General features: G+C 25.2%; 3 protein-coding genes across 5 annotated transcripts in view; 2 read left to right on the top strand and 1 right to left on the bottom strand.

Annotated features, from left to right (window-relative positions):
• Positions 1–1,932, top strand: part of LOC145834596 (E3 ubiquitin-protein ligase E3D-like) — a 19,870-nt gene extending 17,938 nt beyond the window's left edge. The window contains exon 11 of one of the 2 annotated variants that reach the window (XM_082942067.1): positions 1,478–1,932. In XM_082942067.1, the coding sequence (XP_082798193.1) occupies positions 1,478–1,646 (169 nt within the window). In that variant the 3' untranslated portion in view covers positions 1,647–1,932. The remainder of the gene's footprint in view (positions 1–1,477) is intronic. The other variant, XM_082942066.1, reaches the window with a different exon arrangement.
• A 12,115-nt stretch (positions 1,933–14,047) lies between these two features.
• Positions 14,048–35,895, top strand: LOC145833812 (arginyl-tRNA--protein transferase 1-like). 2 transcript variants are annotated; one of them, XM_082941002.1, is made up of 13 exons: positions 14,048–14,180; positions 19,601–19,669; positions 19,818–19,952; positions 20,113–20,196; positions 21,131–21,208; positions 21,342–21,380; positions 26,610–26,684; positions 27,168–27,274; positions 27,701–27,829; positions 27,947–27,976; positions 29,821–29,987; positions 30,491–30,708; positions 34,974–35,895. In XM_082941002.1, exons 1-13 carry the CDS (start codon positions 14,090–14,092, stop codon positions 35,183–35,185), a joined length of 1,434 nt encoding a protein of 477 aa, XP_082797128.1. In that variant the 5' UTR covers positions 14,048–14,089; the 3' UTR covers positions 35,186–35,895. The 2 variants fall into 2 exon arrangements, with proteins under 2 accessions (XP_082797128.1, XP_082797127.1); XM_082941001.1 differs by lacking the exon at positions 14,048–14,180 and adding an exon at positions 16,616–16,740.
• Positions 35,896–46,410: 10,515 nt separating this feature from the next.
• On the bottom strand, positions 46,411–57,384 carry LOC145834862 (uncharacterized). The gene is made up of 11 exons (XM_082942381.1): positions 57,279–57,384; positions 56,942–57,113; positions 52,387–52,591; positions 51,816–51,919; positions 51,382–51,454; positions 51,053–51,241; positions 50,746–50,939; positions 49,920–50,129; positions 49,528–49,575; positions 49,085–49,255; positions 46,411–46,804 (listed from the first exon to the last, which is right to left on the bottom strand). Exons 1-11 carry the CDS (start codon positions 57,354–57,356, stop codon positions 46,623–46,625), a joined length of 1,626 nt encoding a protein of 541 aa, XP_082798507.1. The 5' UTR covers positions 57,357–57,384; the 3' UTR covers positions 46,411–46,622.
• Between the last annotated feature and the right edge of the window lie 3,564 nt (positions 57,385–60,948).

Genomic DNA, 60,948 nt, shown 5'->3' on the forward strand with positions numbered 1-60,948 from the left:
CTGATTAGGAGTACAAATTAATTACTTCTATTTTGCTTATAAGAATTTATGGTATTTTATGTAAGAATATACCAGGGTTCGTGCGCGTCAGGCTAAATCAGATTTTTTTGAAAAAAGTTGAAAAACGTCAAGCTAAATCAGTTTTTTCATTTAAAAATATGAGAATCTCAGTTTTTCTTAGTTCAAATGCTTGAAAATTTTTGTTAAAAAAAAGAGAAATCTTTTTAAGAACAAATTGAGATGTGAATTTTTTTCTAAATAAAGATTTGGTTATTAAAGACAAAATCAGTCAGTATTTGTAAAAATAAATTCCCCTTTGTTGAATCTCTAAAAAAAAATTAAGAATCTTTATTATTTTATTTTCAGTAGATTATAACGTCATAATTATGAAAATTCATAAAAAAAATACAGTTTAAACATTACAGTTTAGTTCAACAACTTAGCTGTTTGTTTGAATTTGTTCACATCAGCTATGTTTTTCAGAGCTTAGTTGGTTGAACTGTTTTAATTTCTAATTTAAAGGCTTTATACCAAATACATTTTAGATTAAAACTCTTAGCAGTTTATTCATATAGTTTACTGTTTGTTTAAAGTTATTAGAGATATTCACAACACTAAAACTTAGCTTTAATATATAAGTACAAAGTTTTGTGGGAGTACAAATTTTAGGTACAATTCATTTTTCTTTACAAGGACAAAATATTAAAGGTTTTTTTTTAATTAAAGTGTAAGCATTTTAAATCTGATATGACATCAACAATCAGTGTATTTATTTAGAGTTTAGGATTTTTAATTATGTATCAATTTTAAGTATTAGTCAAAATACTATAATAAACATTTTTACTTATTTTGATACTCGTGTAAGCGTTTCATTTAAAATTTTAATAAAACACAACAATGCAAGTCGTTTTATTATAATTTTTCTGGTTATAATGTTTTTACTTAGTGCTTAATTAAATTGAACAATTGTGTTTAGTAATATATATTAAATTTTTACACTAGTAACAGATTAGATATAACACTTATTTTAAAACTTATCACTGAATTTATTATGATATGGGTGTAGGGAGTCAATCACCTTATTCACAATTTAGTCTTATTTTATTGAGTTGTTACTAAGCTATGAGTTGCTTATTCAGACTTTTAAAGCTCAAAATATTTTTGAGATAAAGCTGGTTGAAGTCGGAGACTACAATAGTACTAATCGAAATCCCCCAATACCAAAAATGACTTCTAAAGGGCATTTTCTTTACTTTAAAAAAATATCAGGCTAAATTGATCTCAGTCAGGCTAAATGAAAAAAAAATGCGCGCACGATCCCTGATATACTTAAATATAGTTCCAAAAACCCTGATCATAGTTTATAAAACGTCAGACAATTTTTTATTAGGTTTTTTATATATAACAACTTTAAAACGAATAACAAATACTAGTTTATGAAGTAATAGACACAGTTAAACTTATTATATTTTCTCAGGTCTTACACGGATTTCCTATCAGGAGAGAATTCAGTCGTACTAACATACCCACTCAATATGGTGGTCGACATGGCAATGGTTCTGGCTGCCAACTCGCTCACCATGCCCGTTGCTAAGCGCAAGTCGCTCGACGCTGGTTTCTGCAGCAGCTTCCTGCGAACAAACTGATAAGTTTACCTCAGATTTTTGTTGAACACTTGAAGTATAACGTTGCTTTCGTCATTGAAAAATTTTACTGAAGAAAACTATTGTTTATACAAAAATAAAAATTTGTTAGAAAACTTTGTTCAAAACTTTGGTTTTTAAAAGCACACACTTTGAATAAGTAAATTTTTAAATAAAATTTTTTGATACTTTTAACTATTTATTTTTGCATATATAAGACAACCATTGCATTATAACTGTTGTTTATTTTTACAATAACTTAAACGAAACCTAGTTTTAATTCAAGATATACAAACGGTAATAACTACATAAGTTTTCATATAACATGTCTTTAAGTTTGCTTTAGTATTTTATTTGTGTTTTTTGATATTCTATAATTATAAGTAATTTTCCAATTCTTAAAAAAAAATTCGTTAGTTTTTGTACATAAACTACAGTTTTAAACAATTTAAATGTTTTATTTACAGAATATTCTTACTAGTTTTTTGTTTAATTAAAAAAGCTTAAGTTTTACAGCCACTTTTCCCAACCATATGGATTTTAGAAGTTTAAACAGATTTTTGTTTAGGATAAAAAAAAAGTAAATAATATTTGATATACTGTATATTATTATTTAATTTACTCTAAAATAATTTTGTTTTTGATTTTAGTAACCTTTGTTTTAAATTAGCCTTTATAAATTTTATGATGATTTTTTGTTATAGGTAATCTGAATAAAATTGAAAATATTAAAAACCTTTGTTGTGTATTGTGTAAGATTAACAGTTTTGCCGCAAAGTCAGAAAAAGTCAGGAAAAACGAAAAAAAGACAAAAGTCAGGAAAAAAAGGGCGGTTTTCGAAAAAAAAAGCGGAAATTTTATATAACTATACTCTCAATTAGAAAGTTTATTATCATTAAAAACTGCATTTTATTAATGTTACTTTCTATAGTGTATTGCTTTTGCAACTCATATTTTTCAGGTCTAATTGAGTTTTTTGAATAAATTAAAATAATTGAATCCAGCAAAAAAACTGTTGTTTTAACATATATAAATCAGGTAGCTGTCAAATTTCCACGAGCGTAAAAAATTGCAAGAGGGGACAAAATTGTACAAAAACACAAAATTGTACGAAGATAAAATTGCACGAAGATACTTTTGTACGGAGACATTTTGCACGGGTTAAATTTTATTATATGTTTTTTTAAGTTTTTAACTATCACTGCCACCCCTTACCCTCAGTTGGTAACTTTTTTTTTTTTAATAATAATTTTTTTTTTTATTTTTACTATCACTATCTTTATTTTTTTTCTATATATTTTTTACTCTCGTGCAAATTTAGCTTTGTGCAAATTTGGTTTTGTGTAATTTTGTTCTCGTGCAATTTAGACCCGTTCCCAGATAAAACAGATTGAAAACTTTACATAGTTTCCAGTCTTTAGTTATGTATTTTGGAATCGGTTTTAATAAAGAATTTGATTTTCAAAAGTCAGGATATTTTTTTCAGCTTGACCTGTGGCAACTCTGTACCAATCTATTTAAATAACATGCAGGGTTGTTTCACACTTAGTATACTAGGGATAACTCAGGTCAGTTTAAAGTTTTTGAAAATCTCAATATAACTTAGGCAAGTTTGAGCTTTTTTTAACTCAGGGTGACTTTTGCCAAGTTATTTTTTATAAATGCTCCGGATTGTTTCAATTTTTTTATAAATCTTAGCTCAGTTTTTTTTTTTGATCTTGAATGAAATTTATTTGTTTTAGCTTCTAGTTTTTGACAATTATAACCAGTTAGTTTTAGATAGTTTATTTAATTAATATAAAAATTATTGAAACTTTTTAAATGAGAATTTAAAAAACTCAATATGACTTAAGTCAGTTTAAAGTCACTCAAGGTAGTTTTTGACTTAAAGAATGGCAACTCTGCTTATGTTTTTAATATATTTCTATGAACTTTAAATAGTTTTTTAGCAAAAACTGATATTGAGTTTGATTGAAAACCTTATAGTTTATGAAATACTTATGAGACAAAACTATATTTTAATAGACTTTAATTTTTTATGAAACATAAATGCACCCTCCAGTTTTTTTTTCAGTTTGCTTCTTTTTTTTTGAAACAAGTGAAGTATAGTACTATTTTAAATGAAATAAAATTAAGGCCTATGAGAAGTAGTAATATTTTTTAGTTTTTCTTTTAAATTTCCTAACCTGTTTTTAAAACTCGAACTTTTCTTGAAGTTATACATAACAGGTTGCTATTATTTTGATTTGACCTTATGACAGACAACCATTATATTGATCATCACGTAATTTGAAAAACGTATTAAAATCTTGTGTAATATATTGCGATCTAGGCAAAATTTTAAACTAAAGTTTTGCTTAATCTTTGTTGGTCTGCATTCTTCTGTTGGGATTATAACCTATCGTGAAACGATTTGGCCTGTAAATTTAGTTACAATAGTGTAGCCTATTATTAATGAAACAAGTTGATACTTTTTTTCAGTTTAAAATTGTTAAACTATGTATGGCCCCTGGAAGTGTATTGTTTGAATTTGAATTTATATGTAGCTAATAAAGAAGTGTTTTTGAAATTCGGAAGTTTTCGAGCATTTGTACCAGTAAATCTCTACTTTTTGCGTACACATATCAAATGTTTAAAAATACCAGATGCTTATTTAGAATAAATTCATAATTTGATAAATTTTGTTAATTTTTTTTAGAAGTGCTGAAAATTTTAAATATTTGAACTAACAATTTACTGTTTAAAAAAAATAAACATAGACTTAGCTTAACACATAGATCCCATGGTAAAAGCACTAACTATCTGGTGTTTTGATGTAATTAATCTAGCTATTTCCATTTAATGTAAGGTTAATAAAAGTCTTGAAAAAATTCGTACTTTATAACAGTCGTTGTCAGTTAGTAATTTATTTTATAACAGTTTCAGTAAAGTTGGTATGCTACTTTTGCGACTTCTATAACTTTAGGATAAACTATTATTGATTTAAAATATTTCAGTTATGTAATTATTATAACCAAAGTTTCAAGACTTTTTTTTTCGACTACGGAGTATGAAAAGCATACTTAACACTCATGAGCTGCTGAAACGTTTGATATTATAAAATTGTTCAGGAACGTATTTTTTTATCAAATATAGTTTTTAACCATGGTGTAGAAAACTAGATTTTTCTTTATAGACTTAAAACACTTCTTAATTACAATTTTTCGTGGCTTTATAAGTTTCAAACTCTACAGTTACAGTTAAAAAACTAGTGCAGTATAAGCTTTTTTATAATACTTATTTACAATTTCATTTGCTTAGTAAACTGCTGTCTGTTTTATGCTTTTTTATTACACATTTGCTGTTTGTATCTTTTTTTGGATCAGGGTTTCCCAAAGTGGGCCAAGTGGCCCCTTTAGGGGCCGTGATAGAAATTTAGGTGGCCATGAGGTCATAATTTGAAAATTATGCTAAATATTCTGGAGTTGATGATGAAGAGCAAAAAAAATTCTTATGTGTTTTTTATGGTAGTTTTGAAACTTACACTAGATATTCTGGAGTTGATGATGAAGAGCATAATGGTAGTATTTTGATTAATCTTGTTGGAGGGGCCATAGCTTTTCAAATTTCTGTTTAGGGGGCCTTTTGAAAGAAAATTTAGGAAACCCTGTTTTAAAGTAAAACGTTTTTAAAACACTGTTGTCCATGAAGGATTTTTAATGCAATGAGCTTGATCAAGCGAATCTGATTAAGCTACCAACTCCTGTTTTGAACAAGTTGGTTTTGTTATTATTATCTTTTGTAACTTTTATGTACAACTATTTCTCATTATAACATTTGAACAGCTGTATTCTGATAAAAAACTAAATGAGCTTAGATTATAACTAAACTAAAAGTAAAGTATAGTAGATAATTTAGTTGAACAATGATCTCTAAACTTATCTGCACACTATGAAATTTAGTACGGACTTTTTATTACTATAATAATCTTTTAACGGTCCAGTTATTCAGTATTTGTAAATAGAAATGGTTTAATGATATATAGTATAAAAAGATTTTAAATATAGTAAAAAAACTTAAAGAATATCCATATATTTAGCTAATACTTCTTTTAATATACAACTTTCTGTGAATTGTTTTTTGTTAATTATGTAGTTTTAAATCTTTATTTTAAAAGATTAAATCATTGTTAGTACAATTATAAAAAGTACTATCAAACCTTGAAAAAGTTTCTCATAATTCGATTACTTTTATTACTAAATGTAATTGCAAAATTTAACTCATAAAAAATTTAGTTGTAATAATTCTCACATGAAAAATACCACAAATAAATTGTTAAGATAGACAAAACAAAAACTATTATATTTTGTTAAGTTTTACACAACAAAACAATTTATTCTTTGTTGAAATATAACAAACTCCAGACAACACAACCCATTGTTTTTACCATTCAAAAAAAAATCTAGCATAGTTCATTCAAAGTTTTACTTCAAAGATTTGATCATGAATATAAAAATGAGGAGTAATCTTGATAAAGCCAAGGAAATTAAGTGTTGATATTGATAGTAATGTTTTGTCTAAGATAGGCTAAAAACAAAATTTCCAGAAATTAAATTTTATTAAACTTAGCTGTGTTAATTATATTTATCATGTTGGCCAGGAACGTATCGCTACACAATTACTAGGGCATTTCATTTATTAAACAACAAACGTTTATGTACTTTTAAACTACAACTTTAAACTAGAAAAATGCATTATTATATTGATAATAACAACGTAAACAAATAGTTTTGTAAAAAGTTAGCTAGTCAATAAATAAAACACTCTCTATTGACATAAACTTTAAATAAACAGTCTTACATAATAAAGTATAAAAGCTCTCTTTAAGTTCCGTGAAGAGTAATTCCTAACAGTTTTAAGTCTCTCGGTCTACAAAAAAAAAACTGTTTCTGAAAGAATTGACAAAAAAAAATTTGGCCTATTTCTCACTTACTAAAGAAAAAATAATTTTAAAGAGGCATACCTAAAATAAATAATTTAATTTTTTTTTTATACAGTTTTAATTAAAACAAATTATAGTAATATATAAAAAATTTGAATACTAGAAGTAGGTTACATACTGAAATTGTTTACAATCTCTCATATTAACATAATTTATTATTCAAAAAAAAATTGAGTTATACCATAAGAACACTTAAAAGTTTCTAACTACTATGTTTTTTATTTTTGTTAATATGTGTACAACATAAAACTATTTTCCGATATGTTTTGTCAGCTTTCTTCAAGGAAAAATAAAGTTGACATGATACAAAACATAAATATTACAAGAACTATCCAAGTTTATTAATTAATTACGCACAAGTAAAATTAACAAAAAGTAATAGATAATTTTTAGTAAGAAATGTATGTAGATTATCTGAGACTTTTTTGTATAACTTATAGTTATTGTATTGTTGTGTAAAATTTGAATACTTCATTCTTTAGTTTGAGTTTAATAAGCTAATCTAAACATGTCATTTTTTACTTAAATGTTTTTATTTAAGCTTATTTGCCATGTAAGTTTTTTACACAAGCTGTTTTGGGGCTTTGGGTTAGCCTACATAATTAAAAATCGATGTAAAAAGTACCAACCCTATTTTTAATTGTTTTGAATTTTACATGACTCTTAAGCAAATTTTGTTAATGTTGCGCAAACTTTAATTGTTAATAAATCGGAAATTTCTGCTTGAATTAAAAAGATATAAAAATAGACCAAGTAGATATATTTAAGAAAACAATTACAAAACTTGGTATTATTTTTTCAGAATAAATTAACATTGTTTTTGATGAATTTAAAGTTACTGCTTGAATTAACAAAATATTTAGGTAGACCAATCGAAATTTTTTTTAAATACAATTCAAAAGTTTATTAAGGTAAAACAAAAATAGAAATCTAAGTACTACTTTGGAAGTGCAACTAACCAAAAAAGTGACTATTTTTAACTTAGTTGTATATACTTTTTTAAAACTTTTGCAATATTTGCAAAGAGAAGACCCTGCGAAATATGAAACTAAAAAGAATGAAGGAGTAACTCATTGGTTAAGTAAGCTCTTTAAAATTTTGCTTAATTCTCCGTCACAACCTAAAATACAATGCATCAGAAAAAAAAATTGTTTGTGTAAAAAACTTGTTTATGTTTACAGTAATGATATAAAATTCGTTTTATTTCAGTTGCCTTCAATACAAAAGTTATAAGTGTTTTGATAACAGAAAATGGTATTGTAAACTATGCGGTTACTCAGCAAGTTCTGCAGAAAACTCTTTACACAAAAAACATTTTTTTAAAGCTTGGCAGTCAGAAATCATATGAAAACATCCTCTATTGCAGAACACGTAGTGAACAGTTCTACTTGTATAAATAATTTCAAAGTTCTTCGGTTTAATGTTTTGAGATAATGTTCGAATACTTTAGAACTAATCGGATTCAAAGCTTAATAAAATAAATTTAAACAAACCTAAACTGTGCAAAACCAAAAAATTTGATTACACTATTTTAAAGGTACCATTAAGTTTAACATTCAAAATATCACATTAATAGTTGCAAAAAACTTATTTGTTCTTATCTTAATAAATTAGCTTTAAAGTAATTTACTTTAAGTAGAATCAGAAATTTAGGAAACAAATCATATTATATATATTAGTGTATATAATGTAGCTCATTACTTTCGAATTAAGTACAAAATTACTTTGACTTTAAAGTCGTAAAAATTATTTTACTTTGGGTCTGTTTAGTCTAAATAAAAACGTGTTTTATGCTAAGCATTAGGCAATACAAATTGTTTTATATGATTTTTTTTTTAAGTATTTTAAATTAAAAGTTACTTCTTGGAACCGGATCTAGTTTCAACCCTTTTTTACTTAGACTTAAAATCCGTCCCTAAAACTAAGTTTGTATTTAAGTATCTAATAAGCCGTCTAATATAAATTGATTTACAACCTAAACTTTTAAAAGAAAGGTAATACACTTTTATATCAAATATTTATATTAAAACAATAAGTTCAGAAACTGCAATAAGCAAAACTATAAGAAATTGTTTTTTTAATTAAGCTGAAAACTAAGGTGGTTTAATAAATTAAATACATTAAATGAAAAAAAAATGAAATAAACTAAACTTTGTACGATAAACTGTGGTTATTGCAAGTATTTCGTCTTAAACAGCCGATTATTACGTCAATAATTATTTTTATATTTTAGAAAAGTTTTATTCCAAGCTAAGAAGGTTTATTAGATTAGCTGTAGGAAATATTAAAATGATACTATAGTAAAAATTGAAATAAATCTTTTTTTTTTGAATATGGAATTCATCTTTAAATATAGAGCTAACTATAAAAACGTTTTATTACGCTATTTGAAAAAAAAAATAAGTTACCTTTTTATTAGATCTTATTGCGATGCAGTCATTCATATACATTACATATCTTGTGTTACTATTTGGGTATCATTTTATGTTTAATATACCCCATTAGGATATTAGCTAAAGTGGGATCTAAAAGTAAAGCAACTCTGTCAGTTTGACAACACATTATGTTATTACAACTAAAGTCATTTTTCATTTTGGAAATTTTCTTAAAGTGAATGAAACTTTTTTTTTCTGAATGATGGTGTGTTAATTAAGTATGAATGTTCCACACTAATTTCAATTATCTCATCTAAAAAAACTTTAGTAGAAAGACCTTTAACATCAATAGATTGCATAAAGTTTTTAATGATTATAGCTTTTTAATATCCTCTACAAAAGTAAACAGATCTTATACAATGTAGCGGTGAAAGTACTGTAAAAGTGGTTTTACTAAAACATTTAAATATTTTGCTATTTTATGTTTTGGAGACCTAGCCAACAATAGAATTGGTCTCAGGGGTACGTCAGGCTTATCTAATTTTGGAAGCTGATATAATCTAGGCCAAACGGATCCAATAGGTTTAAGTGAGTCAAAAACAGGTAGAGGTACTTCCTTTTTGCCAACTAAACCTTTTAAACCATACAATTGTTTATTTTAAATTTTACTGTTTCATAAAAATCCTTAACCAGACCTAAATATTTATATTTATAATAATAGTCTTTTATTGCTGATATTTTTGTTAAATAGTTAATTTTATTTTACTAACAACCTGTAAAACTTAATCTGCCTTTAACATGATGGTATAATGCTTTGATATTCTGTTCAACTGAGCCTCTTTTTATGCATTTGTTTGGCTGTTATGATTAAGTTTAATTACACAAAAGTTATTAAGCAAAAAATTTTGCTTTAAAACAAGATTCTGTTTTTTCGCAGATAGGTTTGTTTTAGAAAATTCTCAAACCCTAAGTAGGCGTGATCTTTGTCATTTTTCTATGTTAACAGCGTTATCTAAAGTTTTGATCTAAGCTTGTGATCAGAAAATTGAATTGATGTGATCAAGACTTAACACAAATTTGTCTTATGGCATAATAAAGTCCAGGATTAGGCTTTGTAGTGTAAACTTTCGCCAATGTTTTTTTTGATCAGTAGTGCTATATAATTTTTTTGTTTGTTTTCCATTGCGTTTCCATAGTGTATTCCATAGGATTTATTTTTTAAATGTACCTTACCTACAAGCAAAAACTGACTAAAACTAAAAATACTACTGTTATTTTTCTAGGTTCCTCTACTTAGGGGATGTAGTGAATCAAGTTAATGCTATGAAACAAATCATTTTAAAAATTTAATAAAGTAACTAAAAATAAAAGGTGTGTTATTATTATTATAAGATAACATGAACTTGCAAAAATATTATCTTTGAATGACAATTAAAAAATTTTTATCCTTATAAAAGTTTTTCTTAAATAACTGAAAATTTGCAGTCATGATTTTGTAAAATTTTTTTTTTACTTTTTTGCAGATTATAACATTTGAAAACTGATTTTTAAACTTAGTCATAAAAACCATTCTTCTCACATCTATCAACAAAAATAATTTTATTTTCAATTTTTTCAACCTTTAGTTATAAATAAAAAAACCCACTCATTTGTAAAAATCTTAAGTATATTTTTGTAAAAATTATATAAGTTAGTAGTAGTAGTAGATTTAAGTTAAATTTAATGTTCAAAATAGTATAATTTTATTGAAAAGATACTGTAATGATGCTTTTAGTGTGCTTTATAATAAATAAAATTCTCTATAGTCCAAAAAATGTTGTAGTTAATATATATTTTGTACCTCATCTAAATTTAATTATTTACTTAATAAAATTTTTAAATATTCCAAGTTTAATTATTTTTGTTCAGTTTTTTGGCTTGTTTTTCAAATTCTATGTTATTCAAAGTTAAGGGCATAGGGGGGGGGGGGGGGTAAACACCCTTTTTTGGTTTTTGATCTTATTTTATATAGTTTTTACTAAGCTACAAGAAGCTTTTTACAGATTTAAAAAAATCAAAATAGTTTTTGAGATATAGCCGGTCAAAGTCAAAGCCGACAATAGGATCCTTATGGGAGGCGCAAACTAAAACAGCAAGAAAATAGACTATTTCACTAAAAATCTATCTCCTCCTACGTTTTTTAAGATAACTACCTCAAATTTTCTGGATATGTTCCTTGCAGTATTTAGAAAATTCTGTAGGAACAGAATTTAAAAAAATTAAAAAATTAAAATTTTTTAACAAAAAAACATAAAAAAAACTGTTTTTTTGTTTATTTTTTAAATAAAATTTTTATTTTTTAAAAAATTCCTTTCGACAGAATTTTCTAAATATATCAAGGAACATTTCCTGAAAGTTAATTACTTTTTTTGTTTTGTGTTTTGCTTGATTAACTAATTTTTGATGCAGTTATAGACTATATAAATTCAAAATTTTCTTTATTCTGTAACAATTGTATCACACTGATGAAAGTTTGTTGAAATATATTTGAGTTTATAGTAAATAACCTTGTTTATTTTTTCTATAAATTTAATTAAAATCTATATCATTTTTTATTTTTTATCTAAAGACCTTAAATTTTAAGAAAGTGTTGCTTCCATTATTTCGAAAAGTTGTCAGATTTTTTCATTAAAAAGCAAGAATTTTATGATTAAAAACGGATAAATAGGGATTATTAAAAAAAAGTTTAGTTGAAATTTTTTAAAACATAAATTTTATACAGATTAAACTAGTTTTAAAACAAATGCTTATAAATTGTTAGATGCAGTAGGTTGCTTGTTGTGTCTTATTTAAGGAACCTATAAGAGTTATCTGATGTTATTGCTTATATCTTTAAACTTATTTATATATTATAATTAATATATACCCTCATGTCCTTCATAAATAACACAGGGCTACCACACCCTCAGGATACTCAAGACACTCAAAATATTTTGAAGTTTTTGGAAGTCTCAGGATACTTTGAATTTGTTTTTTAAACCCAGACTGACTAAGGATAGTTTGTAGATGTCTGAAAATTTCAGGCCAGTTTTTTTTTCTAGGTTTTGAATCAGATTTAGTTTCAACATTTTGTTAATTACTAATCAATTTTGTTGAAAAACTTAATATTTATTGGTTCTGAATTTTTTGAAGGATTTGAAAAAAATCTAAATGACTTAGAACAGTTTAAGGTAACTCAGGACAGTTTATGGTCTCTCCAGACAGTTTTTTATTTAAAAACTGTCAACCCTTGTAAATTTTAATAAGTTAATATTATTCAAAATAAAAAGTATTCATAATTAGAAAAAAAAATTATGTTTAATTACTGATAAAAACTCACTTACAACAGGATTGCCACACAACCAGATTAAATAAAGCTTCTTAAAACTTTATTTAATTTATGTGAGCAACTTTAGCTGACTTTAGTTTGTTTAAATTTTTTTTTGCAAGTATTATGCTAGTTTGGATTTTGTTTCTAGATCTCAGGCTAGTTTTTATAAAGGTAATACTGTAAGTCATTGATTCTTAACCTTGTTAAATTTACCCCAGGGGGTAAATTTTCTTTATTACAAGTTATGCAAATTGTTGTTAATTAATTTGTTTATTTTTATAAGTTAGTATCAACTTTGATTTAAAAAAAATAAATTAACTCTTTTAATTTATAACTTTTCACATTTTATAAGCTTTATACAGGGCTGCCACTTTACCTGAAGTCCTGGAACTTGATAATTTAGGCAAAAAAAACTTAGATTTTTTTTAATTTGAGTTTTTGTTAATTTTTATAATATAGATAAAACTAAAATATTTCAAGTTTTATGACTTATAAATCTGTAGTTTTAGCTAATTTTGTTATTTTGGAAACAATAATGTTTTAACATTAACTTTTTTTTTGATATTGTTAGTGAGTGGGAGTCATTAGGAAAGAAATAAAAACATTACTTTGTACTTGTAACAAAACATTACAATTTTTTTACATAAAAAATATGAAGTGAAAACAAAACTCTTCAATTAAAAAAAATATAGTAAACTAAATTATGCACATTTTGTATGTTGTCATTCTTCTATATTAGCACAAGATGAATTTAATATACTTCTGACAAATTAATTTTTTTCTTAAATATTGAAAAAAAAGTTTTATAAAGCTTAAAATATATAAAATAGAATAATAGAAAATAAATATTCATGTTTAAGAAAATATGATATTTTAACAATTTATTGCAACTTTTAAATTATCAATAATCTTTTAATAAAATAGTTTAACGAGAATTAATAAAAGATAACACATTTAAACTGAGAAAAAAAATGAGTAGACTTTTAGCTATATGTATAAACCAACATAACAGCTTTCAAACAACCATCTTAAAGAATTTACTACAGGTTCCAGCATAATAAAATAAAATGCAATACTTACAGTAATTCTTAAGTAATTTATACGTTTTGAACAGCAGTTTTTTAAATAAATAAAATAATGTGCTTTCAAAAATCTGGAATAAAATCTGAAAACCTGGAAGAAATTTAGAAAACCTGGAAGAATTTTGAAAAACTTGTAAAAAATTTGGAAAAAACAAGTGGCAACCCTGTTAAATTTCAAAAAATCTAGTTTTTTTCCTCAAAGTTAAACACTGTTTTGTATATTGGGGTAAATTTGGTAATTACCTACCAAAAAGGGGTAAATTTGGTAAATACTTTCCAAAAAGAGGTGAAACATGAAAAAAAAGGTTAAAAACCGCTGTTCTAAGTACTATGATGATGTCACTTATTATTCTTTTTTTATTTAAAATGTTGATGTAATGCTAAAAAGGTTAAGTAACATATTATACATAAAATATTAAGATGACATTGCAACGGCAATTTATTTTTGGTTTATAAGTCATTGACTAGATTTATGTCATTAAATGTAGTGTGTAAATTAACTTTGTTTTTTTTAACTATTTCTATTAGTTTATTCACTAAAGAAAAATTAATTTGTTACTGGTTTTTCAATAGTTAATAAAAACATTTTGATACTTTTTGTGAAGCATAACCAATATAGGTAAGTTTTTAGCCATATTATTATAAATTTTGTATAGGAAATGAGTCATTCTATTATAGAATGGTTTGGTTTTTCAATTTCAAGTTCAAAATGTGGTTATTGCAAAACCTTTGGTGGAAAACAAAAACATGGTCAGTTTATTAAAACTATATTTAACACCTTAAATGGACTACCTTTTTTCACTTGTTGATAATACTTGCAATTGGTATGAAAATTTGGAATTTAATAAGTTTGAGTATTTCTTACTTTTTGTATATTAATATTTGTTTAACACTATAATGTTTTGTTTATTTTATCCACTATTTTTGCTTATACTAGCAAAATACCTCAAGTTCTTTTACAACTATAAAAGACCATTAAAAAGACTTTCTTTTTAAAACAGAACGTAAACTATTAAACCCCTACAAAAATTAATCATTTAGAATAAGCAAAGTCATATTAGTAAGAGCAGTGATCAAAATAAGAAACTAATTGCAACTTTTCTAGTTGAATATTTTAAATATTTTGTCTATGAGTTTTACTAATACTTATTTCCAGTGAGGACATGTGATGACATCATAGGAAGTGCAGAGCAACATAAACTACTTAAATATAGTTATCTCTTATCTTCTATTTTTTCCTTACAGTATTTATTTTTTTGAAGAGCTCAGTTGAAATGTGTTGACTCGTTTAACACACAGAAACATATGTCAGTGCAATAAAAGAAGGATACTGTATAATTTGTTTTATTAGCTCTTATGTATAAAGATTTTAAATTATTTTAGTGTTAAATATTTTAAATCTATCGTAGAACTTACTGTAAGTTAAGTAAGCAGAATACTAAGCTTTATTTTCTAATAAAGCCAAGAGTAAAATAACACACTGATCAGCATAGTTGCCATTGTGGCTATAAGCCCATTTGCCACAAATAGCTCTATTTTTTTAGTTTTTTGCTCTTAATTTATTAACAATAGTTGTAAAAAAGCAATGCGATTAGAAGAGCTAGCATTATAGAAACTCTACTGATAAGCATGTGTTAACCTTGCTTGTTTTATATTATGTATAATGGTCAAAACTGTTTTATTATGATTTTAAAATTACATTTGTTCAAGTGATATCATTTCAAAAATTTAAACTTGAATAACTAGTTGCAATATTTTGGCCCTCTTCAATAACGCAAATAACAAAACAGGTTGTAGATTGTCTCAGAAACTGTTGTTGATGGTCGTGTGGTGTGCAGTCTAGTGTTTAGTGTAATTAATGAACTTAGTTTTATAATTAAAAATTTGATTACACATATAAATTACATCTTATACTTATGTAAAAGTATTTAAATAAAAGGTAAATAACCAAGAAAGAGATTTTTTAAACTAGAAAGTTAAATTAAGTTTAAATAATAAAAGATAGGAATATAGGAAGTAAGAAAAAAAAAATTCATTGAATAACAACAACTTGAAAAGTCAATGAATTATTTAAATGATTAATAATATATATTTTTTTTATTTTTTATGATGCAACATGTAAAAAAAAAAGATTTGTTACCAGTTGTAAACTTTTTAAAATATGTTTTTTAATTAAGTTTTTTATTAAACAAATGTGTCAATATTTACTATTGGTTCACACACTAATAAAAAACTGCTAACTTTTTTTACAATTTGATCTTATTTTGTTAAGTTTTAACTAAGCTACAAGTTACTTTTTACATGTTTATAAAATTTAAACAAAAATTGAGATAAAGGCAGTGAAAGTCCGCAAGTACAATGCGTTTCTTATGGGAGGAATTAACTAAAATAGTGAATAACTAGAAATTACTAAAAAATTATCTTATGCTGTTTTTGAGATAAATGCCTCAAACTTTTAGAAAATTTTCCTTGCAATATTTAGAAAATTTTTTTACAACAAAATTGAAAAACATAAATAAAAGCAAAAATTTTCTAGAATATAGATTTTAGTGAAATAGTCTTACTTTTGCCTTTTTTGTTAGTGCCTCCCATAAAGAACCTGTTGTACTATCTAACTTTCACTGACTATATCTTAAAAATTATTTTTAAACTTAAAAATGTGTGAAATGCTACTTGAAGCTAAGTTTAAACCCAACAACATAAAATAAAATTAAAAAAAAAGTAATTTACTCCCCCTTCCTATGCCCTTTAAAATTAATAAACAAAAAAGTGTTTTACAACTCCCCATGCTCTTAATTTTGAATTTTTACACAACTGAACAATTTAATTGTGTAAGACTGTTGCAGACTAAAGTTTTGAACTTTTTTGAATGAAAATACTTTAATGATTAATTAAAAATTATAAATTTCTATAAAACTAAATAAACTAAAAAGTTATGTTATAAGAGTATAAATCTAGTCACACAAAATTTTTTTACTATAAGTATAAATTTGAAATTTAAACTAAAATTTAAGAGTTATAATTATTTTGAAATATATTAAATGAAAACTTATAATATATTATAGATATATATTTATTTTTTTTGCATATTATGCAAGTATATATAAATTCCTTATTGATAAGTTATTTTAGATCTAAAATATTTTTATAGCTTGTTAGAGCTACAAAAATTATCTAAATTTTGTAGATTATTTACTTATATATATTTAAACTATTATGTCTCAGAGATACACAGTTGTAGACTTTTTTTCTGACCACGAAGGTTATTCTTGTGGATACTGTAAACAAAAAACTACTTGCTATTCTAGAGGTTTGTATTTTTACTGTTTTATTACATGATTTAAAACGTTTCAAGGCAATTAATAAAAATTTATAGTCAAAACTAGTGTTTTCCAAATTTTAAATACTGTTTATATTAGACTATTAGTTTTGTGCTTTATACGATTGTATCAACAAATTAAAAATTTGAAAACATTGAACAAAAGCAGCTGTTACAAATTTTGAATTTTTATAATTAATACAGTTTGTGCTTATATTTATTAAAAATAAGTATAAAAAATGTATAAAATTATTACATAATATAAAACTAAATTAAGTACGGTCTTATTATTTTTAAAGTTTTGCATGCAACTGTAAGCTTTTTACAAGCTACACTTTAGATAAAACAAAACACTGGTTTAGACTACTATTTACAGATGACTTTTGTGAAATTAAGTTTGAAAATTATTAATTTATATATATTTTTTTTTACTGTTAAGTTCTTTGTGTTTACAGTAACTAGTAGCAATATTTTGGCAATCTTCAGCAAACCTTTGATATTTGTGCTGTTGTACAATAAGCACTAGACTGCACTGCTCATTAAGCAGTTCACTACCATCAACAATATTCCACACAACATTCTGAAACCTATTTTTGTCCTTGTGAGAACTCATCAAAATAATCAAAGTCAACTGTTGTATTGTTTTAATCAAACATGTTTCATGTAAATTAGCAATGAGTTGCCCTTCTATGGGCACAGTCAAAATAAGTGTAACTAAATCATTCACAACTTAATCCCTAAGACAAACTTATTTTCGATGATTAGTTAATCAGATTCATTATTTTAGCTGTCTTCAGCAAAGCTATAAGAATAATACAAGAGTTCATCAAGACTATTCATTAGAGTGCTAACAGAAATTGCAATCTTAAAGTTTTTTTGCGGAAAGTTAAATTACGTGACAATTATCAGAAAAACACCTTGTGTAAATATTAGCTGCTTTGGAATAACTAACATAAAGGCTATTTTTGATTTTCTGAAATTAACCTAAAAAGCTTGACCTTAAAGTTTTTAGTAAAAATTATTTATATGTGGTAATTATCATAAAAACTCATTGTTTGTAATCTAAAACGATTTGAAGAAAATTTCATCAAGACACTTTTAATTTTTTTCAAAATTACAAAAAACTCAAAATTAGCAAAAAATTATAAAATTATATTTATTGAAAAAGAAAGTTAAAAAAGCCTCTATAGAACTTTCTTTAAGTTGTCTTGAATTACGCACAATGAGTTTTTGTGATACTTACCATACATAAAATAATTCATTAAGTACTCTAAGGTCGAACATTTGGGGTCCCATACACAGGGTTGCCACTATACCTGGAATCCTGGAAAAACCTGGAATTTGACAATTTAGGCAAAAATAAACCTGGAATTTATGAAATTTTGAACAAAACCTGGAACTTTGAACAAAAAACCAGGAATTTTTAGGAATTTTACATGTTCAGTAGTAAAATTTCGGTTTGACTTAAAAAATTTATCATATATATAAATAAAAATTGTCATCACCAAATATTTTTTTATTAAAAAATACATTTTAAGTAGCTTTACAGTTTATTTTCAATCTTTATATACTATTGAACACAGTTTCTTACCTTAAATTTAACTTTACACTAAATATAGACCCAAAAATGTGTACTTTTAAAAACCTGGAAGAAACTTGTAAAACCTAGAAAAATTTTTGAAAAAACAAGTGGTAACCCTGCATACAGTTTACATTGGGGTAGGTTTCATAAATCAAAAATAGCCTCTATGCTGGTTTTTTTTCAATTCAGATAAACTTTGGAGAAATTGGTTTTATGATAATTGCCACAAGTAAAATTATTTTCAGCTGAAAATTCTAAGGTTGCATTTTTGTCAGCACCCTAAAATGCATAAGTTATGAGTTCCAAATAAGACAAAACTAGGTTATTTAATCTTTGGTTGATTGTTATACACGTAAAGTGTAGCCTAATGCTAATTTTATGATGGTCAAAACATTTTAACACGGCTAATTATTTTTTAAGCTATATCAGTTCAATTAGGCTATTTAAAATAACTTGAATTAAAGTCAATATTCAGTCTAGTCTAAATTGTTTTTCAATTAAGAGAAAATAGTAACAAAACTAAGTCTTTTAGGTTTAAGATACTTAAAATAATGTCCAAGACTATTTAGTTTTTAAACAAAAGGACAGTTATATTATAAACCATAGAGTTTTAAGGGCATAGGGGGTTACTACCTTTTTCACAAACTAGTTTTATTTTATTGAGAGTTAACTAAGCTCTAAGTTGCTTTTTACAGATTTTTTAAACTCGAAATAATTTTTGAGATATAGCCCGTCAAAGTCGAAGACTACAATAAGTTCCTTATGGGAGGCGCAAACTAAAGTGGAAAATCAATAAAAATCTATCTCCTCTCAAGTTTTTTGAGATAACTACTTCAAACTTTCAGGAAATGTTCCTTGAATTATTTGAAAAGTTCTGTCGGAAAAAAAAAAAAAATGACAAAAACATTTTTTTTGTTTACTTTCTATATAGAATTTTTATTTTTAAATTTCTTTGAAGTTTCTTCTAAGAATTTGACAGAATTATTTAAATATTGCAAGGAACATTTTTTTAAATCTTGTTGTATTTATCTCAAAAAACGTAGAAGAACATAGATTTTAAGCTATTTCTGTTATTTTCCCCTTTAGTTTGCGCCTCCCATAAGGAACCTATTTTGAAATCAGTAAAAACCATCTTGTAGCATATTTAAAACTCTCTAAAATAAGATCCATTTTGTAAAAAAGTGATTTACCCCCCTTATGCCCTTTAAGAATTTTGATATTAAAAAAATGTTTTTTATTAGTTCTTATAATTTTTTTTTTTATGTGTAGGTATGTGGGCACACTCCTTACAAGTAGAAGATTATGATGACCTTCTCAATAGAGGATGGCGCAGAAGCGGTATATTTTTTATAGAATTGGTGTTTACTATTTTTAAGGCAGTAAAAATAAAGTTCACAAACAATGATTCTCATTTACACCTAAAGTTAACTTTTTATGTTTGATTTACTTAATAAAACTATTTAAAACGAATCTAATTAAACTTTAGGGTGCTATTGTTACAAACCAACTATGAACAAAACTTGCTGTCCACAATACGAAATAAGATGTGATGTAGCTAACTTTAAGCTTTCCAAGTCTCAGAAAAAAGTAATTAGAAAAATGAAAAATTTCCTCTTAACAGGTTATTTAGTTTTTTATCTTTTTTCTTTAAGATTTTTTATACAAATTTGATAGTTTTAATGAACAGATTACTTATTTTTCTTATCAGTAACAAAGTTAATCCTTTTTTATTTAAAGTGGTGTATACAACTTGTTAATTTTTTTAAATTTTTTGATTTAAGGTGAAGGTAGCCAAAAAAATCAAGTAAAAAGTAGTCAGACAAACAAAATAAATCAAATTACGGATAATGAAAAAGCGACTCCAGGTTAGTATTGAGTTTTATTAAAAAATACGATATATAAAAAAGAACTTATTTCTAACTTTATGTTAAATTTTTTGATCATTTATTTTTACTTTAGACACAACAAATATATGTTTTTACTATTTTTATATTTTTCAATTAAGTCTAAATAAATCTAGTACAAGTGAAGCAATATCATTCTTTTTAGGAAAATATTTTTAATTACCAACATAACCAAATACTAAATTGACTAATGAAAAAAATATTTACTTTATTTTTACCACAATATTTTTTTAAATCATTTTTGATTTAGCTAGTTTTGTTTATGTAATTTATAAGCAGTTATATTAAGAGTTAATGCAGTCGTCTTCTATTATAAGATAAATATACTTTAATCCAGCTTTATCTGACAGGATCTTCATAAGTTAAAAATTAGTAAATATAAACACATTGCATAAGAAGAGTTTTTTTAATACATATTTAGTTATGTTGTACATGCAATAAAGTTTGTCTTTTTAAAAGTGCATCAAATTTTGATTGATAAACAGCATTTATTCAATTACAGCAGCTAACTGTTGTAAAAAAAATCACTATATTTTATTAGCTTAAAAAAAGTTTGTAGCATTGTTTTTAATAATAATAACAATACTTAAACAATATTTTTTTAAATATGATGTTTTTTTAAACTTAATCTTATTTCTCACTGTAATAGTAGGGGGTTTGTATTTTTGATTTTTTTGACTACATTTTCAAGTGTAGCTGTTCATTATCACCAGCCTTTAGAACGTGTATATAAGGTGTTGTCATTTTTATGTTAATAATAATCTGATTAAATGTGTGTTTAGATAAAATCTTAAAAAACATTTGACAATGAGTTTGGAAAGAGTTTTTATATATAAAAGTTTGTAAATAATTTAAATGTATAGTATTTTTAATAAAACTTTACAAAACTACATAGGCATTCAAGACAGCTGTAGCACATCCAATTCTATTGTAAATGAGAGCAACATTAACATAGAAATAAACGACAAAGCAGGTATAGTTTTGAAATATTTAAAATAAAGTAAAAGTTAGTTATATTACTTTTATCAAAAAAATATTTACATTTTGAAGGCGATTTTTTTATTTCCTTTTTTCATCCCTTTAATTAGAATATTTCACTACTTTAGGTTCTAGCTTGGAAGAAAAAAAGAAAGCACCAACTAAAGGTCAAAATATTTTTCAATTAGTAATCTATTTTAAGTTTATATGTTTAAGTTTTAATAAAAACAGTTTGTATTAGGTTTTTTGTTTGAATATTTTTATATGTTTTTTTTTATTATAGTACAATTTAAACCATATAAATGACTCGTTTAATTTATGTATTTATTGCTTTAAAAAACTCATTTTTTTACGTTATAAAAGCATTTCTTTCTTTATTTTTCGCGTTTTACCAGATACAATTCCTGGTAATATAGTGAATTAGAGGTCATTTATAATTCTGTTATTTTATTAGTTAGGTTTGAGAAAATACAGGTTAATAAAAAAAACAATCACCTGCTAAATTTAAATTACTTCTTTTGTTTTATTTATATTGGCAAAAAAGTATAGCTACATAAATCTTGTTCTCTGTAACAGATAAATTGAATAATTCAAGTATGTTTACAAAACCTCTTTGTTTCACTGATGTTTAGAAATTAATCTTTTGGCGATTCAGGCACAATTGAATCTGGCAAAAAAATAGATGGCGCTCTGCATTTATCTTCAGGATTGCTTTTATTGGTTGGGATATTTTTGTCATTGATGGCATAGACCGGTTCTTAAGTTTATCTTAATGTATAAAATCTGGGAGTTTAAGTCTAGTAAATAAGGCGACCACTGCTAGTCATTTTTGTGGCAAACTAGTTTGTCAGAAAAACATTGTTGTAGCCATGCCAATGATTTGTGGGGGTAGTTCTGTTATGCAGAACAGACTTGTCTTGATAACAGAGTCCTGACAGCAGCTATAACCCTATAAACATCGTATTACTTAAGAGAAAAACTTGTGGGTTTTATTATATTCAGGGTTGCCACAAGGTCAGGAAATACTCACAAAATGACAAAAGTCAGGAAAAAATGGGGGTTTTTTAATAAAATTCAGGAAATTTGACAAAATTTTTCAGTTCAAGTTTACAAAATTCCTTATTTTTTAAAGCTTTCAAATGGTGAAAAATTAAATGAAAATTATTTAAAATCAGACTAAAGCTGCAAAATTTTACTAGAAGTTTACAAAATTACCTGATTTTCAATACCTTCATATGGTAAAAAATAATAAAATATTCTTTATAAAGCTGCAAAATTTTTCTATTAAAATATTGAAAAAGTACAGTACTTAAACAAGCAGATTTTGTAAGCTTTTTAGTATTGATGATCTGAAGCAAGGACAATATAACTGATATATACACAAAAGTTTATCTAGCATAATTTTAGAATCAAAGTGTTTTTTCTTTAAGTGAATAATTGAGTTCTTTATAACTAAGCAGTTAGTTTAGTATTTTATGTAACAAGTTAATGTGTATACTTTACCTCTTTATAATTTTTTCAAGGTTGTTTTAATTTATAAAATAAGTTATAATAGAAGTATATGCCAAGATTAAGTTTACTTATTATTTGTATTTTTTTGGAGTAACTTAAGTTTTTAAAGTAAATAAGAGTGTATTAATTTGTTACATATTTTGTACTAAATGAAAGTAAAAATAAATGAGTGGCAAAAGAAAAGAAATGAAGCCCACAAGTTGTGGCTTGATTTAGAGAAAAGATTCTCTTCAACAAGTGTAGGGGCAGCAGATGAGAGCGATTTAAATAAAATGATTTTAACTGCCAAGAAAATGAAGCCGAATACAGTTCAGATGAAGGAAACCATATCTTCATCAGATGAAGAGGTTGAAGTGCTAATAAAAAAAACGGATAAAATAGATTTTAGTACATACATTTAAAAAACAGTATTTGATTAAGTTCTGTATTGTTTTAATGTTTTAACTGTAAAAGTTCGTTATTGTTTAAGGGTTTGAGTTGTGAAAAATCCTTATTGATTTAAGGTTTTAATTGTAAAAGTTCCTTATATGTCATTTCGTTTATTTAGATACATTTATGCTATGAAATGCTAAAAAATTGTGTCTTTTTTCAGACAAGCTGTGTTTATAAGGTAATTAACAAGTATTTTGCTGATAGAGCTGTTTATTACAAACATCAATCTTAGACAGATGGTTTAAGTGTTGTACTGGAAGTTTGATGATAGAATTTAGCAAAAAACGGTTGTTTTTAACCTGTATTAAAATTCGATTGAAAGCTTTATATAGTTTCAAGTGTAAGACTATGAATTTTAAAATAAGTTTAATTTAAAGGTTTGGTTTAGAAAAGTCAGGAAAATTTTGGTAAAAAGTCAGGAAATTTTTCTCAGCTTGAACAGTGGCAACCATGTTTTTAGTATTGATGATCTTTGGCAAGTACACTTCCATGTGTTTACTAGTAAAAAATAAAAGTATTTGCTGATAGAGCTGTTTATTGCAAATATATTAATCATACACAGGTGGTTTAAGTGATGTAATGGAAGTTAGATGTTTTAATTCAGCATAAAAGCTGTTGTTTTAACCTGCATAGAAATAAGATTGAAAGCTATATATAGTTTCAAGTGTTTAGTTATTTTATATAGAATCAGTTTAAATTACGAGTTTGATTTAGAAAAGTCAGGAAAATTTTAGGAAAAAGTCAGGAAGAGTTATGAATTTTTTCTCAGCTTGATCTGTGGCGACCCTGCATATTTTACATCCAGAATTATTAACCATATACAAATTAAACCTAACTAATGCTAAATGGTACTTAAGACTACTTGATTCAAACTAGGCACAACAAATGAGTAAATGTATTCTATTTCTTAGAACAGATATACATTTTAAAACTAACAAAGTTTATACTCAAAAAATTACTTTAATTAGAATTCTAAACTTAACAAAAGTTTAAATCTAAGATAAATATGTATTTTCAAATGTATTAAGTACAATAAGAACTAACTACTTAAACTTTAATCATACAACACTTATAAGAAATAAACATTGATTGAATAAGAATTTTGCATTAAACAACGAAAACAATATTAAGTTCAATCACTGAAACTTTTTTTTTACATAAATTAACTTTGACTTTTATATGATAGCTTTAAGTACAAACTACAAGCCAGTTTTTATAGAATTCGAAAATATCATTTACCTTTTGAGATATTTTATTTTTTGTAAAAAGTTTCCAATACAAACGTATGGACCGCAAATTTTTCAGAGTCAATTTTCTAGGAAATTTTTAAAATTACTAAAAATTTATCTTTTCCTTCATTTTTCAAGCAATCTTCTTCAAATTTTCAGGAAATGTTCCTCATATGAAAAGAAAAAAGCGTTACTTATAAATATTAATAATTTAAAAAATAAAAATTTTATCTAAAAATAAAAAAATATTTTTTTTTTTTTAATATTTTAACCATTTATTATTTTTAAGTCTTAAATAACATTTTTTTGTTATTGTATAAAGATTAGACTGTAAAAGTTTAAAGAAGATTGATCGAAAATCTAGGAGGAGGTAGATTTTAAACAAAATAGTCTTTTTTCGCTGTTTTAGTTTTCCCTTCCCATAGGGAACCTATTAGGCGGACCGACTTTGACTTGTCATTACTCAAACGTAATTCGAATTTTTTAAAACAATAAAAAGCATCTTGAAGCCTAAAAACAACTCTATAAAATAAGATCAACTTGTAAAAAACATGGCTAACCCACCCACCCCTGTAGCCTTAATGTAACTCAGTATCATATATATTGATTTTTAAACTGAATAAAAACCTTTAAAGTAAAAATTATAAAACATAAATTAGTATTTTACTAAATTGTTTTTGCTTTATACATTTTTTATATATAAAAATTGGTTTACTTTTAATTTCATAAAAGAGTAATTAAACTTTTTTCTTTTAGTGTTGTAACAGATTGTAAAAGCTAAATACATATTTAAATTAATAATATAGTTTTTCTTAAAACAAGCGCGTTCTATAACTTATTGTATTTCTTTAAAGTAATATAGGGTATTTTCTAAGATTACTATACAATAAAAGTTCAATAAAAAAATTGCACACATGGATTACTTCTGTTAGTTATATTAGAAGCTACAAAATTAGGGTAGGTGCCACATTTGCACTTAGCGTGGCTTTTGTACGAACTGATCAAAGTTTAATCGAAAATGTCTAATTTTCAAATGAATAAGTTGACTTTTTTTTTTGGAAAACGATATTTGAAAGAAGAAAAAATTGATTAGAAAAGTTCTCAATTAGAGCATTTAAGGCTTGTGCGAAAGTGACTCTAAGTGAATTTGTGACCCGTTCCCACTAAATTATAGGTCTTTATAGATGCATAAATTTTATATGGTCCATATATGCAGTTTTTTCTAATCTTTTAAAGTTTATAAAACCAAAAAAATTATTTAAAAAAAAATCTTATAAATTTTATTAAAATACTTAATAAATTATACGATCAAAACTTGAAAATACCTTTTAAAGATGAAAAAAAAACAATTAATTTTATTTTAATGTAGTAATAAATGTTTTTTTTCTTTCACATTTAATTTTTTAATTTTATTAATGTTCAAATTTGATCTAAGCAAAAATTATTTAAATAATTAAAGCCAACTGGCATAACTCCATTTTTTGAAAACTAGAAATAGACTTTTTTATTTTCGTCTGAAACTCATAGTTCGTTAAAAACTTGGCTATCAGACCACTAATTTAAAAAAAAAAAATAATTTATGTTATTATTCAGTTTCGGGTCCACTGGAAACAATGAAAAACAAAATTCTTAATTATTTAAAACTTAATTCAAATTTAAATAATGCCCTTTTTATTTTGTCACTTTGTATATATAAAACTACAGATATCATTTAAAAAATTATCATTACCAAAGGAATACGCATCAAGAATGTGTTATGCTTTTAATTATAAGTAATATTAAAATTATTGTTTTGGCTAATCAATTAATATTTTATAATAGTATTTTTTTAAGTTATAAGCAATTCAAAAAATCTTTTTTTTTTCTTATTAAGAAAAAAAGTTTTTTAAGCTGTTTTTACCGAACATGCCTAATATATATAAATAGTTTTAGCTGCAGCATATATTCAAATAAATTTTAAGTAATTAATATATTTTAGTTTAAATATTTAAAAATTAATAAAAACCTAATTATCCAAATATTTAGACTTAAGTTTATAGATCTTAAATTGAAATATTTTATATATTATTTTTTCATTCTAATCATTTGATACAAAGGTAATGCTTTATAATCTTTAAGTACAAATTCATAACAATTAAACAATTTTTCAATAAAAGTTTGTTATACAGCTAAAATTAATATCTGATAAAAAGAATTAATTTATTCAGTATTTTCTTGCAATAGGTTTAGGAGCTGACCCAAATCGACCGAAATGTGTAAAAGCTAAACAAAGAAGACTTGAAAAGAAAAAACAAAAAAGTAATATTTAGCTAGTTCTGCTCAGTATGAGCCTATACTTTAATAAAATACATCCAGCTGATTTTTGCTATTGGAATATTAGCTCTAAGCTTTAAAGACTATTGTTAACTTAATAATGGTCCATGGTGTTTGTTTCATTATGTAAAGATAAAAAATTATTTTTAAAGCTGTTGAATCATTTAAACTATTTTTAGAAGAACTAATTTTAACAATGTAGAAAATAAGTTTTTTTTTGTTTTAGTTTACCCGTTCTTGTTATTTTGACAAAAGTTATAATGCTTAAATAAAATACTCATTTAATTTAATGTATTATAGTAGTATACAATATTATTTAGTGATAGTTTAAGTATTATATCATATCTTTGCTTTCAACAACTTTAAACTCGCTTAATTATAAAAAAGTATCTAACTGTTAAGTTTTCTGAAATTTTATCTTATCATTTCAAACAATAAATGTATTTTTATTTATAACTATATTTTTAGGCACAGGAGTTAATAAAATGGAAACGACTAATAGTAATCGACCTCTTACCCTCGATGATGACTTGCCCCACTTGCATGATAACCCCGGTGCTCGACATAAACTACAAGTTATTTCTATTATTTTTCTAGTTTTGTACAGTTATTTTTTACAACATTAACTTCAACTTAAAAATATATATCTACACTTGATAACTGAAGAGATAGAAAGTGACTTTTCAGATAATTTTCAGTAAAAATCCAGTGACTACATTTTATTAATTTTTTTACCTATATATCAGTGTTTGTTAAATAAAATAATTTTTTAATCTATGTTTATTTATCGATATTGCATAAAATATTTATTAGGTCATTAAACTCTAAAATATTTCTAAAAGTGTTCTTAAAAAAGATGCTAGAATTGGTTTTTCTTAAATGTTTACTAGTTTTTTTTTTGGTTTACTATATTTTTTTAAAATTTGTAGAAACAATTTTTCAGTAAAGTTTAAAAAAAAACATCTTAAAATTCTTATGTTTTTACCTGCTTCGTTTTCTAGGCTCGCATGGTTCGTTCGCAACCAAAAAGTGAAGAATTTAACAGAACAAAGCAAGTTTCTTTTGAGCTGTACAAAAAGTATCAGTTGGCTGTACATGATGACAAAGAAAGTGATCTCACCATGAAACAAGTGGGTAACAAATTTGGTCAAAATAGTGTTTTTTTTTTTGTAAACGGGTTTTGATAGACAGTAATGTATAGACTGTTTTTTATACATATAAAAAATTAAATTTAATAAATTTTACAGTGGGAACGTTTTCTTGTGAATTCACCTTTGGTAAGCTGTTTGTTTATTAATTATACTAGTGTCACAACACACCTAGACAAAAAGCTGGCCTGAGTTTGTTAAAAAATTATTGCGCCTCCATCAACATTTACGTTTACCTTAAACTTATATACATTTGTGTTTTCTTCAATGACCACTGAGGTAATAACTGTCAAAAAAAACTTGCACATTTTTTCTCCGCAAGTATATAAAACATACCTTTCTAAAAGTATAAAGAAATTTAAGAATTTTTATATTATTTATATCCAAAAGTGTATACGCAGAATAGCAATTGACTTTTTCTTTGATAGTGCAAGAAGTATTCGTTTTGAAAATACTTTATAAACGAAGTAATCAGGGTTGCCCAAAAACCAGGAATTTGACAATTATGGCTAAAAAAAACCTGGAATTTGATAAATTTTGAAAAAAAAAACTGGAATTTTGAACAACAATCACTAAATAACCTGGAAAAACCTAGAATTTTTATAATTTTTACATGTTTAATAGTAAAGTTTTTATTTGACACGAAAAAGATACCATATAAATGAATTTTTTTTGTCATCATCAAAATAATTTTTATTAATTTAAAGTAGCTTTACAGTATCTTTTCAATGTTGTTACTAATTACTTCTTAGCACAATTTTAACCTTAAACTTAGCTTTAAACTAAAAGTAGACCCAAAAACGTGTACTTTTAAAAACCTAGAAGAAATTTCTCAAAGAAATTTGGCAACCCTTGGTAATCTATTAAAACTTTTTACCTCTAGGAAATTTTACAACACAACTATATGCTGCTGATTAAATATATTTTCTAAACAACTGTCCTTTAAGTAATAAATAAATTCGAACTTGAACGTTAAAAATTGTTTATTTTTTAACAATAATTCTTTTAAAGTATTATTAACATTAAAATGTATTTTACTTGCAACTATTTGTGAGTGATCGCAAACAATTTTAGTAGTAATAAAATATTTATAATTATACTTTAAAAACTAAGTTAAATTAGAAACAGTAAACTTCAAAGTTTTTGATTAATTTTATCTTGACTCTTTATCTTAGCATCATTACTATTAAATTCAAGAATGAAAATAAGTTTATAGTTTATAATAAGAAAGTACCAGCGAAAGTTTCACTTAATAATTATGAGTAACAATACAATGTTCACAACTAAATGTTAGAACATGAATTATCCATAAAATAACAAAATATTTTAAACTTAATGCCATAGCGAGGATCAAACATTTTTTTACAACAATAAACATCGGCCCTTATTTAAAAGCTTAATACATTAATAATTATATGCACTATACATTGATCTTCGTGTTGATTAAGCACTTTAAGACATGTACTTCCCCTTGAGTTCGCAGTTTACAGCCAAAAAACTTTGTGTTCAAATTCAATTTTCCATTTAGACTGGTATTCTTAGTCACAAACTTTCAGTTGAGTACTTACTTTTTGGCTGTATTCAAAGAGCGTACTCAAGAAGAAGATAACTCTTACGATATTTTTTCAATTAACTTTCGGAATATAATTATTTGATTAAAAAAAAATCGGACACAAATGAAGAAATTTTCATTACCAATCTTCTCAGAATTTTCTAAGACTTAAGTTTTCTACATTTATTGTTTTTTTTTTTTAATTTAAAAGCTAGTTTTGAATGACTAATAATTTTTGGTTACTTAGGCTGGTGAATTTTTCTATGAAAAGCCCTGCATGATTATAAGAAATATACGTGTTAAAAAAAAAGTATGTATGAAAGTACATGAAAATGCTATAAAATATTTCTCTTCTAAGTATGTTTTCATTTTGGTATACTACAACTTAAATTTAACAAATTATTACTTTTTTAATTCTTAGAGCTCACCTAACGAAGAGTTAGGTAGTTTTCACCGTCAGTATTGGTTAGATGACAAACTGATTGCGGTTGGAGTGGTTGATGTTTTGCCTACAAGTGTTTCCTCTGTCTACGTATATTACGACATCGACTACAATTTTCTTTCACTCGGAGTTTACACAGCACTTGCGTTCGTTTAGATCACTATTTTGAACATTTAATATATTATTAAGTTTTACTTAAATACTAGTTAGTATTGTTTTTTAACAATATTTTTTTAGAAGTAAAAAGAATACTAATAGAAAAATGATTCAGGTCACTATTTTTAATTCCATATGTTTTTAACAAAAGTAGCAAACACTCATTTTATTTATTTTTTTTTGTAAATGCACTTAAATTTTTTAAAGAATAAATCTTGCTATTTATTTAGATTATTTATTCAGAATAAACAGTCTGTAATAATAGCGAGTATAAATACAAATACACTAAAATGAGCTGCATATTACTTAATGCCACTTTTATATTAGTTGTATAAATACAGTTTTATTTTTCTGAAAGCTTTCTCTTAGTTTGAATTAATCTGGTTTATAGTACTTATTGGAAATCTCGTTGAAAATTAACTAAGTTGTAAATACTATGTAGCTTTATGCTTATAACTTAACGACATATTGGTTTAAAATAATATTTACACAGTGAAATTCAACTAACTCATGATTACAAAAGAAATGTGATTTCAAATTTGGGCTACTACATAATGGGATACTACATAGAGACTTGCGACAAAATGAGATACAAAGGAGCATACTCGCCTTCTCAGCTGTTATGTCCTGAAACTTATCAGTGGGTTTCTCTCGATAAATGTCGTGAAACATTGAAAGTACAGAAGTATGCTCGACTCAATGTACTTGATGGTAAGTATGTTATGTTATAGAATAACTTTGATGTATGCTAGCCTCGATTTTTTTAGTGAAGTTTTTTTATGTTGGTTAAGGTCAATAATTTGCAATTTTTTTTCAAAGTAGTGCGCTGCACTGTAGTTTATTAAAGATGATTCTGTCTGCACAGTAGGTAACTGAATAAGCAATTTTTTTGTAAAAAAACTAAATTCATTTATATAAAGCATATCGAAAAATACATTGCATTTTTATTGGAGTAGAAAATTTTCAAAACACGCTTTTCAACTACTTTAGTATTTAAGTAAGCTATAGAATATAATGTTAAGATTTTTAAAGCTTGATAGTACATACGACATAATGAGTTTATGTTAAATATATACTGTTTAGACAAGAACTTTGGTAAAATTTAAATAAACAAGACTTTTTAAGTAAAAGTAAATAGAAGTTTAAGATGGTAAAAGAATATTACAATTAAGTATATACATACAAGTTTCAATTTTATATAAAGTAAATGATAATAATAAAAAGACTATAAAAACGTTTAAAGCAAAATATAGTTATCGGAATTTAATTATTGTACTTATTTAAAAGGAATAAAGCTATAGAGTTAAAATTTCAGAACAATTGCACTAAAATATACTTACGCAATTAGAAAACAGTATTTAAAGTAAGCTAAATAAAAAGAATTAAAGTAATATTTAAAATTATTACAGTTTATACAAGTTAGTATTGTAAACAAACTTTTGTTTTCAAAACTTAGGCTCATAAGTTTTCATATAAAGAAATTCTAAAACACTTAGATAATATATGTAACGTCCTCAGGGTTGCCACTCGATCAGGAAATCAGGAAAAGTCAGGAAAAATTTTTTTAGATGACAAAAGTCAGGAAAAAATGGGGGGTTTTGAAAAAAAGTCAGGAAATTTGATAAAATTTTTAAAAAAGTCAGATTTTGTCAGTTTAAATTTACAAAATTCTTTGTTTTCCGAAGTCTTCAAATGGTAAAAATTTATTAAAAGTCCTTTAAAGTCAGAAAAAAATTCAAAAATTTTCCTAGAAATTTACAAAAATATTTAATTTTATTTCCAATGCCTTTATCTGGTATTAATTAGTAAAATATCCTTTACAAAACTGCAAAAATTTTCTATTAACATATTAAACAATTACCCTACTTGAACAAGCAGATTTTGTAAGCTTTTTAGTATTGATGATTTTTAGCAAGGACACTTACATTGTGAAACTGTGATATATACACAAAAGTTTAGCTAGCATAATTTTAGAATCGAAGTGTTTTTTGTTTAAGTAAATATTTGAGTTCTTTATAACTAAGCAGTTAGTTTAGTATTTTATATAACAAGTTAATGTGTATACTTTACCTCTTTATAATGTTTCAAAGTTGTTTAAATTTATAAAATAAGTTATAAGAGAGATATATGCCAAGATTAAGTTTACTTATTATTTGTATTTTTTTTTGGAGTAACTTAAGTTTTTAAAGTAAATAAGAGTGTATTAATTTGTTACATATTTTATACTAAATGATAAGAGGAAATATTTTATAAATAAAAATAAATGAGTGCCAAAAGAAAAGAAATGAAGCCCACAAATTGTGGATTGATTTAGAGAAAAGATTCTCTTCAACAAGTGTAGGGGCAGCAGATGAGAGCGATTTAAATAAAATGAGGCAAATAATTTTAACTTTAAGAAAATGAAGCGTAATGCAGTTCAGATGAAGGAAACCATATCTACATTAGATAAAGAGGTTGAAGTGCTAATAAAAAAACGGATAAAATAGATTTTAGTACATACATTTAAAAAAACAGTATTTGATTAAGTTCTGTATTATTTTAATGTATTAACTGTAAAAGTTCGTTATTGTTATAGGGTTTGAGTTGTGAAAAATCCTTATTGATTTAAGGTTTTAATTGTAAAAGTTCCTTATATGTCGTTTCGTTTATTTAGATACATTTATGCTAAGAAATGCTAAAAAATTGTGTCTTTTTTCAGACAAGCTGTGTTTATAAGGTAATAATACAAGTATTTTGCTGATAGAGCTGTTTATTACAAACATCAATCATACACAGATGGTTTGATTGATGTACTGGAAGTTTGATGATAGAATTCAGCAAAAAACTGTTGTTTTTAACCTGTATTAAATTAGATTGAAAGCTTTATATAGTTTCAAGTGTTAGATTATGTATTTTAGAATAAGTTTAATTTAAGAGTTTTATTTAGAAAAGTTAGGAAAATTTTGGTAAAAAGTCAGGAATTTTTTCTCAGCTTGATCAGTGGCAACCATGCGTCCTGGTTAAAATTGTAAATTTTTTGTCATTATAATGTTTGCCAGACCCCCAAAAATCACATATTTTTCAATTTTTTGACTTAAACAGTAATAAAATCGTTTGTACATGTCCTAGACTTTTAATCTATATCTTAATACAAAGCCGAAACTTACAGGCGTACATTTAAAAACATCAAAACTGCTTTGGTGTATCATGACGTCATGATCACACAATTGCGTTTTTTGAATCAGTAAAATAGTACAATTTGAAAAATTAAAAAGCATAGTTGGTTGTTTAATGTAATTTATTATTTATATTCTAAAATGAGACTTAGTAGTTATATTTACTTACCTTTAGAATTTAGGTGATGTGGTATGTATATAAGCAGGATGTTTGATGTGATAAACTTCATTTAGTTATAAATGTTTTAAAAAGTCTGAATACTCTAGGGCAGGAGTCGGCAAACTGCGGCCCGCAAGGTACTTTTTAAAACATTCAGTTATAAATGTTTTAAAAAGTCTGAATACTCTAGCTAGGGTATGTATAAGTGATTACTGTCTAAGTCAAAAAATTTGAAAATGTGTGATTTTTGGAGGTCAAATCGGTTTTTTTGGTAGCAATTTTTTATTTAGCAAAAACTTTTTATTTTTTTGAATTCTTCTTAGAGAGGCCAAAACACATCCGGTTAATATAGTACTTTGTGAATTTAACAATATAACCATATACTGTGTTGTATTTTCTACCCCTACTATTTGAATAAGAACTATTTTAACAACTGATGATTTCTTATAATTTGATATAAGATTAAACATAGTATTGTTAGTAATAATATGTGAGAATAAAATCTAATTCGTCTCCTTAAAGATACTTAAGTCGTGGCCACAAAACCTGGAATCCTGGAAAAATCTGGAATTTGACAGTTTAGGCTAAAAAAACTTGGAATTTTAAACAATTTTTACATGTTAAGTAGTAAAATTTTGATTCTACACTAAAAATCTATCATATAATTAAATAATTTTAGAATCATTAAAAAAAATTAACTAAAAAACATACTAAAAGTTGGAACGGGTTACTTTTGCACGATAGTAAAAAAAAATTGTAAAAAATTAACTAGAAAAAAATATAAAAAGATGAAATGTTAAAAAACGAAAATTCCGACCGAGGGTAAGGGGTAACAGTGAAAGAAAAAAAATATATATACCTAATAAAAATTGTTAATCAAAAAAAAAAAAGGAAAGTAATGAAATTACTGACCGAGGGTAGGGTTAAGGGGTAACAGTGATAGAAAAAATTATAAATTTAAATTAATAAAAATAGAATATTATAATTTTTTTCAATCTGTGCAAAAGTGTCCCTTTGTGCAAAAATGACACCCACTTAAAGTAGCTTTACAGTAACTTATTTATTTTGTTACTACTTAATACATTTTTAGCCTTAAACTTAACTTTAAACTAAAATTAGACCCAAAAACGTGTATATTCAAAAAACTGGAAGAAATTTCTCAAAAACCAGTCGCCACCCTCTTAAGTTGAGAATTTATATTGTTTAATTTAAAGCAATTACAATTTTACATGGTATATTAAACCTTGTTAATAACTGTGAAAATGGTTATAGATTAGAATAGTACTTTTTATGCATATACTTTAACATGTTTCTTATTTTAAAAATATTTTGTGCACATTACAATGTACTTTTTACGCACTACTTTTCGCAATTCACATTTGTTTAGAAACTTGGCTGAAAACGTAGAAAATAACTTCAGGATTTTTAATAAACTCAGATTATTTTTTTTGTCTCGAAGAAAAGTAATCCTGATAACCTTAAAGTAATAGCTTAATTTAAAAATAATTTTTGTTTGTTTGAATGTATTGATGCTTTTTTTGAATATTTTATTTGATTCTATCAATTATTAAAACAATTTTATGTAGTTGTGGGTTTACATTTTAATTTCTTGTTTACAAACTAAACGTCCATGATGTCAATTAGTATTTCCTCTAAAACAGGAGGATCACCTACTTTGAAAGACAACAATGCTGTTGAAACTTATGATATAGACAAAGTTCTTATTCTGTACAATCGCTGCATTCATGAGTACTCTCGTTTCATATCAGTAAGACATGTGACTTATGAAGAACGTCAAACTATATATGAATATGCAAATTTAGTGGGAAAAACTTGTTCTCAGCGAATGCTTTTATATAGGTCTGATAACTAAGTACCGGTATTGAAAGATAAAAATTTTCGTTGTTTTATTCATAAATTTTAGTATAGTTTTTTTAAGTAAATTTTACAAAAAAAATGAACTATTTTTAATAATTTTCTACTTAAAATATAGGATTACAGCTATATTTAATTTCTAGCTAAACATTTTTTTCAAAAATAGGGTCTCCCAAACTCAATTTTATTCTCATCCCCAAGGCACAAATTAAAAAAACATATATCTGCCCCTTTTTTACTAAATACCTTCTCTTTACTTTTTAGTTACCCATTTATTTTTTTGATATATCACTAACTATTGCCCCTTTATAGCCAACATCGCCCTTAAAGGGATTTAAAGGGACTGTGTGAAACCCTGGTCTTATTTATTACGTTTTCTGTTAACTTCTTTCGTGTTTAAAAGGTTTTTTACTTGATTCACTTTAGTTTTACCATAACATTTATTAAATATTTAATTTTACTTTCATTTTAAAATAATCAATTATCCTACTTGATAATTTAAAATTTATTTTAAAAGCTCTCTATTTAAAAAATATATATATATGTATATACCAAAATTTTTAAATTTATAAAAATATTTTTTAAAGTTATTAATTAAGAAATGTACAACTATAAAATAAAAATATCTGTATAGCAACTTATTTTCACGAATAAATTTTGAAATGAGATTTTATTTAAATTTGTAATTCCAAGCTTTTGTTTTTTTCTTTCCGTACTGAGACTACTTTTTTCAAATTAACTTCAAGTAAGTAGACTTTTTATACTCTAAATTATCTACACTTTTTACAACTATTTTTGAAGACTAACCTAAATTTGTGTAAAATAAAAAAGAACACTACTTAAGCAGCTCAGAATAATACTTGGTACTGACAATGATTGTGCATACTACAGCAAGTCGAGCAAAAATTTTGACCCACGACTTAATTTAAGTTGAAATCACTGATTTAAAACTTTTTATAAAAATATTTAACGAAAAAACTTTGATTTCAATGCAAATATTTATTAGTGGAAGTGGTTAATGTAATTTTTTTCCTATTAATTAGTTATTAAAGAACTTTTAAAATAGAAGCTCGTCTTGTTGCACGACTTATTAAATAACTTAATCAAAGTATATTTATAAACTAATATTAAAAAAATCAAAATACTTCTTCTAAGTTAAGATTACTATAAGCAAGAAACTCAACCTTAAATTGACTAAATTAAAAAAATTTAGTTCTGACGTGATTTGTTTAAATTGAAAAGAACGTGCTACTAAAAATAAAGCATCAAATGATTCTAGTATGAAATTATGATATCCTTTGAAAAGTTGTTACATTTTTACTAGTACCGTACTTACTCGCTTATCCGGTCATATTTGGCAATGTTTTTTTTTAATAAGGCCGGATAAGAACAAAATATCGTTTTATTCAATAACCTACATCATTAATATTATGCAATGCGTACAATAAAACGTACACTTAATTATCTGTTAATTTTCACCTTGTAAAATGAACTAAAGAATTAAAATAGACAAAACAAAACTTAATCAAGATTAAAGTTAGTCTAACGAAAATAAATTACTTAGTAAATAATTTAATTAATATCGTAACTCTTGCCAAAAAAAAAAAAAAAGGATAGAGGTTTTTGTTTGACATAAGTTTTTTAGTATAAAACTCCCGGAATGGTATAAGTTGTGAAACTTTTTTTGCTTCACCTGACCGGTTGTGTACTAATGCTAAGGACTGTCCTGGCAAAGCAACATTCTTGAAAACAGCATGGTTTCATCGTAATTTGATATTTGAAGTAACCCTCGGTTTAATATTCTTATATTTGTATAGCGTAAAAGATATGATTTATAACATAAAGTTCAATTTTTTAATAACTATCACATTACTACAAACTGCTTGATTAGTTGTTGAAATTAAACTATAAATGCTTTTATAGTAAAGCATTAATTTTAGCTGAATAAAATTAATCTACTTTTCGACTAAGACCGACCGGATAAAAGAGGAAGCACTGTACAAACTCTTTTTTTGCTAAATCACTGTTCAAATGTAATTTGTTAAAATAATCATGTAGACTGATTAACATGAAGATTTTTTTATAAACTGCTCCATCCGGTATTGTCTTCTGTGAAATCTAGTATATAATTTTTCCCATGTACACTACAATTCAAACTCTGACAACTGAATTTCGACAATTCAAATTTTAAATTCGTGAACTAAAACTTCGTCAATTTCAATTTGGATATTTTTTTTTTTGTTATCAAATAAAAAATTTTAGTTTCGTTTTAACAAGCTTCTGTTTAGCTTTAGTTCATCTTAATTTACGCGTTTTAGTTAACACTTAATATGTTTAAGAAGTATTAAATAAAAATCAAAGCTGTCAGAATTAGACCACGGTGGAAGTCTAGCGGTTGTAACTACTATAGTTTCTTAAACTTATATCCTCAAACTTTTAGTCTTGACGAAGTAGAAGATTTATAACGATTTAATTTGTTGGAGCTTAATTTTAACGTCTCTGTTTTGAAGAAACACGTTGTAGTTAGTGATAGAGCGAATTTAGAATGATTCGTTCTGACAACTTGGAGTAATTTTATGGTACATCTGATAATTAGTAAATGAAAAGGAAGCTCTTTAGAGTTTATGATTTACAGTTTTTCATTTGGAAACACCATATAGTAAAAAAAAACCTTTTTAATTGTTTCGTATGTGTAAATAATAAAAAGTTTGAAGTCTTATCAGGTTGTTTCAGGTACTTCTGTAATGTTGTATAAAATAGTTTTCTTAGAGGCATGTTTAGACTTGTAAAGTGGGATGTTTTTATTAAAAAAAAAAACTATTTTTATAGTAGTTTTAAGTAATAAAATCAGTGAAAACTTAAGTATTTTATTCACTACCAGGTTTCGGTCGCAAAAAAATGACAACTTTTCAAGTATAATAAAATATTAAACCGCAGTTTATACTTTAATTTTTGATTATTATACTTGACATTTGACAACGTTAATTTGTTTTTCCCACCGATACCTGGTAGTAAATAAAATACTCAAATTTGCTCTGATGTTATTATTTAAATAAGCTTTTTACATTCAAGTAAATTGGGCTATATTTTTTATTTGGAATAAATAACTATATAGTAGCTTTTTAAAATTTAACTTCTATAAAAATAGATTTAATAGGTTAAAAGAATAACGATAGAAAACTATCAAAATACGGATAACAAAAGACTTGGTTATGAAATCATTGGTAAAGAATAGGATTTAGACAAAATTCATATATAAAAATTAAACTTTGTTTTGACGATAACTTGTAAAAGCTATTTTAGTTTGATGGTTATGTTCGAAAAAAAAATAATCTGTTTAGTTATTAATCGATAAAAAAGACATCATTTGGTCGGTTGGAAACAATTTTAATTAAATTTGATCAGATTGGAATTGATCGGAAGGAAACTAATTTAGCTGGAACCTTATTTGAATGGGAATTGATTTAGGTAGGAATTGATCGGTTGGGAAATTATTCAGGTTGTAAATGATCAGGGGGGATTAACTGGAAACAACTTTTCTTTTATTATGCTATGAATTTAGTGCAACAAATTACTTTTATTTAATACAACGTAATAAAAGTTTAAAATTGAACGAAAGTGTTTCGCAACTTCTTTTCAATGGTTTAACATTTAGCACAATTCATTATGTACAAAAAATAAATCTACTATGATCAGAACTAAAAAAAAACATACCTATATTTTGAATCGTTTATCACCGTAGAAAATATTGTTTTATTGCAAACAGCCACTATAAATATAAAAGTGTATAACAATGAAGATAATGTTTCAACTTTATATCAAAACAAGATTTCTAAAGAGCTAAATGTAATTTTCATTTAGTAAAGTTTATTAAAAAGACAATTTAAAATTCAGAGTTTTTTATCTAACACTGTGCTTCATGCGTTATGCAAAGGTCACCAGTTCAAATACTCTATAAAGTAAGACTGACAAGGCTATATATATTAAGTTTTGTTAACGAGTAGTACTCATTGAGTACTAATTAGACTCTAATTATAACTGTTTAAATTTAATAAGTCTGTCAAATCAATAAAAAACTCCAAATAATTAACTAACAATTAAAGAATTATTATAGAACTATTACTTAAGTTTTTATAACAGTTATATAAAAGTTTTAAAAATACTTATGAGATATAGTATACAATAAAAATACAAATACGATAAAGATACCAGCACAAATACAACAAACTTATAAAAGGGTAAAAATTGCAAATGTGGACATGACAATAAATGTTATGAGTTTAAGTAAAATTTAGCAAAGTTTCTGCATTTACCGATTAATTCAGTTCTGGAGTTGAGGGTTGATTTTTTGTCAGCGAACGCTATTTCTAACCTTTCTACAATACACAGAGTGCATATTCTACCTGGTTTGCGTTGAGTAATTTTATATATTATCTTCTACTTAACATTCTTGTTGATCATATATTTATTGAACTAAGCGATCTGAATAAATGAGCTTAAATTTGTTAATTCTCTCAGATTTTTATTTCTAAAGCTATGCACGTGTTCGTTGTATCTTGCGGTGGATCCAACATAATGTAGTTCTTTGTAATTATGTGTGACAGTAGCTTTGTACATGAAACTTTTGGAAAGGTATTCACCTTCTACTGGGCATGAAGATTTAATTCTTCAATTGCTAGTTTTTTAATTTTTCTTCTAGTTTTTACTTTGACTAGTTTTTTAGTTTGAGATTTGATTTGGTGATTTCGGATTCTATGTTAGGAATACATGAATAACTGATTTTAATTGTATTCCTGTTAAGAATTTTATTGAAAGGTCCGTTTCTAGGTAAAAACCTGTCGTATCATCATTTTGTTTTGTGTATTCTACGACATTATTGAAGCCAAGATACAAAGAACACATGCATAGCTTCAATATTAAAAATCTGAAAAAATCGACAAAATCAGGCTCATTTAGTAAAGTTTACCAAATTAAAATCAAAAATCAATAATATCAAAATAAAAAATTAAGCTAAACTAAATCAAAATGGTCTTAACTGAATTTTTGTGTTTGTGTTCGCATATTTAAAAATTAATTCAAATACATACTATCTTAAACTCTCACGGCAAATTTAACAGCTAATATACACGGGATAAACTTTAAATTAACAAGTTCAGTATGTTCAATTAAATACTCAAAGTGAATAAAATATTTAACAAGATTTATAAACTATTTAGTTATAATCTACTAAATTCAAGATTCAGACTCGGATTCGGACAAATCCGGCCTTTTTGGACTCGGATCCGGCCAAATCTTTATTTAAAAATGAGGTTCGGATTCTGCCGAATCCTAAATTTCAAAATAAGATTCGGTTTCGGCCAAATCCGAAATTTTGGATTTGGTAGACCCTATTAACGTTTTTGAGTTTTACTTAATTGTTTGTCAAAAGTTAAATGAAATGTAAAACTAGTTAATGATTCTATACTTGAGTGGATAAAAAAAAATGTTTTTCACACTTATAAAAGCTTTATCAATTTTTATTTAGAGTTTTGCACACAGTATAAAAACTATGATAAACTATTTTTGTTAGACTCGCTAATAAAATTAAGTACACAGTTAAGGCGTTTAATCTCAGCTTTTTGAATAACTGCTCTTATTTACTCATCATATATTTAGTTTTTTATGTTTGCTCGTTGTTATGAACTGATGCAATATTTTTACAAAGAAAAAAAAGTTTTCACATTCTTTCCACAGACAGTCAACAAGACCCAACAGAGACTTTGGATGTTGGTCCACCAACATCCATAGCTAACAAACTTTTAATAATTTTTTTTTTGAAGTTCCATTTTTTAAAGTGAAATATAGTTATGAAAACAAAACCTTACAATAATTAAAATTATATCATTCTCTTTACAGGGTTGCCAAAAAACCTGGAATCTTGAAACTTGACAATTTAGACTAAAAAACCTAAAAAGATCTGGAATTTGAGAAATTTTGAATAAAAAAACATGGAAAAGCCTGGAATTTTCAACAAAAATCATTAAAAAACCTGGAAATTCAAACAATTATTAAATGTTAAGTAGTAAAATTTAGATTTGAAACAAAAAACCTATCATATAGATAAAAATTTTTGTCATCATCACAATTTTTTATGAAAAAAACACTTTTAAAGTAGTTTTACAGTATTTTTTCAATGTTTTTATACCAATTATCACAATATTTAACTTTAAACTTAACTTTAAACTAAAAATAGACCCAAAAATGTGTATTTTTAAAAGTCCTGGAGAAATTTTTGAAAATTCAGAGAAAATATGCCAAAAACATTTGGCTACCCAGTCTTAAGCAATAAGGAGAGACCTTTATTTGTTAAATGTTTTAAAAGACAACAGCTTTAAATAAATGATTTGGCTAATTTTATACTGTTTTTAATGCGGAAGTATAGTTCAAAAACCATATATTTTCAAATAGTTTGTTTGTTAGCTTTTATTAATTATAGCAATCAAGGGTTGCCAAACTCCCAGGGAACGCACATATTCTTAAATTTTAAAAAGTCTCTCGGAGATTCAGGAAAACTCGAGGTAGTTTTAAGACTTTTAAAATTTTAGGCTAGTTTTTCATAGATTTTCAATGATATTTAGTTGATTTAGTTTCAATACTTTGTTTTATAATCAATTTTGTTAAGAACTTTATTTGTATTGATGTTGAAAATATATAAAACTTTTTCTAAGAATTTGAAAAATCTCGGAGTGACTTAGGACAGTTTAAGGTCACTCAGGGCGTTTTTTAAATTAAATAGTGGCAATCCTGAATAATGGAAATGTTGTTGGTAGTTTATTTATGATAATTTTATTTTATATATTCTCCCAGTTTTATAAAGCTTATCTTTTTAACTTTTCCATTTTGGAGATTGTGTTAGTATAATTTAGAAGTATTTTATTTATATTCAAATGGTTTGTGGAAACATAAATGGAAATAAATAAAATTTAAATCGAAATGGAGGGTGAGCAAACTGGACAAAACATTTTTAATTACATTCATGATATGCTTAGTAATTGATTATTACCTTGGATCGTGTTCAAGTTTATTTTGGAAGTCAATGCTAGTTTAAAAAGGCAATATCATTGTTAAAAACCCCGTCAGTGCCCTGTTTTTTCCAAACGCTTCAACTAGTTATTAAGGATTCATTGTTTGAGGACGAATGTATAAAATTGCTATTGACCAAAGTTACGAAAATTAGTTTCCCATTTCAGCCATTCTTTTAAAGCGAGCGAGACGCTAAAAAAATCCAGGTAGATTTTGACCACGCACAAACAAAACAAAAAGCCTTGCTTCCTGTTCAAGATGTGGATACAAGGTGGAACTAAACATATCTTATGCTAGATATACTGAAAAAGCAAAAATCAGGTGTCCAGTACTATGTAGCTAATAATTAAAACGATCAAGATTTGAATATTACACCTGAAGAATGGAAACTGGTTAATGACATTATTCTACTGCTCGAACCTTTTTTTTTGTAACAAAGGAGTGCTGTAAAAACAATGCATTGCTCTAAAGTGTGATCCCGCATGCAAAATCACTGACAAAGTTTGTTAGCTTTTATGAAAAATCAGAAGAAAAATCAAATGTTTGTAAAACTTTAGCCAAAAATATAAGAGAGGCTTGCGAAAGAAGATTCTATACCAATAACAACAGCTTTAATCTAAATTACAGTTAATCACAACAACTGTTGATCCACGATATTGACTTTCCGCTTTCCCTTATTACCTCAAAAATAATGTTAAAGAGCAGCTAAAAGTTAATGTTAAAAAGCATATCTGTTACGAAGTTTACCAAGATTCTCTAATACTCTGTAAGTTTTGACCCTAAGAAGTATTTAGCTTACTAGTTACTATTATTTTTTTAAACAAAATCAAACACAGCTACGCAGGAGGACGAGCAACAGGATTCTATTGATGAATAAGGCGAAGCAGATATAAAGGGCTATTTTTCTAAAGAAAATTTGTATGCAAACACTGATGAGGATGAAGTCTTTTACTGGTAGACCTTGAACAAGACAAAATACCCACATTTTGCCAGTTTTGCAAAGAAATATCTTGCTGCACTATCATCTTATGTGTATTCTGAAAGACTGTTTTCTGAAGCTAAGAGTTTGTTCGAGCAAAAGCGAAATTGACTGCTTCCAAAGACCAGCAAATAACTTATTTTGCTTATTTTACAACTTGAAAAAAAAAAACAAGAATAGTCTTTTGAACTATAACGTAGAAATCTTTTGCTGTTTTAGTTCGTTTTACATTTTTAAACAGTTGCTTAAGTTAATCTGTATTTCTTTTTTCTTATGTTAAAACTGTAACCCTAAGTGAAAGTTATAAACTTTTTGTTACAACTGTAATTTCTATTCTTTTTTAGGCCTGTACTGCAGTTAGTACTATATTTCAATTTATTACGGCTCCATGTTTTTTTAATTGCACTTTGTTTTAAAAGTATGCACACTTGCAAAAGTTTATGTTTTAATTTATTTATGGTCACAATAAAGAAGTAACTCTTAAGCTAAACGTAAAATGTTTTAATTTTTTATCAGATTTGTTTTCTGCTTTAAGTATTTATTAAAGTCTATAACTTATTTATTTTGCATAACAAAAGTACAACTTAATTGTTAATGTTCTTTGCTCAAACATCAAAATATTGAAACTAAGTTTTGTGTATGTAGCTTTTTTTTTCAGCAAGACATTCATTTTTGTTCGCTTTTAAAATAAGTTATTCTAAAATAAAAATGTATTTTTTCATTAAGACGTTAAAAACATAATTTTAAGTTTTTTTGCGAAATAAGTAATAATATATAATACTTATTTATTATTTAAAAACTTATATTGTACTTATATAACAGATTAAATCTTTCGGATTCCAATAATTAAAATAATCGGATTCGGCCGGATCCAAATTTCGAAATTAAGACTCGGATCCGGATTCGGACGAATCCTATTTAAAAAATAATAATCGGATTCGGATCTGGCCAAATCCTAATTTTAAATTAAGACTTGGATTCAGTAGATCACTACTAATTAGACAAGATTTTTTTTATTAATACTTAAAAAAAAAGTAGACTTTTTGAAACCAAAACATATTTCTAAACTACTTTCTTTATCTTTACTTCCCTTTCTAACATGCTATTTTTGCATACTATATTTTAGTGTAGGTCATAATGTTTGTTAACTTCACAGTACATATTTCAGAGGTAAAAGTTTTACTTAATTACAAACATTGAAAGATTTATTTTTAGTTAGTACTACTTTTAAAGTAGTAAAATTCTATTGATTGGTCAAAATTTTATAAAAGTACAACCTCTAAATAAAAGCTTGATATTTTTTTGTATTAACAAAAAATATATTTCTAAAATCCCTTTTACGACCCAAAGAAAATTGAAAAGTTTTTTGAGAAAAAACTTAAGAATCATGAAAAAAACTAATTGAGTAATTAGTTATAAGTTAACTAAAGTATTGTGCCTTTTAACAAAACATGTACTTTTTAAATTAAGGTTTGCAATCTTTTCAAATACAGTAATTATAAAGATTGTTATATTTTTTTGATAGTATACAACACCTAAAAGATAGCTAAAATAGTTTGAAAGTATTTAGCTTGAGATTGCAATTAATTGTTATTCAAGTACTTTAGCCAAAATAAAAAAATAACTATATTGAAGTAATATTTTTTTTCTTTTAATTCATTTGTTAAAAATAGATTGTATTTAGAATGAAAGTGCTAATTTTTCAAATGAATCTTTAACTATAAGTCTACAAAACACTGTAACTCAGTAAATATTAATTTTATTTTAACTAATAACAATAAAATTAAATATATTACTTGTAAAACGTTTGTACTGTTAGTGTATCTTCAAGAGAATATTTAATTTATTATTCTAGAAAAAAAATAAGCCTAAAAAAATTAATGTTTTTAGTTTAACTGTTCAAAATATAGGTTTAATTGTTTGCTAACAAAAGATCCTAGTGAAGTAACTTCACTGGAATATAAATAAAAACAAAGACTTAGTAATATTAGATTATATAATATTAAGATAATATTAGACTTATTTTAGACTTAATAATCACAAATATTATATAGTTTTATAACAGTCAGATTTAATATTAAGTATTTCACCTATTAATAACTATTATCTGTAGAAAATATCTTATTTTAATGAAAACATGTTTACACCTACTTTATTCTATGCTTCTATTCTCTCATTACAGTAATTATTTTTTTTTACAGAACCCAGTTGAAGTGTGTTGATTCGTTAACACACAGAAACATATGTTGGTAGAATAAAGGAAGATTACTGTATAATTTGTTTTTATGTTTTTAATTTAGTCATGAAAGTACTTTATTTCATATACTTATGTTTTTATTTTACTACATAGCATAAACATTACAAATAGTTAGACTTTTCTAACATTTTTTTTAACTTTTATCTACAAATTCTGCTGGTATGAACCAATTTTCTTTTATACATCAGTATACAATCTTTAGGTGATCATTTATTTATCGTGGGAATTTTGATACGAAAATTACTTAATCAAACTTATTATAAAAAACAAGCAAGGTTTTTTTAAACGAAATAAAGTACATCACCGTAGTTCTTAATTGTAATATTATGTTGCACTAATTAACTTTTCTCGGTAAGTTTCTCAATAAGTACTTTTAATTGAAACAGTTTAACAAAACAAAATGAAGCATTCGTGTAAACAAAACATAAAAAAGTATTTAAAAAAGTAAATTGATTCAAATTACAAGAAAACAAAGAATTTAAATTTTTGTCAAGTACATAGTTTTAAAAGCATTGACAAAACACTACCTTAAAAAAACTTAATTAATCATGATGCAAGATCTATAAATAGTCCATATAAAGGTAAAAATAATCATAAAAAAAGACTTTTTTTAGCTTTTATGAAAATACTTTCAAAGTTTATTTTTATAAACGGTTATAAAGTAACAAAATTTAGTTTTAAGCTATCATAACAGACACGACTTTTAAACAGAAGTCAATCGTTTAAACCTAAAAATTTTAAAGGAACAAAAAGTGTTTGCATTTTAAACTAGCAAGCATTCTATAATTGCCTAATATTCAAAAAAACATAAAAAACTACTAAAGGCACGAGACCAATGCATATAGCTTATTTTAAATGAAATACAAGATACCATTTGTGAAATTTATATTTTAAACTTATTTAGAAAATCAAAATACCTTGAATGAAAAAATATAGTTTTACAAATTGCTATTTCATTAAAAAGTTTGTTTAATTGCAGAAAAGTAGCAAACTTGCGTTAAGAAACCTAATTATGTTGGAATGGTATGCTTAATAACAAAATAAACAGTGATATAATCATCTGTTTGGATCAAAACAATAAAAAAGTAAAATATCAACTTCTTAATGGCAGCATTTGTGCATAAAACAGTAACTGGTCTATTTATTGTTAGATTTTGTAGCAAGCTCTTTAATCCAAGTACTTCGACTCATCAAATCGTGAAGAACTTTTTTCTTGTTTAACCTCGATTGCGTTTCATTCATTGCGATTTTTGGACAAACTCTATTGCGTAGTTTTCCTTTCGAATCGATAAGATGGTTAGGCTTGTAACATTTTTCATCTGCAATATATCGTGTTTTAAAAACATAAACATTTTTAATAGAAAAATAATAAATTAAAATCTTAATCTTTTTAACAGTAATAACTCTTTTAAATTTTTGTTTGGCTTATAAGAACTTTGTTCACATCAAAAAAAAAAGTATACATTCAGTAGCATTTAAAATTCATTTCTAATTTTACAGTTTGCTGAACAAAATTGTAAGATTGTGAGATCACTAATTTCTTAATTAATACTAGTTGTTTCCTACAGACTGTAGTTAGACCTAAGACAAAATTACATGAGATTTTAATTTAACAGCAGTAAAGCCAGTTAACGAGATAGTCTTAAAAGTTATAGGTTTAAGTTAAATACGTAAAATAAAATTATAAAATTAGTTATAATAGTCTTCAGACTAGTAGTTCACAAAACTTTTACACCATGTGGACAGTAAAACACTGATGAAAATTATACATTCTAGACAACTATTAGGTACATTTTTATAACTTAATTGTGGTTCAACGATTTAATAGTAATTTATATACAAAACTATTTAATATTATTTAAAGTTGTGTTTTCAAATAAGATACATTACTGAGCTGTTTCACAAAAAAAAAAACATTATCAATACATCATACCAATATTGCTCTCATCAAAACAGTAAAATATATTAACAAAATAAATATTTTACCAAGTTCTCATAAAAGGCTTTTGGATAAATAATTTTATTTCAACATTTAAATGGTACACTCGTTTTATGCAAAGCAACTTTCAGCCGTTTGAGTTAAAAACTTACATATGACACATACAAACTACACAAAACTGAAAAACACATTGTGACGTAATATATACATATATTAAGTGTCATTTGGTGAATAAATCAAAGTTGTTTTTTATTTTATCGTTAACATACTTGAACACAAAACAAATAACTACCCTATTTAACAATATCAAATAATTATCAATTTGTTTTTAAACAACAACAATTTAATTCATTTCGAAAATGTTATGACAAAAAATGAACAAGTTAGATGTTGAAAAAAAAAAACTATGTGACAAATCAGTAAATTATTACTTAGATAAAAGACCATCTAAATTCAGTTAAACAAAATATATTTCGCGCTATCTCATCAGTTGTCTACAACTTTTGTTACCTTATCTTTATTGCTATGTAAACAACTGATGAGAGTGCAAAATATATTTGAACATGTTTGAGTAGTCTTTTATCAATTCAAAAACGGATATATTAACAGTAAAATCAATAATAAACACATTTAAAACGTGAGATTTTTGAACAAAAATAGTTTATATTTTTGTATAATTTTAACAAAAAAATCATGATCCGTTTCCTAAAAGTTATTTCATGGTTGCCACTGATCAAGCAGAGAAAAATTTCCTGACTTTTCCTGACTTTTTACCAAAATTTTCCTGACTTTTTACCAAAATTTTCCTGACTTTTCTAAATCAAACTCTTAAATTAAACTTATTCTAAAATACATAATCTAACAATTGAAACTATTAAAAGATGTTCAATATGTTTTGAGAAAATTTTTGCAGTTTTATAAAGGATATTTTACTAATTTATACCAGATGAAGGCATTGGAAATAAAATTAAATATTTTTGTAAATTTCTAGGAAAATTTTGGAATTTTTTTCTGACTTTAAAAGACTTTTAATTAATTTTTACCATTTGAAGGCTTTGGAAAACAAGGAATTTTGTAAATTTAAACTGACAAAATCTGACTTTTTTTTTTTTTTTAATCAAATTTCCTGACTTTTCCTGACTTTTTTTCAAAACCCCCCATTTTTTCCTGACTTTTCCTGACCGAGTGGCAACCCTGTTATTTAGAATTTATTAAAGACTATACTGAGATTTTTTTTTAATTGTTCAAAAACTAAAGGAGTATTTTAGTTTTTAGTAAAATTGTATTTTTCCGCCTCTTTATTTTGCACCTTTCATATGAAACCTATTGAACGCTCTAACTTCACTTTTATCTCAAAAGCTACTTTGAATATTTAAAAATGGTATAAATAACTGAAAGTCAAATTCTATACGTAACAAACAAGACTAATTATTTTTTAAATCATACCCACTTTATTGCTAGTCTTTTTTAATTGTCTGGTTCATTACACTGATGAATAAATCTATTTGTTATTTTTTTAATTTCATTAATACCTCAAGTTTATTTATTTAAAAAATATTATTTATAAGATTATATTAAACACAAAAAAATTTTTTAAATTAATATTGCTTAGTGGTACAAAATATAATAGTATGTTTTTATCCGAAGTTTTAAATCTTACTTAATTCAGTTGAAATTTCACTATTTCGGTCCCCAGAACATCTTTTCTTCGTTCTTTTTGTTCTAGATTGTTTTTCAAGCTGTTTATTTGTACCTGTTATTTTTTTCCTTTGATTTTTTACCACAATTTTTTTATTCGAAATTTCTCCTCCTCTTTCGATGTTGTTGCTATCTGTAACATGTTTTTTTTCAATAAGAAACACCAATTTATAAAAACACCTCAAGCAAAAAATATTTAGAAAACGAATTATTAAAAATACTTAATAATAAGTAATAGAACATAACAGTGGCAAAAACAAATTTTCTGCTTACTGCAGACACGCGTGAACAATTTTTTACATTTTTATTGAACGCAACCTTGTTAAGTTGTTTAACATCTATTTTGTGAAACTAAAAATAAACTACAAAAAAGTTTATGTAATAAAATATTTTTAGCTGACAAACCTTGTGAAACGCAATATTCATACCTCTTTTCATAGTTGCATAAAAGTTCTGTGAAATTTAAATTGGAGTTTTATTGATGAAAAATTGCAACTTATTAGATATACTATATTGTTGAGACTTTTCATTAAAGTTTAATTATTTGTTTAAACTTAAAAAAAAATTCTATAAAGACAAACTTTTTTATTATTCTACTTATATCTACTATATTTTTTTCAATCTAAAAAATTAGATATAATAACTTTAAAAAAGTTTTTAAAACTAGTTATATAAAATATATGGTAACCTAATCTCAAAAGATTAGTTTTAAAACCCCTTTTTAAAATTCTTTTGAAACAGCTTAGTGTTTTTGAATAGTATTTGTAAACTATTAATAAATTAATTAAGTCATTAACCAGCGCATTTATGTTTCACATATGTACAATCAATAAATGCTGTTCGTTTTTCCCAAGAACTATGTGTCTTTTTTTCACTAATAAACATGTTCTCAACTCCATCCCTCTCATACATTATCAATCGCACTTTATTTTTTTCAATAACAGGAATCTTTTTTGTCCATTTTTTACTACACTCGCTTTCATTATCAAACGTTAACCACAATTGTCCTATTTCATTATTTTTTATTTATTAACAAAAAAAAAGTACTAAGTATAAAGTTTACTAACTAAAAATCTAAATTACTAATTAAAGTACAGCACATCTAATTAAAGCTGTTTATTTTAAACAAAAACTTCTGAAACTTTTGGTATCTTTTATCTAAAATAATTTTGTAATTTTTTAACTAAGTATGTAAGGCTCTAAATAGCCATAAAAAAAATAGTTAATACTCAAATTTGTTAATGAACAAAAAAGTTTTTTTATTATTAAAAAAGTTTTCATAACAATATGAGACGAAACAACAACATATTTGTTAAAAATAAAGTTTTTCAACTATTTATCTTTTTTAGAATCTATTTTGAATATCAAACGTTTATTTTTGACAGAGCAAAAACATTGTGTTTTTGATATATAGTTTTCAAATAACACATTTTTTTATGCTCTTATTTTCAAATGTAACTTTAAATTATTTACTTTCCTAAAAACTTTACTAAAAGACATAAGTATTTTATAAACACAACAATAAGTATTTATAGATCCGTAAATTGTTTATTATCATTAAAATTTTAAAGCTTAATCATTTATATTTTATGCATTTTATTTTTTAAATTGGTTTGAACTTACGCTTAGCGTCGTACAAAAACGTTACAAATTGCTTTTTATTAGAATCTTCATTGGAAATATCTATATTTTTACTTAAATCAACAATCATTGCATACAAATTGTACTTCAGCTGTGGAGTTACATGAAATGTTAAAACTTCAACAAAATTGTGATCAATTCCAGAGGGAAAGTATGTTAACATGCATGGTGATAATCTAAAAAATTAATTTTTCTGATTAATGAAAACTATTTTAAATACTTTAAAACTATACTGCCACTTAATGCTTTTAATTCTGTTAAAATATTTAAAATCACAAAAAAAACCAACGTATGAAAGTGTACTTTATCTACATAGTCTTCCTTATTACTTGAGTATTTTACTTTAATGTACGGATTTTTAATGGGATGGTATAAAGTTTTAAAACTGCTTTTTGATTTCAAAACTGCAAGCTTTGGCACTTCCTTCTGATTTATAAATGTTCGATCCTTCACTTTTCCTATAGTGCACTCTTCAACACTAAACATTTCAAAATACTTAAGTAGCACAAAACAGTTAAAAAAATAAAACGTTAAAAATACTATTTTTGTAAAAATATTTTGTTAGTAGATAACTACAAATATGACCTATAACAACTACTAACACTAAAGAGAACTGACCTGTAATTACTTAAGAATGATTTGAATAAATATTTATTTGAGATTACGAATTTATTGATCATGGAGAACACATCTGTTTTGAAAATTATTTTTTAATTATCAGAAAGTTTATGATTCAAATAAACAGCAAAATTTTATTTCCACAAAAAAATTCAATGTATGTATATTAAAAATGTGCGATAGTAATAAGTTTACTAAAAACATTCAAATTGCAATTATTTTTGAACTTTTTATAGAGGATTCGAACTTTCAAGAAAAACTTTTAGTTTAATTTTTTTTTTCAATAATTTGATTAAAAATAAACTATTTTTTTGCAGTATTTAGGTGTTTTTGCACATCTAAAATTAAAATATTTATAATTTAAATAAATAATTATCCTTTCATTATTTTGTTTTAATACAGTTTAAAATTAGTACTTTAAACGTAAACCTCACCATTATCTGAGCCACAAATTGACATGAGAATTTTTTTACATTTAATAAATAGTTTTGACTCATATTTCCTTGCATTTGATCCAAGTTTATACAAATCACAAAGTCTAGAGTAAAAGTTTGATAATCATAGTACTAAACTGTTTATGAGAACAATATCTTATATACTTCTTTAATTTTAATTTTTCATTTTGTTTACTTTAAGATAACAAAACTACCATACTTAAAATAACTATATTTTATGCTTCAACTGATTAAAAGTTTGTTTTAAAACTCAAAATAATAATTTTTCTAAAAACAACAGTCATGGTAAAAATAAACTATTTTAAAACCTTTATATAAAGTATAACTATAATCCTGTTAAAATGAAATACATGTAATTTTTAAACTGTAAATCATTTAAATTAGAAAGTCGATAAGAAAATTAATGATTTATATAAACTTCAATTGGAATTTTAAACATTAAGTTGTTTTTTCTATCTAATTCATTACATTTTAAATAGCTTAATCATTTAAAAATTATAGTCATACTTGTAAATACTTTTTTTTACTATGCGAAAACAATTTTTCTCACTCTAAATATATGTCCTGACTATCATCAGTTGTATACGTTTCATTTAATACAGCTCTGATAGCTCTACTATGCACAAAAATGTACATCAAATGAGTTAACCATGGATTTTCCTTATCATCTGATTGGTTAATAGGTTGATAACATATTTTCTTATTTGTTTTCCATACATCAGAAACAGGCAAAATTATTTTTTTGTTACTAGAATCTAAAGATTACAAAACAATTTAAATTTACATTGTTGGTTCTAACATCAAATAATAATTAGTATTTAAAATCATCTATCAATTATATAAAATAATAATCATGGTCAAAATGGTAGATTATAAAAAAAAATATTAATTGATGTAGATTTAACATTTAACACAATTAACTAGTTTATTTTTTTCAAAAAAACACTGTTTAAAGTTCAAAACATGTATTTAAAAACTATGTTAATATGAGTATTTATAGTTTCATATAAAGTTAATCAAAAAAACAGCATGAAGTTATTTTGTTTTTATGAAACAAGTCTTTTATCAAAACTTAAGTTTAAGTTTTTACGCATACAAATAAAACTTTATCAAAGAAATTTATAATTAAATAGTGGTTTCCTTCAAAATTAAAAAAATATATATTGTTGGAAAATTAAATGCACGTGTTATTTTTAAAATTCAAGTTTAAAATGGCTGAAACTTATTTCAGGTACTTCTAATTTTAATCATTCTATAAGAATATCAAACGCCTGTACATTAGGGTGCATCTGGTACCCTGAAATTGAAGTTAAGTTTAGTTAACATTTTCGAGTGTTGCGATTCGTATAAAAAAGCAGCACATTGAAAAAAGCTTCCTAGCTGTTAGCCAATTTTAGCCAATGACATTTGAAAATGTTATCTTTTTTTTATAAGGTTAACCAGGGTTATTCTTTTTTTAGAAGTTAATTTATTTTGTAGAATTTTAACCAAGCTATAAGTTTTTTTAACAGTTATTTCATTATAAGTCATATACTAAGATATGAACAATCAAAGTTTGAAAATTCAATTAACTTCTTACAGAAGAAGCAAACCAGAAGAGCAAAAAAAATACTATTTAAATTTTATTTTCTCAAAAAATATAGAAAAAATATCAATTTTAACCTCTTTGTGAACAAGTAAATTTCATTTGGTTAAATTTCAAATTGGAAAAAATAGCTAAAAATGGATCAATGAAAATTGACCAACAAATATAAACTAATGAAAATGGATAGACCAAAATTGAACAAATAAACTTCTACTTAGTTAGTGCAAGTCAAATAAGCTGCAGTATAGTTGTTTTGAGTGAAACATTTTTTTCTTATTTTCAGTTGTAGTGTTTAAAACTTTGTATATCCCTTTAATTGTTTAACATAAACTATTACTTTTTACACAATATTTAACTTTTATAATTTATTTTTTGTCAAAGTTCAACTAATTAGTTTTTTGTTTTAGTCTACTTTAGATCTTATCGTTAAAATTTTATAGGGTAGCAAGTAATTTCTTGTTGTTAGTTGAAGGCGAGTTTACACAGGATACATACTAACTCTTCATGGTACGCCACAAGATCCATCCTGTTACAACTGGTTGAACAATGCCAACTGACTTGCAAGTACTGGTTTGTTATAAGTAAAATAAACAAAAACTAATAACTGAAAAATGGAAAATATTTGAATAGGGGACATCACGTTTTATTAGTAAAATTTAATTAATGTAAACGAAGAAACTTTGACAAAATGATGCCCTAAAGATGTAGAGATACTGAAAAGGAAATTTATTTAAAGCTTGAAAAACCTTTTCTCGTAGTTTCACGGGAAAAAAATCATCAAAAACAAATATTTAGATTTATAAAGCACGAAAACTGACAGAGTAGCTAGTTATAGCACTTTAGTAGCAAACACTAAACAAGTTCTTTTCAGTTCAATTGAATAATCTTGGCTATAATATAATAAGATTTTTGAAAGATTTGTTTTTATTGAATTTAAAGAAACTTTACTTCTTATGTCAATTTCAGCAAGCTTTGAGTCCACGGTGTAACATTAAAATTAACTCTCTACTTTGCAAAGACGTCTGTATTTTCTTCAATTCTATATTTTTATTATGTATTCTACTTAAACTTTTTTCTAAGTTTTTTTGTAAAACTGAGTACTATCAGAGTTTTGAAGTGGGGTGTGAACTGTGGGACTAATACAAAATTATGTATATAAGTGCTGATTCTACTAACAAAAATATTTTTTTGTTAGGTTTTATGTTGGTTCTCTTCTTTTATATACTTTTATTTTTTTAATGTACAACTTTTGTCTAATTGTAACGGGATATCAAACTGTATTTGATAACCGTTTTGATTTAATGGAAATTAAAAAAAAAATGAATACAAATACTTTATTCAACTAACATTTTGCTGTCTATAAAATATGGATAACTCAACAATGTCTAATTCACAAATGGAATTTACTTCAAATTTATAAGACTTCTTTAAGCTGTTCTACTTCAAGGGAAGCTAAACATCATGAGTCAAAAAAGTACTTGCATACAAAAAACAACATAATTAGAAATTCCAACAAACTTTGCTTGCCTTGATATTTATGATAATAATGTTAGTTAGTTATTTTAAAATAATTTTTATTTTAAATGATAATTAACTTTTGGTTACACACTTTTCAACATCATTGCTGTAACTAAATTTGATTAGTTTAAAAATTAGTCAAGTTTTTAAAAGTTGTTTTAAATATTATTTAACTTGAAATATACTATACTCAATCTTCTTAGGACAGTCTTAAACAAAATTTACAATTATTACTTAATATATTATTGAAAAATAAATTACCTAAGACTAGACTTATGTTTTACAATCTACAAATTACTATAGAAAACAGTAACCTGCGCATTGGTACACACTTTGAACACAGTGCGTACTCAATAAATGTTGGTCTTTTATTACCTACATTTAGCTTAATACCAACATTTTGAAAGCCACTAAAGTTAACAAACGACTATTACACCATTATCCAAAAATAAAATATATAATAAGTATAGAAGTGTTGAGAATACGAACTCTTGCTTCTAAATGGTTGGATTTTCTATGAGCTAGACAACAATGAAAAGTTACCAAATAAAAAGGTTCTAAACTTTGTAGAAGATCTGTTGGTATTTGCTATGGCAGACCTACAACTCTCCTAGATGCAGCTAATTATGCTAAAGAGGAATGGGAAAAAGATACTGCTGAAACTATCAAAAAATCTATTATAAAAGCAGACCTGAGAACATATTTAAATAACGATGTCACAGAGACTTTTGACAACTATGATTTTTTAGAGATTTTTAAGAAAATTGACACTAATGTCACACTTCAAGATATTGACATATTTGTAGTCATTGATGATGAAAGCAATTAAATGTTCGAAGGAAAATACTCAAAAAAGCAAATCGTTATTTTTTGAATAGCAGCAAGTGGTAAATAAAGAAGAATATTATGAAGATGAGGATGAGCCAAAAGATGTTTCTATAAATAGTTAAAGTTAAGAAGCTAATTATACTCTTGATAACATCTACTTAAAGTCTGTTATTCTAGAATAGAGGTGGACAATGTACGGCCTGTGGGCCAGATCAGGCTCAAAAAGTGAAAATGATATCCTGAGTTATTCTTAGTATTTTGAGTATGTGGCAACCCTGATTTATGTTTCAATCATGATGTATGTAAATGCTAATTGTACTGTTCGTTGTTTTTGTTTATCTAAGTTTTGTATATCCTTTTAAGTATTGTATATTCTTATGTTTTAATCATAGGGTATACAAATATTAATTGCAAAGTTCTTTATTTCTGTTAAATAAATAAACGGTAATACACTTGTTTTAAATATTGGATTAGATATACAACTTGTAAGTTAATAACTTTTTTTCTGGTTTCTTTAGTTTGAATTTATTTAAATTTAATACAGTATAACTAATTATAAATGTAATACTTTTGTATTACTGCATTTACGTTTGTTTATTTTATTGTAAGAAATTGCACTTTGATAAAATATTAACTAAAAAAACCCAAGAAATGCAAACCTAAGAGCCAAGTTATTGTACAATGTACATAAATTTTTAATATTTTTAAGTAATGATTTCTAAGATTATAAAATTCTTAATACTTAATTCAGTTTATTCTGAATAAACAATTTATCAAAAGAATGTTGAAATAAAAATTTACAAAACTATATTGCTTTTTGAAAGTTTTCAAGTACTTTTGAACAGAAATTCCAAAATTCCAGATATAAAAAGTTCTGAATGCTTTAAGGCATTTGTTTATCTTAATTTAAAACATCATGCGCAAGTAATTGTGTGGCAATCTACTTTAGTAATATGGAAACTATGCATGTGAATTAACTTTGTTTTTAGATATACTTTAAATAACATTAAACCAATAGCAAATTTTAATCACTAAATTAATAACTATAACTAAACAACAATTAATATTTAATTATCAAATAAATGTTAAAAAATTAAACATTTGCTTTTATTTTCAAAAATCATAAGGTTATTATTATAATTTTTTTTACAATTTTAAACTAAGTTAATTTTACCTTTTACTATAAAGCTTTTAATGTTATCAAACAGTTTCCCAGAAACTAAACTTGATACTCCATCATTTTGCTTATTGCTTTCATAATCAGTAAAGTTGACACCAGAATTAATTAAACTTTGTTTACATTCTTCAACTGTTGCTAGATCATGTTCAATGTAAGCATTTGTGCACTGTTAAGATAGTTTTTTCATAATTAATATTTTATTAAAAAAAACATTATATTTACAAAAAAATTCAAATAACTTTATTGCTTCTAAACTTTTATACATTTGACGGGTTTTCAAAATTCAGTTAACAAATATATGATTAAAAACTAGAAAATTTACATATCTTACTTCAAAATTTCCACAGATAAGTGAATTAAACATTGGAGGAAGTACAGTTCTTTTTTGGTTGCATTCAGGGCAATTCATTATGTAATTTTTGACTTTTTAATTTATATCTAATCTTAAGAAATATAGAATTGGTAATCAACTTACAGTGAAAACTAGAAAAATATTAGTTAAAAATGAAGGAGAAAATATATTTTTAGTGAAATAGGTTTTTTTGAACTTTTGGGTTGGAACTTTCATTAAGAAACCCATTAAGCACACATACTTTTATTGCTTATGTCTCAATAGTTACTTTGAATTTCGTTAAGCAGTTAAAAAATCTGATAGCTACGATAAAACTCTACAAAACTAAGATCAACTTTTAAAAAACAAGTTGGATCCCCAATTGGCCTTGAAATTCTATTTGTAAAAAAATAACAAACTTTCAAAAAATTATTCACTAAATGATTCAAGTTTAGATTATTCAGTCCCTTACTAATCCAGCTAGTTTCAGTCGAGGAGTAGATTTAAATATGTTTTGATTTTAAAGCTTAAAACCGATATAAATTTAGTTTTTTACAAAAGGCATGTATAAAATGATAAAACAAATAGAATGTCAGTGTTATTTTAGACTGATTACAGAATCTTAAATTTTTGTTTTTAGAGTTGAAAAATATTGAAAGAAACACAAGGCAGAAAATGGCTTTGGCAATTAAAGATACTTTAAACAGTCACATTAAAAAATTTAGTTGATGTATGATTATGTTGATTAATGTTTTATTTTTAAGTTTTTTTTATAATTTTAATATCCATACTTTTTTGCTTTTCTTGGTTTGTGATATACTTAATAATCAGTTTTAGCACTTTTTTTTTAGTGCTGACCACTAGGTTTCAATCTTGCAATGTTGAACTCAGAGGGTTTTCAAAGTCATTGTTAGGACCCATTCGCCATTAGGCCACACTAAACAAACTAAGAAATATAAATTTGTTTTATTAACACTTCTAAGTTGTATGTCAGAATATTTTTTAATTCTCACATCATCATAGACTTATTTTCAGAGGAAAGTTTGAGTGCAGTTATGAAAGGGAAATTTAGAAAAAAAAAACTCTATCATTAGCAAGGTTACTGCAATTAAAGTACACGAAATTAGTGCAAACATTGTTGTATAAATTTGTTAACTTTATTCTTTAATTTTAAGATGTAACGTTATAAGGCGTTAAATCCTGGAGATCCTGATAAGCTAAGCTTATCGGAATGTATACAACAGATGTTCTTGTGCTAAAACTTTATTTCAACTAACAGCGTTTCACTGCTCTCAAATAAATTTAAGAACAGATCTACGGAGTCTCAAAAAGCTCTAAGAATAGCTAATTAAACTAAATAACTATTCTTAGAGCTTTTTGAGACTCCGTAGATCTGTTCTTAAATTTATTTGAGAGCAGTGAAACGCCGTTAGTTGAAATAAAGTTTTAGCACAAGAACATCTGTTGTTCTTTAATTTTAAGGTATATAGAATCTTTTATGTCACAACAAAATTTTGTTTATAGCTAAAAACCTTACTAATATTATTTAGTAAGATTTTTTTTTAAATGAAAACAAAAAGATGCTCAAAAAACACTTTAGTACAAGGACCTGGGTGCATGAAAAAACATCTGAGTCGTCAAGCGCTTTTACATTTGTAATTTATCAAAAACCAATTAAAAATATATTTTTTTAAATAAGACTACTTTTTTAGCTTTTTATGGTTTAAGCAAAATAAATTTTTAGTATTGCTAGTTTTCAAATTTGATGTTACTTTAAACAATAAATACTTTCTTGGCTTTAATTTTAAAATGCCAATTCTGAAGAAACTCTATATTTTATTTTTTTCACTATTTTTATGTAATGTTTTAAGGAATTGTAGTAATAATAAAATTTTAAATTTGATAAATCAAAACAGAAGTTTTAGATAAGGGGATTATACTTTGTTGAAAATATTTCTTTACCAAAATACCACTAACGGCATACGTCAGAGTTTTAAGACTTCAGTTTTAAATATTTTTTCAGAAATTTTTTTAACTTTAAAGTTCCATGCTCAAGCAAATCTGGAAAATTTCGTATACGATACCTTCTGAAGAAACTATTGTAGTTAGTTTAGTATTATATTTTTTTGAAGTTAGAGTTTGTAAAATCCCTAGTAATAAGTTTTAGTATTTTTAAAAAAACTTAGTAGCTGTCAAATTAGCACGGGCGTAAAAAGTTGCACCAGTGCACAAAATTAGACGAAGATACTTTTGCACAAAGACACTTTTGCAAGAGCAGAAAATTTTGCCGGGAGACAGTTTTACACGAATTGAACTAATATTTATTTAATTTTAACTATTTGACTAATTTCTTATTTTTTTACTATCATTGTTATGTTACCCTTTACCCTCGGTCGGTAGCTTTTTTTTCTATATAATAATTTTTATTAGTTTTTTTTTTTAATTACCCCTACGGTCCCTAATCCTTACCCTCGGTTAGTAACTTTTAGTCTTTTTCTTTTTAATTATCTTTTTGTTTCTTTAATTTTTACTCTCGTGCAAAAACGTAACTCGTGCAAAATTGACCCTTGGTGCAAAATCGTCTTCCTGCTATTTTGTGCCCTCGTGCAAATTTAGCTTCGTGCAATTTTTTGCACTCGTGCAATTTTGTTCTCGTACAATTTTGTCCCCTCGTGCAATTTAGTAACTTCGTGCAATTCAGACCCGTTCCCATAAAAACTATTGAGTTTAAGTAAAAACTTTTAATATATAATTATTTTTTTGTAGAACTTTTTTTTTCTTATTATAAAAATGCATTGTAAAACTTTAAAAACCATTATTCAGTTTTAAAAATGTTTATTAATAATAAAAAATCAAAATAATCTTGTGAGTAAGATAAAACAAAAACTTCTTTTAACTATTGTTTTAAATAGTTTTTAATAGTAACTTGTTATTATTTTTTCCTTAAAATTATACTTTCTTAGATTTATTTTTAATCAGAGGTGTTATAGATGAAATTTTTTCAAAATTAGTTATAATAAGATTTATAGAATTTCAAAGCTAATTTGTAAAAATAAGACAATATAGTTATTTTTTATGTTTGAAAAACATAAAACTTTTAAACGGTCAACTTGCACAATGCTGAAAAGCTAACAATTATGGGTGGTCAAATCAAATCATTTACTATTATGTAATTTAGACCTTTTTTAATGGTTACTTCAGTACTGATTTTTAGTTTAGTAGTATTAGTTTATTTAACGACAAAAGAAAGTTTTTGGTTCTACGACCTGGTGCACGAAGTACCTTTAGGTTATTGAGTCGTATACTACGGATACCTTTTAACGTCTTGTCCAGTACGTTATGATAGTTATATGATATTTATACAATATATATTAAAAAATATTAATATAAATCATTTTAGTTAATTCAAAAATTTGAAAAACAATTAAATTAATAATCTATTGAAAGTCAATTTTGTCTTTAAATTAAAAAAATTCATATATTTCAAATCATACTTTGTGTATTATGTTTTTTTTACTTCTTCCTTTACAGTTTCGTTTAAGTTTATTTAAAGATTTAAAATAATCAAGTATCATTAACTTAATGTTAGAAACATGTTTCCTAAGTTTTCAAACTTACCAAAGAAAACATTGGCAATAGTCATTTCATTAGAACTAAAGCTTTAACTTTC

Source organism: Thalia democratica, chromosome 4 (genome assembly GCF_965202585.1).
Source record: "Thalia democratica chromosome 4, ktThaDemo2.hap1.1, whole genome shotgun sequence".
Lineage (NCBI taxonomy): Eukaryota > Metazoa > Chordata > Thaliacea > Salpida > Salpidae > Thalia > Thalia democratica.

What these genes read in the sequence shown, in the direction of transcription:
- LOC145833812 (XM_082941001.1), top strand. Translation starts at nt 16,647, where the DNA reads ATGTCTCAGAGATACACAGTTGTAGACTTTTTTTCTGACCACGAAGGT. An exon ending in AACTACTTGCTATTCTAGAG is followed by an intron (nt 16,741 to 19,600) that starts GTTTGTATTTTT and finishes TTTTATGTGTAG; the next exon opens with GTATGTGGGCACACTCCTTA. An exon ending in TAGAGGATGGCGCAGAAGCG is followed by an intron (nt 19,670 to 19,817) that starts GTATATTTTTTA and finishes ATTAAACTTTAG; the next exon opens with GGTGCTATTGTTACAAACCA.
- LOC145834862 (XM_082942381.1), bottom strand. Translation starts at nt 57,356, where the DNA reads ATGAATTGCCCTGAATGCAACCAAAAAAGAACTGTACTTCCTCCAATG. An exon ending in TTATCTGTGGAAATTTTGAA is followed by an intron (nt 57,114 to 57,278) that starts GTAAGATATGTA and finishes CTATCTTAACAG; the next exon opens with TGCACAAATGCTTACATTGA. An exon ending in TGAAATTTCAACTGAATTAA is followed by an intron (nt 46,805 to 49,084) that starts GTAAGATTTAAA and finishes GATATATTGCAG; the next exon opens with ATGAAAAATGTTACAAGCCT.